This window comes from Acartia tonsa, chromosome 13 (genome assembly GCF_053477335.1).
Source record: "Acartia tonsa isolate MP-2025a chromosome 13, ASM5347733v1, whole genome shotgun sequence".
Lineage (NCBI taxonomy): Eukaryota > Metazoa > Arthropoda > Copepoda > Calanoida > Acartiidae > Acartia > Acartia tonsa.
The window spans coordinates 39,842,287-39,914,375 of NC_137272.1; positions in this window are offsets into that span (position 1 = coordinate 39,842,287).

Sequence of the window (72,089 nt, forward strand, 5' to 3'; positions counted from 1 at the left end):
ATTGTTATATTTATTCTTCCTAAAATATCAATCAATAATCAAGTAGTTTTATAGCCTAAAACCTTTGATTCTGGAATAATCGTAATAAAAAGTAAATTTTAATATTCTGTAGATGATAATGTCTTTATTGTATGAGCATATATTATAGTAGTAGAATCGTCGTAGCATAAATTTATTTTGAAGACTTTTAATGGTATTTGTACAATTTTATAGTATAACAAGGATGACAACATCCATAAAAGCGAAGCACTGAAACGGTAGGACAAACGGACATTAACACTTGTATAGTATCTGAACTGAAAAATCGGAACATAAATGTATAAATGTCGAATCAAAATTGTAGGTAAATTTGTTAAAAAACTGCTTAAAACAGGATAATGTTTATGGACATACTTACATTTTTGGACTTGATTATAGAGTTGCTTCGCTTATAATATTGTTCTTTGTTGTCCCAGGAATCAATTTACCAAAAATCAGATCAAACGGATAATTAAAACACTTGAAAATTTGTTGTTAAAAAAGTAAAAAATCAACATGTTTAAAATGGACGTATGGACATTCTGGTAATGATTATAGAGTTGCTACGCTTTCTAAATCGTACCCAACTACTACAGGAATCATCATGCAAAGTTTGAAATCGATAGGACAATTCTAACATGCCTAAATTAACGAATAAAAGCTATCTATCTCGGACGGACGGACGGACGTACGGACGGACGGACGGACCGACCCTAATTATAGAAAAGCTTCGCTTTTAAAAATGTACAAAATAGTATTAATTAAAAGTGGCCATATCTGACGGATTAACGACATGCTTTTATTCATAACAATATTCAGGTATAGTCCCTTTCGTGACGACGCCTCTTTAGGGGCGCTTCGTCGTATTTTCACAGTAGATTTCCTATTTCTAGCCCCTGTGGAGAACTCTAACCCTACGGGGCAATTACCTAACTTAACATTTCCTAACCTAAAATAAAATAACCTCTCAAAGCTATAAGAAAAATTTGACGAAACGCCCCTTGAGAGACGTTGACACGAAAGGGACTAAACCCCAATATTTTAATTCCTTCACTAAAAAATATATTTATCACGTATCATTAATCCTAAGCCCATAAAGATTCACATATATTGTAAATTTTTCTCGACAACCCTGTGGTAGCATAACCTAGCTGGCCTAAACTTTTAAGCGGGTTTCCGCCAGGAAACTAGAATGACATCATTCATACATTGGTAGCACAACCATATGGACTTTCATCAAAAAAAAATTTTGTCTGTTTAAAATCAAAAGAAGAGTTTTCAATTTTCATCCAAAGAAAAACTATTTAGATTTCAAATTTTCCGCTACTTATAATCAATAAGTGCTAACAAAAACTACAAAAAAAACGATCTTTTACAATAAAAATATTGATTCTATCTACAATTATTTTTCAAATAGTTTTTATTCAAAATAATTAAAAGTATTTAATATTTATTAATTAAATCAATAGAAAAACTAAAATAAAAGTACACACTTCTGAAAGAATCTTCCTTTTGATAAGTTTTTTTTTCTTAAAATATATAATTATCAAAAATCTGTTTTTAAAGTTTTTAAATCCTTTTTTGCTCATTTTCATCATCATTGACGTGTTTATTGAGTACATTCTGAAGCAAAGATTTTTTTATTTTTATATTTGATAAAGTTTTAATAATAATTGAAACTCATGGCTATATAAACTGCTTGCTAACTCATATTCTAATAAAAATAAGTAATGAGCTTTTTTATGTTTTCTGTTAAGATTTCACTAACCACTGAACCAATGAGGTTTTCATTTTATTGAAGCTTCACAGAGATCCCTGTATGGGTTTAGGCTATTTTAAAACTTAAATTTTATTCTTAGAAGAGTTTTAGGCTATCTTTTCTCCATTGAAATACAGAGCCCCTAGATGCGAGGTATTTACTTAATAAACCAAAAACTGCTATTTCTAAATCATTATAATATTTCTAAAACTATATCTAGCACAAAAAAAATGTAAAATCATCGCAATGCACAGTATACAAAATTAGTGCTAGGCTTGTGACAATTATGTCTTACTATTCAAATTATTCTACTTTTTTTAGGGAAGTTTTATATTGTTATAAGGCAGGTTTTAGGCTTTTTTTTTGGGAAGAGTAAATCACTCTTCTGTTTGATATGGCCTCTTTAAAAATAACTAAGAAATTTGGGATATTAAAGGAATCTAAAGGCCTCAAATAAAAAATCTTTATTTTAAAAAGTAAATTTTCAAAGTTCAGCATAATTTACTTATACTTCAATCAACGGGATGGAACCATAAGGTGAAGGATGGGGGTGTAGGGATGTGTTTTTTTCGCCCCCACAAGGCTTTACACACCCCTGGTGAATCCCTCTGATTGAATATAAAATTCTGGGATGTTGTTTACAAGGAACAATTATATAATAATTAACTATTGTTTTAATAAAATTAAGAGAAAACTGTAATTAATAAAATAGAGGAATAAAGTATAAAATATCAATTCAATAACCAAAAATTTCGTCAAATTAAAAATAATACAATTTTACATGAATGAAATAAAAATAGGCTACGCAACAACCAAAATGGCATTCAAACCGTGGTTTCTATGAAAAACAGCTAAAAAGTTGTATTTTACCAAAAATAACTATCTAAAATGTAAGCATAGGTTTCTTTTTAAGTAGGGAAAGATTTTGCTTATAAGTTTTCCTCCGTTCATAAAAGATCAGATTTTTTTTGATTTTCTGAATATTAGGGGGGGGGGGTAGGGGACATTGGACTGTAAAATAAACTAGTACCTAAAGATTAATAAACACGCATTCTCATTCGTTGGCTTATACACCATATGAACCAGCATTGTTCAAACATTCCCACAAATATTTATTGTAATAGGGTAATTTAGAATTTATATCAATTTATCGTCTATTGTCATATCCCATAAGATCTTAATTTAGATTCTTTAAGTGTTTCAGTAGTGGAGGGGGGGGGGGTCTTGGTACCGACCCTTCCTACAAATCTAAGCTGTTTTGTTTGGAAATATAGAAATTAGATAGATAGATAGTATCTAACTATTACATAGATAGATAGCACCAGCTAAATAGTCAACTAGCGTAAAAATTGAAAATAAACCCTGTCATGGCAAAAATGAATAAAATTAGAGGAAAAAAATATAACACGTTCCTTGTAAATATATTTAAATGTAGGTATTTAAAAACAACTTTTATAGTATTTATCATGTTTTTCAAAAAAGTCAAATTTTAATAAATGTTCGAAAATTATAAAAATATTACAACTCTTAAATTTCCATAATTAATTTAATAGATTATGATCAAAAGTACTTAACTAAAAGCCATAGCTTACCAATCAAAATTCCGTAAAGTTTTTGAGCCAACAAATAAGATAAAGTTATTATAAAACTTTGGGTACCAGTGTAATTTTGATTGCAATGGCCTCTCCCTCCCTACTATTTTTACATACAAAATCTATTAGTCTCTTTATCAAATGAGGTTTCCATTTTATTGACTATTAAGATTAGAAACCGCTCTACTTTTACTAGTTTGGGTATTTATGCAAAACCACTAATTTACATTTTATCCTTGATATAGTTATCCTAATTTTAGGAATATTGTTTTCTATTAAAACATGGTACAATGTAATACGCGAAGCATCTCTATAACCAAGTCCTAAAAATGTAAGTATGTCTTAAACAGTATCCTGTATTTAATCATTTTTGCAACAAATTTAATTACAATTTAGTTTGGCTTTATATTCAGTTCTGACACTCTTCAAGTATTAATGTTCGTTTGTCAAACCGTTTCAGAGATTTGCTTTTATGGATGTTGTTATTCTTGTTTGTTAAAAATTTTAGCGGTGTATTTTAAGTAGTATACTTGCTTGATAATCTTTCATAATCCCATTTCCTAAAAGCTTAACTTTATTCTTAATTATTTTGATGTCCTCTAATAGAAGTATTTATTTTAAAAGTCTTAAGTTGCTACTATAACAGCAAAGAAGCTGAAGCTATTCTAGCTGTTGAAATTAAACACTGAGCTAATTGTCTTTTTTCACTCTTTATTTCGCTGCATTTTCTATTTGTATTTATCCTAATTTGGTGTAAATACAATTATTGTCCAATTTGTTTTTAGATCTACTTACGAGCAGGTATTGTCAATTAATGTAGGAAAATAAAAGGGCCTCCACTTTCCATTTAACCTTTTTTTAAAATAGAGATATTTCCAATATAAATAGTTGTAAACCTTCCATGGACATATGAAAGTAAAACTATTTCGCTCCAGCAGTTTGCGAGATATTGAGCTAAAGACAGAATCCTGTTACTTTTCCATGAGGATAAATATTTCATTATCTCTTATTTTCAGAACATAGGCCACGCACAATGGTTCTCCATTTTTCTTTGAATTGATATTTTACTGAAGGCAAAACAGGTTTTTATTATACATACAATAAATAATTAATTTCGTAATTTGGGAAAAAAATTTATGGGTCGCCCTGTATTCATGAAACATATCAGGCTTTTTATTTATAAATTTCAAGTTTTCATTTCAAATTTTCTAAAATTTGACAACAAAAAGACCCATATCGAATTCTAGTTGAATACATTTTCATATAGAGATATGAAGAAAAAGTAATAGGTAGGAGAAAAGGATCTTTTTCGACATATGGGATAAAAACTTGGACAAAAAAGTGTTTTAAAATGTTGATAAAAAGTTTAAATCGAAAGTAGTTTTATATGTGTCATTGAGGTGTAAAAAGCTGTTGATTAGAGCTTTTTAAATTGTATTATAATAATATTTTTTATAAAACAAGAAAAATACCATTCAATATATCGCAGTACTTATTTCTGTTAGTTATTTTATCACATCGTATTATAGACAAAATTCTGTGATAGTAAGATAAAAAGTTATATGATAAATTCCAGTTTTGTTAGCCCAAAGGTGTCGAAGGTGCAGGCAAACAAATAGATAGTAATAGAATGATTCGTAGAAATTGTCTACAATACGATACGATACATGATTTTTCAGTATGGCTCAAAACCGGTTTTTAACCAGCGGATATTGATCGATTTCAAAGTTACACTGGAAATGGAATCAATACAATGCAATGGTCAACTATTATCTGAAACATTTAAATATATATATTTTTGTATGCGTTATTTAAGATCTCATTAACGGGGTAGACTAAAATTTATTCAATCTAAGAAATCTTGTTATTGGTTTTGGACAGGTTCATTGCTATTTTTTCGGAGTATTAGACTATCCCCATCCTCTTTTATGGGTCACACCAAGTTAACTGGGAAAAAATGGCATTTTTGTGCATTTTTGGTGGTTGAAAGTGTTTATAATTTGCACCATAAAAAGTATAAAAATGGTCCTAATTGGTTGTTTACTACCTATTTAAAATTGCGGTTTTCTAGGTCAATATTTTTTAGGTTAGCGTAGATAGCTATTCTATAATTTACTCTCAACACGTAAAAAAATACATATTAATCAAAATAGCATATAACTTTCTGGAGAAGATATTTTACACCAACGACTGTACCATCCGCTCAACGTTGGCGAGTTAATTAGTTCGAATCTCGGCTCAAACCGCGTCATGAATAAAGACGTTAAAGTTGTATATTCTGCTGCTATATCAGGCGTGCGATTTAGATAGTTACAGTACTAGGGGATATCCCTTAGCTTAACAGGCACTCATTACTATTTTACAGTAAGGACTTTAAGACAGAAGTCCTGCAATCAAAGGGTTGGTTATAGTAATATTTGTGCCTAAGGACCTGCTATAAAAGTCTTACCCTACGTTGTTATCAACCCTTCTCAGTATTAATCAAAAGTATATGTTGAAAAATTTATACAATCTACCTTTTAATGATCCAAACTGCTCTTGTTTTTAATTATGGTAGTAAAAATAACTATTAACTGGGCATATATCATAAAAATTTCACCTACTTCTTTCTGGTTTTTGAGTGGAAAAGAGGTAGGTAAACTGGTCGGAAAAAAGGTTTGCTAGCCTACAGGTTGGTCGGATCGTTGGTGATGAATTATAAAGATAACTAGCGGCTTCGCCCCTAGCCTCTAGGGGCTTCGCCCTATATAGTTTTGGGAAGTCAACCCTCCTTAATAGAAATATTCAAAAAATTATTCTTTGTTTAATTACTCTGTGGTAAAATTAAACCCAGGTTGTGCGCTTTAAGCACAAAAATTTTAATTTGTACAAATTAAACCCAGGTTGTTTGCCGTATACACAAAAATTTCAATTCGTAAAAATTAGACCTAGGTTGTTCGCATACACAAAAATTAAAATTAAAAAAAAATATTTTGATTTTTTTTTCGGGGGGAGGGATTCATGGGGGCTTCGCCCCATGTTGCAGTGGGGTTCCCCCACCCCAATTACTGGTTTTTGTTTAAAACAAAAAAAAAAAAAAAAAAAATTTGGAAGTGGGAATTTTTTTATTTTTGGGGGGGGTTGGGGTGTCCCACCCCCCAAGAAAATAGTTTAAAACCACCAGAGGACCAGTAGGTATATTCCCAGAAGGGTAGAGCCCAATTTGATCAGCAGTTACTGAGATTTTACAAAAAATGTAAAAAAAAAATTTGGGGGGTTGGAATTTTTTTATTTTTGGGGGAGTTGGGGGTGTCCCACCCCCCAAGAAAATAGCCTAAAACCACCACAGGACCAGTAGGTATATTCCCTGAAGAGTAGAATCCGATCGGTTCAGTGGTTACTGAGATCTTAAGGGACAGACAGACAGACGGACAGACAGACGGACAGACGGTCAGACGGACAGACGGACAGACATCAAGCTACTTTGTATTATAGATAATGTTTTTATTACCATTCAATATGCGGTGCCCATAAAGGCCTCTATAGGTACTTGAGGGAAGGGGGTGGAATCGATCGATTCTCCCTTTTAAATTCTATTATAAATAAAGAGTATTGGAGGATGTTTTATTTTTTATCTAGGGTCGGTTTCTCTTGGGAGGGTGGAGGTTATAAACATTGCATGTACCTTTGAGAAGCTTTTATGTTAAAAAGTACTATATAGGTTCCGAAATCCTTTAACTTTTTTAAGGATTTAGCTATCCAAAGTTCGTGGAGTAAAATTGAAACTGTTTATGAGGTTAAAAAGTGAAACATAACGAGTTAAAAAAATGGTCGTATTTAAAAAATGCCTATTTTTTTATACTTTTATCATGATTGAATTTTTAATCTACTTTTGTCACATATACTAGGCATATAATATTAAGGAGGAAAATGTTTCTTTTCTAAATAAATATAGAAAATCCTTATAATTTTTTTAATTTTAAAAATTATTTCTTTGATATAAAAAATTTAAGAAAACTCAATTTCTTCTAAAAACACTTTTAAAAATATCATTTGTTTTGATTTGAACCTAAGGCATAGAAAATTCATGTTTTTTTAATCTATGAAATTTTTCTCTAAAAACAGTGTAGAATATTTTCTATTATGACTCTGAATTTAATTTATTTAAGCCGAATTAAAACTTTTTATGAGCAATACAGAAACAAAATATATATCGAATCGCATGACGAAGCCCAAAATACATAACTTTTACACCATGTCGTCTTCCTGGGATTTTAGGGATTTTCTTTCCAACTTCTCCTCTCATCTCTCTTATTTTATGACGTCACAGGAAGACGACGTGGTGCAAAAGTTATGTATTTTGGGCTTCGTCGAATCGCATAATTTCAAAACTTGTCATCAAAATAAAAGTATTTGTATAGATTTGATTTTATCTGCGAAAAACTGTCAATAAAACGATATGAATAACTTCTTACATAATTCAAGTCCTTTTCCTTGGCTGCGTGACTTCTTAATGCTTATCTGATTAGTCTTCAATTTATAGAAATTGATTTCAAAATTTGATAATTTATATATTTAAACTTGTTCGACAAAATAGGCATTTTTGGTAGTGATACTTCTATATAATTTGATGTGCCCATCAGTCAGAAGTATTTTGTAAAAAATGTGATTTTTAGGCTACTATTTTTTAAAAATCTAATTAAATTTTAGTGCATATTCGAGAAAGCCTAAAATGCTGCTAAAATGTCACGTGTGACGTCATAAAAAGGTAAGGATAATAGGAGAAATGGGAAAGGAAACACCTCAAAAAGAGATGGATTTTTATGACGTCACACGTAACATTTTAGCAGCATTTTAGGCTTTCTTGCATATTCTAATGGCATTGATTTTTTTTAAATTCAATGTGACTGTTTAAATGTGGTGACTTGACGCGTATTAGACTTTTTACACATACCCAAATGATACATTTCAGACAACAAGTTCTTTAATTTCCTAACGTTTTGCAGTATGTACTAGAATGTGTTGTAGAAGGGCGTGCTGAAACCAGTCTTATGGAGAAAATAAGAGATGTTAGATAGAACTGGGGTGAAGGTTTAAAGCTCCCAATCTTGATTCTTTTTCTAAATAATTAAATGGTTCTTTTACCCCCCACCCCCCCCTCCCTCCACACACCCCCTCCTGACTAAATCTTATGCACGCCCTTTGGTTCTCAAAGTCTAAATTTTAATTATAAACATTTGAAATTAAGCTTAGACAGTAGCTTAACTGGAAGGCATTTAAATGACAATACAATGCGCCCCCGGACATTTAGATAGCAAGATAGATAGATAGCCAGCGTGGTAGATAGATAGCAAGCTGGATAGATAAATAGACTTATGACAATGCAAAATGCCTTGGGATGTTTAGTATAAGCATTGTTTACAAATAACTTTAAATCAACTCGGCAAAATCCTGTTTTAAGCTAGTAACAAGTCCCTTCCCCTCCTCCTTCAAATTTTATAAGATTTTTCTATCATTTGCAGGAATTTTTATATTGTGGTGTATCTCCTTAACACTTTTTAACCTAACCTAATAATCAAAATTAGAAACATTGGGTAAAGTCTCTTTCGTGGCAACGCCTCTTAAGGGGCGTTTTTTCCTATTTCTAGCCAATGCGAAGGCTCTAAGCATAGAGGGCAATTCTATAACCCTGCGGGGTAATCACCTAACCTAACCTTAAATAACCTACCAAAAGCTACTGTGAAAATAGGACGAAACGCCTCTTAAGAGGCGTTGCCACGAAAGGGCTATACCCGAAACATTTTGTCCACATACAAGTTTAATGGTTTATGGCGAATGTATGGTTTAAAAAGAATTTTATCAAGGCGAGCATATTATCGACATATAGGTCCATGTTGACTTTATGACATTTATTAAAAGTGGTTATTGTTGACATATTATTGTCATAAAAATACTTTAATGACTTTATGACAAAATAAAACTAAAGTTTTAAGAGGGATGAATTTATGACAAATGCTTTTTTATCCCAATGCTTGTTAGGGGTGTGACGCTTATTACTTTTTCATTGGCAAAAAAATGGAATGTGCCGTGTCTGAGCTTTTAAAACACATGAGAGACAGAAAACTAGGATTCTAAGAAAGCCAAGTCATTAAGTTAATAAACTTATCAATTTAGAGATTTTTATAAATTATCTAAGTTTGGATCAAGTAAAATTGATTTCAAAATATTCTGATACAGTTTTGGGATGTTTTACTATTCCACCAATAAAATAATATTTTCCATTTGTTTGGCCCAGGTCTTTACAAAGTTTCTTATACTTTATGAGATCTAGCTAGTCTTTTCTCATAATTTATGCTAAAAAAGTAAGGTGTCTATTTGTCTATATGTAAATAATATACCATTTTTATCTTATTTTCAAAAGTTTTATAGGTTTTAATTTTTGGTTCTGTTATATGGTGTTCAAAAACGCCCATAGACTAAGACACTAAACTTTTTCCATTATGATTTTAATTCTCTATAACTTCTAACTTTATATTATTAATAGTAGTTGAAATTGGTTGAAGACAATTTTACCCAGGGAGGGAGGGGACATTTGGATCATACACTAGTCCCCAAAGTTTTGTAATAACGTTTTCTTATAAAAACTTTGGGCACTTGAATTTTGATTGTTTGGTTCATTTAGTTAAGTGTCAAAACGTTTTAACCACTAATTGTAATACACAAAAGCGGTAATTTTGTGTACCATCATTGGGGATGTATATTGACATTATCTTATCCCTTTAACTCCCTGATTTTAGCAAGTGAATGGCTCTGCTGATTGACTAACTGTCTCTTCTTTGCTTTCTTTAATTAACTTTTGGAAAAATAAAACAAATAAGCAAGGGAAAAAAAAGTTTTGTACAAGAATGAAAACATTTGTAAGTAGCAAAGCACACAAAAATCAAATTAAATGGGCATAGAGAAACACGGACAAAGTGAGCAGTATAATATATATTTATAAGTCAAGAGAATCTTTATAATAACTTTCAGAAGCCGACAAAATTGTATTTTCTTAGTTTCATAAACGGATATATGTATATGAACAAAGTAAATTCTTATTGGGCGCATGTAAATTTAGAAGTCCATCTCATATAGATGAAGAGAAAATCAATTTTCAATATATTGAATTATCTTTTATAGTGTTATATCCTGTTATATAAAGTAGAAGAGTTTTCTTTTGTTTTAAGCTTAAGATTTTAATAACTACTAAACCGATTGGGTTCTCTGTTTTAACAAGCTTTACATAGGTCCTGTAATGGTTTTAGGCTATTTATTATTGAATGTAAGTCTTGGGATGGTTTTAAGCTATTTTCTTTCCCCTTCAGATACAAATATCTTAGATTCTAAGGTGTAGCCGCTAGTAAGTTATAGAGTAAATATTTATCTTTAAGGAAAACGAGAAATTGTCTCAAAAAATTTGTGTCTGTTATGATTTTCTAGTAAATTCTATTCTAATGTTTAAAATTTTCACTGTTTTCATATTATTTAAATGAAATAAAACATTTATGGGGCTGTAAACTTAACTTTTGTGGAAAACTAGAGTAAAATTATCATATTTAGAGCAACTTAACTGGTAGTAAATTATATTTTAAAACTATAATCATGCTTTTATTTTAGATAAAGATAACTCAATTAGTTTAACAATAGGTTTTTATTTTTTTAAAACTAATTTTTTTTACAAAAAATACGCGTTTATTTTGTATTATTGTCTTTGTTGATAACAATTACATGATGCAAAAGTTAGAATATATTTTCACTGTTGAAAACTTAGAGGCGAAATAGTTTCTTTACAGCTTAGAACCTTAATGGGACAAACTAATTTATGAACAATTAGGGTTATTTGACTGAAGGTAAAGATCACGGAAAATGCTGGTCCAAATTGCTTGTTCTTTCAGGGAAGCTTTAAAAATATATTTGGTTGGTTTTAAGCTATTTTTACCTCCCCTAGAGGCTTTAGACGAAACAACTAATCTTTTTTTAAAAATATTATTATATTATTACGTCATAGTTGTATTCGGTGACTTTAACGATAGTATAAGCCAACATCGTACATTAGTTATGACGAAATATTATCAAATAAACTGGAATAATATAATTTTATGTGGATATACTAAACATAGTTATACTTTATTTTATAAATTCATCAAAAAATCAAAAAAACTTAGGGAGGGAGGAGACATTGGGCATTTTATTCCACTAGTCCCCAATGTTTTATAATAACGTTTTCTTTTTCATTGTTTAACAACTTTGGGGACTTTTACTGAATTTTGATTCCATACATTTCAACCACTAATTGTAATCTACAAGGTATTATTTTTGTAAAACCATTGGGAATGTACAGCAATTTATCGGCAATTGTCTTATCCCTTTAAATCCATGTAAAAACTTCATATGTACAAAAAAAATATAAATAAAAAATAAAACAAAATACTTACATATTTAAATCTGAATAACTGTTTTTTCTCACTTTATTATCACTTTCAATGGTGAATTATACAGTTCAGTATATGTAAATAGGTATACCTAACTATCAAATAGGTAAGCCTAACGTAGTTTATAAGATTTCTAACTTTTATGTGAAGCAATTAAGTATCTAAAACTTACAATTTTCTTTCTAATATAAATCAATTTTATGCCTAATATGCTCTAATAGACCTTATGTATTTCATTTATGGCAAAAGTCAATTATTAAAGCTATGAAAAATTGATGCACTATTAGAGAGAAATAGATTTCTTTAATAGTTTTAAATGACATAGTTTTAGGAATAATGCTTTTAAAAAAACTATTATAAAATTTGCCCCAAATAACATAAATATTTTGATAAAACTTCCTTGTAATAAAATTAAAGCAATAATGTATGTTAATAAGTAGCGCAGCAATAACAAAAGAATAGTAACGTTTTATACAGTAAAGGTTATTTTACTAACATTTTTCAATATTAGACAGTTTGTCAAAAATCAGTTCCAATAAAATTAAAAAATCCGTCAACATACAAGTAAGAATGTTCAATGATTGTCAGACGACCGTTGAACATGCCTTAGTAAAAGAGTAGCTGCTTAAACCCAAAAATAACATTTACTACGGAATGGTCTTTTAACTTTTTCCCACCAATTACTTTGAAAAATTAAAGCATTAAAAGAAAATATCTGTTTGGGCCTGACATTTGATAAAATGCCTATTTAACCAACATTTAGACGTGCTAAAAAGCCCTAAAAAAACTACAGTAAATTAAAGAATAGGTAAAAGAGCCCAAAAAAGTGTTAATTTTATAGAACCAAAATGAAGAATTAATTTAGAAATCATTGTTACTAAGACAAAATGTTTTGTTTTTCTCATCTTCGTCTACAATAATGTATTATAATAAAGTTCAATAATGTACAGTATGGTTTTGATGCCAGTAACATTGGAGGCAAAATATTTTGTCTTCAGAAGAAATGTCGGACCAACTTCTACATAAAAAAAATCAAATAATAAGTATCCCAAAAAGCTATATTTTTTAGGCCCATTTACCAATCCTCCCAAAATGAATGTGTCTAACACCACCGAAGCAATTGCTCACAATGCACAGGAAATTTTAGTAATTTCACAATCAGTTAGGCCTTTTTTTGCAATGATAAACCATTTTTTCAGCTATTTTTCATAATAATATAGTGCATATTTTCTCAAATATATAGTTTATCATACATTTTTCTATATAACTTTCAATTGTTTTTTATTTAGGAATGTCAGCTTTTTTACTTTTTATAAATCACTAAAATTCACTGAAAAAATTGGCATGACTTGCTTGCATGTCAACACTTTGGGTACCACACCTCAACTGAGACAGTCACAGAGAGAGAGACCAAAAGTTCTCACTCTTCTCTCTGATGAGCTCAGCTCTCCACTGCTTTGGGCTAGGGTTCTCCAAACTTTTCATCATGTTGGGCCCAAAATATTATTTAAATTTTCATAAAACACTGTATAAAATGCATATAGTGTAAAATACAATTATAAATAAAGATAAAAATTTTAAGTGTTTGCAATTTTTTTATGTGCATGACCCAAGAATTTTGAAATACCCTAGGCCTTGCTTTTCCAAAGTGCGCCTCGCGCATCTTCAAAAGCCAGAAATACGTCGCGTCGCGCCGGTTCTACATCATATGAAAAGGGGATGAGTGTAGGGGGGATATGTTACAAGTGTAAAGGGTATGGGGGAAGAGTAGACAGTTGTGTCAGGAGGGAGGGGGGAAGAAGAGACTCAATGGTATAAGCTCATAACTGGAATTTTTTCGCTCGCCAAAGCTAGCAAATAAAACCAAGATAAATATAATATAATATAAATATATTCTAATTTTGAAAAACTATCCGCGTCAAATGTGATTGGTTAACCATTACGTAAAGGTATTTATTAAAAGATGTTTCATTTATTTTTTGTAAATTTCTTCCTAAATCTAATCCTTAATCATATTAATTCAGCAAAGTTGACAAAAAAACGTTATCTTTTTAATTTATTGTATGTCAAAATATTCTAACATTTTTAGCAAATATGATCTTAAATTAATTTTTTTGGATATTATTTTTTTATGTGCAAAATTTATTCACAAAATAAGTAACGTCATGAAAATTTGCTTGATTTTCTCTAGAATCAGATAATTAAGATTTTTGTATTTTTGAATATTGATATTTACATTATAAGCAAATATGATTCATTAATTTGTTAAATTTTATGTACTAAATGGTATCATAATTTTATAATTATTCAATACTAATTTTTTTAGCAACATTTTAAATATCTGTTTTAACCCAGTTATATGTATATTTCAGAAATTTTTTTTGGGGGGGGGGAGGGAACTGGGGGGACTCTACTTTAGTACTTACTATAAACTATTTTTAATTAATTTGATTATTGGTTGGTTACAGCTAATTTTTACCATTTTGATTGTATTTACATGTGTCCAGAAGAGTTTTGTAACAACAGGACTGGTGGCGGAGGCCTAGTATTGGTCTTAAGCACTTATACCAATAATGAAATAAAGAAGTTGTATCAACTTTTTTTTTTATAGCTAGCCGGTTCTTTTAGTAAGTAGTAGATGTAAAATTTTTCATAGAATTCAAATATGCAATCGGTTTTTTTGTAGACCTCTTATTTTTTAAGTAATTTAAGTTTTTAAAAATAATAATTAAGTCGGTTTTAAGGTACTAAAACGCAACAAAATAAAAGAAGAAAATGGTCAGTAAGAACAAAAATAGTAAGATCTTTAATTTGACACCTTACTTTTAAAATTCTGTTGAGTAATTATTGAAAAAATCTATTTTTTTAACCTCGGTATAATAAAAACTTTAGACCTAAATATTTTCTCAAACAGACATAAAAAACATGGGTTCATATATACCATTAGAATCAGAAAAATATTACGAATCCATTGTAAGCAAAATTGAAAAAAATTAAAAAATTAAAAAATTACAGAAATGGCCAATTATTTTTTTTGTTCAGACAACACTATTGTCTTCCCTTTTTTACCCCCTCTTTACCCCCTCTTTACCCCCTTCCCATTTTTATACTCAATTGAAGAATTAAGACGTTGCCTGTACAACATAATATGATATTTTCATATAATTCCTTTTATTGTAGTTTATATACTATATTGTAAACTTTTTTTTTCAATTTTGCTTACAATGGATTCGTAATATTTTTCTGATTCTAATGGTATATATGAACCCATATTTTTTTATTTGTGAAATAATAAAATTAAGTTCAAAGTTTTTATTCTCGTGGGTTTAAAAAAATCGATTTTTTCAATAATTACCTGACAGAATTGAAAAAGTAAGGTGTCAAATTAAAGATCTTACTATTTTTGTTCATAATGACCATTTTCTTTCTTTTTTTTGTTGCATTTTAGTACCTTAAAATCGACTTAATTTTTTTTTTTTTAAACTTAAATTACTTAAAAAATAAGAGGTCTACAAAAAAACCGATTGCATATCTGAATTCTATGAAAAATTTTACATCTACTACTTACTAAAAGAACCGGCTAGCTATAAAAAAAATAGTTGATACACCTTCTTTGGGAACAAATCACAAAACCTATACCTGATTTTCAGCTGTCATTGAGGGGCATACATTGTAAAATTGACGACCTCTCCGTTTGCCCCCCAAATATTATTTTAGATTTATTTCACTTGTTGGTTATACCTTATTCCTGGGTCTTAAATAGGTTATAAGCTATTTAATTCAACTTAAGTGACTTATTCTTAGGAACAAACAACTCCTCTGTTTAAGTTTCTTGTCTAAACTATAAAAATGTATAGTTATTATTACCAATTAGACTAACAATTTCTTTAAAATGTTGAATAAATGGTTTTCTCATATTCATTCGAATCCGGTGGATGAACCAGATTTTTAATCTTATAATTGTACATTTTATATCCATGGAAAGCCGTTTATAATATGATGCGAGAAATAACTATTAAATTGTAACTATTACTGTTCTGTCAGATGTACAACATTCATAGTAGGATTAAGGGTAAACAGCTTATCACCTTGTACAGTTGGGACTTTCTGAAAAGGTTTGTGCAATCTAATGATTGGTAGTCTGAAATAACCAATATTTGGAGCATTTGCATCAATTACATAGGTATGTTTATAACAACCACTGATGACTGCACACCTAGCATCTAGGGACTCTAGCATATAGGGGAATATGGGGACTGATATAAAGCCTAAAACCATCCCAAGACTTAAATATAAAAATTGATAGCCTTTAAACATCCAGGGACCCATGGAAAGCTTCTCTATATAAAAGGAAGATTTAGACAACAAAAAAAACCTTGCTACTTTATAAAAAAGGGTTACTTACTAAAAATATTAAGTTTCAAGTAATAATAAAGTAAAATTAAAAAGCCAGCTTTCAAATGCAGAAAAAAATTCGTGCAACATGTATAAAAATTGGAGAAACATCCATCCATAGCGTCGAGAGAGCACGAGAAAGAGGGAAGTTATAAATGGGGCGGGGTTGGGCACATACTTACGTTAGAAATGTTTCTTTGAACCAGTAAAAAAATATTAAGAATATGCAAATCAAGTTTATTATAATTACGTTTTTATGAATCATTCTGTAAAAACGATTATGTCCTAAACTAGTTTTTTTTTAAATTAATATAAAAAAAAATGATTTTCATATCTAAACTTATTAGGGTTTTTCATTTTCTATTTAATTTTGCAAGAAATTAGATCATTTGAATGGACTGTCAGACCTACGGACCTACTTTATTTATAGAGTATCTTTGCTACAATGAATGATTTAATATTTCGCTATTTTAAAATTTTGTTTGAACTGTATAAACACCCCAAGATTCTTGGCCTAAGGGCAATTGTCTTAAACTTACCAAAAATAGGCCTAGTCAGCTATTTATCTATCTATTATACTATTGGCATGTACATTATTTATAGTACAGTTTATCTATCTATCTATTAATGTAATATAATACGTTTATTTACAAATATATTGGTTTTAAGTAAAGAAGATACAATCAATATATATCCATTTATGTATCTATCTATTATACTATTGGCATGTACATTATTTATAGTACAGTTTATCTATCTATCTATTAATGTAATATAATACGTTTATTTACAAATAGGCTGGCTTTAAGTAAAGAAGTAAAGAATATATATCCATTTATGTATCTATCTACTATACTATTGGCACATACAATATTTATAGTTCAGTTTATGTATCTATCTATTAATGAAATATAATACGTTTATTTACAAATATATTGGTTTAAGTAAAGAAGATACAATCAATATATATCCATTTATGTATCTATCTACTATACTATTGGGTTTACAGCTTATGTATCTATCTATTAATGAAATTTAATATGATATCAATTTATCCATTTCATTTGGGTAATCTATTTATCAAGAAAAAGTCTTTTCAAGGCTAAACTTTGAAATTAAAATAGCCTAAAACCACCCAAGAAGCTATGTGTAGCTAATTGAAAACTCGATATTTTAACGAACAGTAAAAACCATTGCTTTTAATATAATAAAATATCTACCCATCTATATATCTATCTATTACAGCTATGTATCTCTTCGTCAACTGATTTAAAATTGCATCTTTATATAAATTCGTTTATATGTCTACCAATAGATATTTATAATATATGTAAACAATAAATATATAAAGCCTAGATGAATTATCCTTTAATTGGACCCATACTAACATATCAAAGGAATAATCCGACCAAATTATTGGTTAGAAAGTGTACATAATTTTGAGATTGTATTTTTAATTCATCCATTTATCAAGTCAGCTATAAATAGTTAAATTTTTTAGGTAAAGATTTGGATCTACTGCAGTTCACGGTAAAATATTGCTGGTAACGAATATTGCCAAAAATCTACGAATTTTAAAGGCTGCTAGCTGTCAAACGGCTGAACGCACAGATCATACCCGCACACCATTTTAAGCGGTATAAGAAGGCCTACAAATAATCTGGAATATCCAAGATCCAATGATGCACAGGGAAAGCTTCACTAAAGAAAAAACGCGTAAAATAGGCCTTTTACGGGTTCCACGACAAACGTAAGAGTCCCAAACGTCAGAGTGGAAAAACATCAGAGTGGACAAACGCAAGAGTCCCAAACGTCAGAGTGGGACAAATGTCAGAGTGGGACAAACGTCAGAGTGGACAAACGCAGGATTTTTGGGACAAACGTCAGAGTGGACATTTTATAAGTAAAACGTATGAGTCTCGATTTTATAATCATTAAAGCGCTGCGGCTAGGTAGGCCAGGGTGCTGAGTGCTGCAGCCAGAGTCATTTTCTTTATGATTAGGTTAGGTTAGGTTATAGGCTAGGGGGCCGAGCGCCCGCGGCTAGGCAGGCTAGGGGGCCTAACTGTCTATTTTTTGTCATATAATTAAAATAGCATAGACTCTGATGTTTTACTTAAGCAATGTCCACTCTGACGTTTGTCCCACTCTGACGTTTGTCCCACTCTGACGTTTGGGACTCTTGCGTTTGGGACTCTTGCGTTTGGGACTCTTGCGTTTGTCCACTCTGACGTTTGGGACTCTTACGTTTGGGGTAGGACCCTTTTACGCGCATTTCTCTGCACTGCGAGTTAATTATGCATTATTGATTTATGGCTATTCCAGATTATTTGTAGGCCTTCTTATGCCGCCTAAAACAGTGTGCGGGCATGATCTGTACGTTCAGCCGTTTGGCAGCTAGCAGCATTTTAGATTCATAAATGTTTGGCAATATTCGTTACCTGCAATATTTTACCGTGAACTGCAGTAGATCGAAAGATTTCCTTGAGAAAAAGAAATAAACTTGTCCAAAGATTTTGCCACGTGTATTATTTAATTGAATGATATGTGACGAATCAAATATAAATAATAAAAATTTTCATATGCCAGAAAAAAAACTTTTAAAATTTGAAGAAATATTGTGTCGCATAGATAATCTAAAATAATAAATCTATTACGTAAACTGTGCATTAGTAGGATATATAAGTTGGAAGGAATTTTAATGTTAAAGGGAGATTTGAAATCTGCATCAAGTTTTAGGAATTTTTTTTATAAATTCGTTTTTTGTATAATTCTTCATCTAAAAGCGGAAATACAATTTAAGTTAATAAATTTTTACCAATAGGATAGGTGGATTGGAAACTACCTGCGCTCTAATTGGTTGAATGAGGTGTGACTCTTAAGCTTCTCCAATCAGAGCGCAGATAATTTTCAATCCACCAATCACAGATGTCAAAATTAATTAACTTAAATTGTATTTCCGCTTTTAGATAAAGAATTATACAAAAAACGAATTTTATGAAAAATCCTTAAAATTTGACGCAGATTTCAAATCTCCCTCTAACATAAAAAATTCTTTCCAAAATATATAACTTACTGTGCATGTATGAAATTTATATGTTATAATGTTAATATCAAAAATATGAACTAGATTCATATCAAACAATATATAGTATGTAGCATTTATATATGAACTATGTGTTTCAATTGATTCAATATATATTAAATTAATCAATAATATAAATCTCGAATCTTTTCTAAAAATATAACAAGTCTTTTAAACCTTTATTTAATTAAGGCTTTTTTATTAATTCTAATTTATAGAGTAGTAAGATTTTTTTGTTTGTCTATAAAAGCTCGTTAACCACTGCACTGCACAGTTTGAATTCTCCATTGTAGGAATGCTTCAAGATGGTCAAAAGATGGTTTAAGGCTATAATATTTATATTCTTGGGATTAAAATCTGAGATATAACTAGTACTTGCACTGTAAAAGATTATCATCCCAGGAATAACCATTTCACATATGAATTTATTTTAAAGTTCCTCTGAATGTAATGTTTGAAATTTATATTATAATTTTCATATTTCCCATCAAAGCTATCCGTTACATGCGTATAAACAGACGGACATAAAAAGTTATTGACTGCCCTATCATATCAGTTAGAAACCAATAATCTAATTTGCATAGAAAGATGATACTTTCCATCTCAAACCATTATTCTCATGATAACACTGAATATCAAAAGTTGCTTTATAATACAGCAAATTAAATTCTTATTATTTTAGCAAGATTTATATGGATACCAGACCATGACAACATTCATAAAATCGAGGATTTAAAATCAGACAAACGAACAAAATTTTCAAAACTTGTAGAGACTAATAACTTAATAAGCAGAATATTAAAATATAAGTATAGTTTAAACAAAATTGTATTTTAATTTGTTGCAATTGCCTAAGTACATGATACTGTTTAATTACAGAGTTACATTTGAATTATAGAATGCATTAAATGGACGTATGGACTTTTTGGCAACTATTATAGATTTGCTACCCTTCTATATCGTACCTAACTGTTACAGGAATAATCATATTCATAGGAAACTAAACATTTACCACATAATTACTTGTAAACTAAAAACAAACAAAAAAAATTGTGTTATTTTTTCGCGCGTTCGTAAGCCAACCCACCTCATATTATAAAGATCAAAGTTGATTTCCTCTTGGTAAAAATTCTCATAACATTAGTATAAACAAAACATATTAATTCAATTATTCATCAGTCTCATATCATTTGCATTCAATAGATAGATGATAGATAGATAGATGGAAAGATACATAGATAGATAGATAGATAGATAGATAGATAGATAGATAGATAGATAGATGGAAAGATACATAGATAGATAGATAGATAGATAGATAGATAGATAGATAGATAGATAGATAGATAGATAGATAGATAGATAGATAGATAGATAGATAGATAGATAGATAGATAGATAGATAGATAGATAGATAGATAGATAGATAGATAGATAGATAGATAGATAGATAGATAGATAGATAGATAGATAGATAGATAGATAGATAGATAGATAGATAGATAGATAGATAGATAGATAGATAGATAGATAGATAAATAGATAGATAGATAGATAGATGGATAGATAGATAGATAGATAGATAGATAGATAGATAGATAGATAGATAGATGGATAGATAGATAGATAGATAGATAGATAGATAGATAGATAGATAGATAGATAGATAGATAGATAGATAGATAGATAGATAGATAGATAGATAGATAGATAGATAGATAGATAGATAGATAGATAGATAGATAAATAGATAGATAGATAGATAGATAGATAGATAGATAGATAGATAGATAGATAGATAGATAAATAGATAGATTATATGTATGTAATTATGATATTATAATGATTCCTTATTTGGTTAAAGAAAGACTTTCTAATCATAAGATCTTTTTTCTTCTTTTGCTAATATGCTCGGACAAAACATCTTAAGATTTTTAAAAAATCATACAGACAAGGTGATTTAAAAATCAAGAATAACTATCTTACAAGCAAGGTTCTGAGCGGCCTTTTTTAAGATTTTAAAGTCGCATTTTTTTAATTATGTTTTTTTGTCACGGTAATCTAAATTCAAGGATTGAAATTGATAGAACAGCTCTACCATGTCAAAACTTATAATTACCCAGTTAGATGTAAAAAAAAATCACTTCTAAACTCAAATAATGGGTGGCTGTTTTAAGATTTTGTTGGATGGAAATAACACTGCATAATTTTCTTCTTTCTCTTTTCCTAAACTATTTTGAGCCTTATTGATAGATAAATTTACAACAACAAAAAACAAGAATGACAACATTCATATAGCGAAGTTTAATAAACAATCAAGTTGATGGCAACTTATTAATAACAATTAAAAATTGACAAAAGGAATTATTTTGGGGGGTGGAGTTTTTTCTTGGGGGGATAAGAATTTTTGGCGCCCCATTTTACTCACCTATATTGAGATTTAGATAGAAAATTAGATTTACATATATGTGAATATATCAATAGATAGATATTAAGAATGTAGATACATTAATATATTTATACATACATATAGCTACAATCATAAATAGATAGATAGTTGAATATTTTATAATTTGCAGGTTCCTTATATGTGATATTTGATAAATTGTAAATTATCTGCCAATCAGGGTACAGTGGGGCAAACTTTATACAATAATCAAATTTCAGTTTATTTTATTTTTGCTTTAAAACATTGACAAAAAATATCTTGCTTACATGGACGTACTTACCTTTTTAAGAGTATAAAAATAATTAATAGATAATGAATTTATAATACGTCTGTTTTTATGTCTTATTGTTCTAGTCACCAAATAGAAATACATTCAATAGAGAGATGTTAGAAAGTGGGTGTCTTAAAACACAAAAGGTCAACATGAAATTTACTGAACTGAAAACGATGTTACCTCATTATTCCAGGAATCTCCACAAAAGTTAAAACGATTTAAACATGACTATATGTGAATCAGGAAATTCCAGTTTCGGACGTACGCAAAAAAGGACAGCCGAAGGGCGGAGAGACAGACGGACACACCTTAAATGTAAAAAAATCCTTTTTGAAGCAAGTTTGGCATATGGTGAAAAATGCATACTTACCCCCGCCTACCCCAGACTGCAATCAAGTGCCAGAAAAATTTCAATTTCCCTGTCCATCCATTTTGCATTGATGATGCGCTCTCTGGGTGAACATTTTGGGTCAACAGGCCATTCTTTCCCAGGGCTCCAAACGGATAAGACAATGGACAATGGACAAATCGTTGGTTTAAAAGTTTAGACACTAGTTTAGGAACAACAATTTAAATTTTATTAAGAGTAACCAAAGTTCTTGTGCCAACAAATAAGATACCGTGGTTTGGTACCGGTGTGATTTACAGTCCAATGTCCCCTCCCTGCCTGATTGTATCCTCAAAGGTGTGTATAAACATTAAACTCTACCACTTACATCAAACAAAATTAAATGGTGGAAAAGTTGGGACACTATAAGTTTGTAAAACCCAACAAAGATTTAATAAAAGTTTCCTCCCCCCAATTTGTAAGCCAGAAAATGAGAAATGTCTGTCTGTTTGTACCGAAGGATCTCTAACCACTAAACCGATATGGTTCTCCTTTACATGGTAGCTTCTTATAGGTCCTGGGAAGATTTATAACTATTTTGGGGGAGGGTACCACCACCATTTCAAGAGAAATCGCCCCTAAAAGAATTACTCCCGCCACCCAGAAAAAAAAATATTTTTTTTAAAACTAAAATTGAAAATGGAGTAGGGGCCCAAAAATATCCATTCCCCCCTTTTAATTTACAAATCTAGGTTAAAAATTAGGTTATCAAATTCAACTCCCCCTTCCTCAAGTGCTCCTAGAGGCCTCTAGGGGCGTAGACAATAGTCTTATATAAAGGAGTTGTTATCTTTTTTCCAAATACAGGGGAAAATTATTTTGAACAAATGATGTTCTTGTTAAAATCTCCAATGATTTAAAAACAGTGAAAGTTAAAGCAAAATAAAAGACTAATATTCTAAAAATAATTGTTAAGAGAACAGAAAAAATATCAATTAATATGGAGCTTGACTGTAACTGCTATTGCTCTTCCTTTTTTGTTTAATTATTCAGATTATTAAATTTTTTTAACTGTATTATTCCACCTCCTATATCCAGCACCTGCGAGTGCGGGGGGCTATAACCCTGTGGGGCCAATTTCCTAAACCTGCGAGGCAATTATTAACATTATCTAACCTAGCCTAAAATAGCCTAGCAAAAGGTACTGTAAAAATACAACGAAACCCGCTACTTCGTTTACTTTCCATGATCCAATATTTCAAATTTCAAATTCAAATTCAAATATTTATTGGGACAAAACAACATATACATTTAATATTCACCATTCATAAATGGTAATTACATTGCATTAAGAATTTATTAATAAACCAATTTTATAAACAATGAATACTATATGTTTAACACAATATAATACAAGTATCCAAGGACTGAAAAACGCCTGAGGGCGGTGTTGACAGCCTTTTAATTTTAGACTTCGATTTAAATGTTTTTTTTTAAGCGGTCTTTTTATATAAGTAATATATGTACACTATATACAGCAATATGCAAGGAAGGATGTTTAGGAAAAGTAGGGGGGGGGGGGGGGGGGGATAGGAAAGTGGAGAAAAAATAGGGTCTCTGTGCGATTATAAAAAATGTATATATTTTAGGAATCAAAAGGTAAGCTACAGGTTGACTTGAACAATCATAGATTAATGTTAAGGTCACAGGAGGGACACAATAGCCTGTCACAGGCAACTACAATATAAATAATATTGAAAAACTTAAAATTATCTTTCTGGAATGGAGGGATCAAACATAGATTATTCAATACAAAAAAAACATGCAAGCACCGAGCTTCTAAAAACGATGATACCTTATTATACCAGGAATCTTCATAAAAAGTTATATATCGTCACAACAATTTCAACATTCCTTAATTTGCATCATGGCTTTCCGGATTCGGATGTATGCACAGAAGGATAGCCAAAGAAAGGGGGGGAGATAGATGGACATGCATCAAATATAAAATAACATCCTTTTTAAAGGAAGTTTGCCAAATTGATGAAATATTCATACTTACCCTCGCCTACCCCGGACTGCAATCAAGTGCCAGAAAAATTTCAATTTCCCTGTCCATCCATTTTGCATTGATGATGCGCTCTGGGTGAACATTTTGGGTCAACAGGCCATTCTTTCCCAGGGATCCAAAGGGATAAGACAATGGACGATAAATTGGTTTACATCTCCAAATAAGATTGACCCTTCTGTAGTTAAAATCGTTGGTTTAAAAGTTTAGACACTAGTTTAGGAACAACAAATCAAAAATGATAAGAGTACCCAAAGTTCTTGTGCCAAAGAATAAGATACCGTGGTTTGGTACCGGTGTGATTTACAGTCCAATGTCCCCTCCCTGCCTGATTTTATCCTCAAAGGTGTGGAGTTACATCAGGATTTCGTTGGATCTTAAGGGATAAGACAATAGACGATAAATTTATAAACATTAAACACTACCACTTACATCAAACTAAATATAATGGTGGAAAAGTTGGGACACTATAAGTTTGTAAAACCCAGCAAAGATTTAATAAAAGTCCCCCCCCCCCTAATTTGTAAGCCAGCAAATGAGAAATGTCTATCTGTCTGTCTGTTTGTACCGAAGGATATCTAACCACTAAACCGATATGGTTCTCCTTTACATGGTAGCTTATAATAGGTCCTGGGAAGGTTTATAACTATTTTGGGGGAGGGTACCACCACCATCTCAAGAGAAATCGCCCCTAGAAGAATTACTCCCGCCACCCAGAAAAATTTTTTTTTTTTTAAACTAAAATTGAAAATGGAGTAGTGGCCCAAAAATATTCCTACCCCCCCCCCCCCCCCTATTTTTTTACTTTTACTTTTCAAATCTAGATTAAAAAGTTAGGTTATCGAATTCAACTCCCCCTTCCTCAAGTGCTCCTAGAGGCCTCTAGGGGCGTAGCCAATAGTCTTATAAAAAGGAGTTGTTATCTTTTTTTCAAATACAGGGGAAAATTATTTTGAATCTATGATGTTCTTGTTAAAATCTCAAATATTTTTAAAACAGTGAAAGTTAAAGGAAAAGAAAAGACAAATATTCTAAAAATATTTTTTTTAACAGATCAGGCAAAATATCAATTAATATGAAGCTTAACTGCATTACTGTAACTTTGTTTCATAATTTAGATTATTAATTAGCGGTTTTGACAGGTTTTTTTAGGTTAGGTTAGGTAAATGTTAATGATTGCCCTACAGGGCTAACGCCCCCCGCAGAGGCTAGAAATAGGAGAAAAGCTACTGTAATACAACGAAACCCGCTACTTCATTTACTTTCCATGATCCAATATTTATATTTAAAGGGGAATGTAGTAAATAGGCTAAAAAGACAAAAGAACCAATATAAAGCTTCCTTTTCAACTTTATATAATTTTTAGAACAACTGTTCCCATCCCTAGGGCACGCGAAAGAGAAAAAAAGGAATTTAAGAATGGCTTTTGCGTGGGCTAAACTTTCAGACCGCCGCTGTGATGTGATAAAAAGACAAAAAAAAGTTAAGAATGGACGGTTGACACAACTTTTGCCATTTTCCTGTATTATTTCATTTGGTCCTATTCAGTACCCCCCTTGAAATAAAAAATAAAGCTTCAATTTCGGTAGCATAAGAAGAAAATTATTTTTCCTTTCAAAAAATATCATTAACCATAATTATTATGAGTATTTCTGATTTTAATTTTTAGGTAGATATTGTAACTTTTAAAGTGTTACTTAGTATTTTTCAGACTTTGTGAAACTGCCTATAAAAAGTTATGGAGTAGTAATTCAATAACTTCTGGACAGATTGAGTTCTCCTTTTTAAGGGAAGTTTCACTTTGGTCCCTGGATGATTTTTGGCTATTTTCTTCCTTCCTATTCAAATACCAAGTCACTAGATGCTAGGGTGCAGCCACTAGTAATTTATAAACAAACAAGGAACAATGACACTACACAAGTGTTGATGAAATGTGCACATAAACAAATCTCTATTGTGCACATTTATTATTTTACTTTGCATATTATACAACTTACAGATTTGCATGTAACAATGACAACTCATGAGTGTGGCTATAATGAAAGTAATGAAGAGTACTTAACCTCATTCTACTGTGCATATAATATGAATTATGGACAAACATGGAACAATGACACCCCACATGTGTGTTGCTGTGTAAGCATATATAAAGAATACCAAACATCCTTTTTCTGTGCATATTATTAGAATTAAAGACTACCATGTAACACTGACACCCTTTTTGCACATTTACATTTACTGTGCATTTTGTTAGAAATTCAGACAAACATGGAACAATGACACCCCATGTGTGTAGCTTTGCATGCATATATAAAGAATACCAAACATCATTTTTCTGTGCATATTATTAGAATTACAGACTATCATGTAACACCGACATATTATTTGTTATATTTACTGTGCATTTTGTTAGATATACAGACAAACATGGAACAATGACACCCCATGTGTGTGGTTGTGTGAGCGTTTATGAATGGGTGTCGTGATCGTATTCTAGCTGTTCAAGCTTTATCCTCTTCTATTCTTCTTCAAATCAGAGACAAAGATATTTGCTTTAAAAAACAAAATTATAATTAAACACTTACATACATTTTTAGGACTTAATCATAGAGATGTTTTGATTATAGTTCTGTTCCTTGTTGTACTAGAAATAATTGTTTCAAAAGTCAGATGAAAGAATAATTATATCATACAGAAAAATGTTGTCAAAAAAGTTAAAAAAAAAACAGTTTTGGTAACGTTTACTTAGTTGCTACATTTTCTAAATTGTTCAGAAATGTTACAGGAATCATCATCAAAGCTTGATATAGAAAAGGCAACTTTTTTTGTATTTTCCTGTTAATAATTCTATTTGAACTTTTTTAATAAAAACCAGTGTTGCAGAGCCGGAGCCGGGATCCGTGGAGCCGCCATATTTTGCTGGAGCCGTAGCCGGAGCCGTAATTTTCGTTAAAAAGTTTTCGTTAAGTTTTTCAAGTCCATTTTTATCAAAAAATTAACTTTTAAAACCTTCAAAAGTCAAAAATAGACATGGGAAAAAAATATGTCGAGTTTCTTGATTTTAGGTCGGAGCCGGAGCCGCACCAAAATCAAACGGCTCCGCAACGCTGAATTATATATATCACAATATATTGCTTTTCACCTTGCCTAATATTTTTTTATCAGGATATTTGTATCCATCCATGCTTCAGATAATGGATAGAGGACAAGTGGATAGATTTGCTCTGTCCTTATGTACTATTGTTTATGGGACAGTACAATTTCATCATAATAGTTTTGCCTGCAAAAGGTCGGTCAGTCTTCAAGTAATGAACATCGCTGATATATACATAACAAACACAGCATAAAAAATGCACTTTTTTAGAAAAATCAAGTAAAAATTTCTATAGTAAAATGTTAAATAAACATTGAGTAATAGTTTTTGGGAACAGTTATTTTCCTTTTTATCATCCTTTATTTCATCGTACAATTTTTAAAAGTGAAGCTTTTCTATAATTATGTTAAAATTGTCCTATCGATTTCAATCTTTGCATGGTGATTCCTTTAGTAGTTAGGTACAATTTAGAAAGTGTAGCAACTCTATATAATCATTACCAGATTGTTCGTACGTCCATTTTAAACACGTTGATTTCTTTACTTTTTTAACAACAAATTTTTTATGTGATCTAATTATCCGATCTGATTTTTGGTATATTGATTCCTGGGACAACAAAGTATAATATTATAAGCGAAGCAACTCTATAATCAAGTCCTAAAAATGTAAGTATGTCCATAAACATTATAAGCAGTTTTTCAACAAATTTACTTACAATTTTGCTTCGACTCTTATACATTTATAATCGGATTATTCAGTTCTGACACTATACAAGTGTTAATGTCCGTCTGTCCTTCCGTTTCAGTGCTTCGTTTTTATGGATGTTGTCATCCTTGTTCAAATTAGTATATTCCTCCCTTGTCTATAGGTGCTGCGTGGTTTAAAGATCTATTCCTCCCGCCCCAAAAACGTGAAACTACCTAGCTTAAACATATTTAATATCAATTTATGAATCATGTAATTTCTATTTCTAAGTATTAGAGTTTCCTTTTAATATTTCTCTGGGACATTATTTTCTTTAAAGAAAACTTTTTTAATACTCAACATCTATTGTAATATTCACTTTTTATTAAAAGCAAAGCTTATCTATAACTAGAGAATGTATATGTATGTATGTAATAGTCAGCTTTTATCATTAATTTAAGCATGTCCTAATTGTCCTATCAATTTCAAACTTTCAAATTCTTGTAATAATTGGGTACGATTTAGAAAGCATAGCGTTTTAGTTACCCGAACGTCTGTACGTCATATTAAAACATCTTAATTTTTTTACTGTTAATTTAGGCATATTTAGAATTGTCCTATGGATTTTAAACTTGGCATGAGGATTCTTGTAATTGTTAGGTACGATTTAGAAAAGCATAGCAACTCTATAATAGTTACCAGAAACTAAAAGATGTTATTTTTAAACATTTCTTACCATTAATTTGAAAATATTATAATTGTCCTATGGATTTTAAACTTTGCATGATGATTTCTGTAACAATTAGGTATGATTTAGAAAACATAGCAACTCTACTCTACAATAAAGACCTAAAGTTTGGGGACCAGGATTATTTACGTCCAATGCCTTCTCCCTTTCCTTATGGTTTGTCTGCAGTCAAATTACTTTGAAAGAAATCAGGGAAGTAGTGTGGGATTGGGGGTAAATATAATATTTCTTAAAATTCAATATCCCTCTTATCCCTAGCATTTCTTATTAAAATTTCTAATTAGTACCTGTCAACTTTATTCAAAATATGTTAACATCAAAATTTGTTAAATAAAAGAAAGAAGAGAAAAAATTACATAAGAAAAGAAAAGTGATTTGACAATGGAAGAAAAAATCAACCTTAATACCAATTTTCTAAATTTTGTCTTTGGTTGCTTGTAATTATATTTCATCTATTCATTAGATATTTAAGTCCTTTTGTTTTTTATTAATTTGTTATTGTTAATTTCTTTATTTAATTGATAATAATTTAATTTGTTGTTTATGATTATTAAATCTGTAAAAAAAAAATGGCTGGGTAGGTACGGTTTTAGGCTATTTTCCTGTCTTCCACGAACACAGTAATAGTGTCTGACTGATTAAGACGTAACAAAAAAAAATAGCCAATGCGAGGCTGTTATTGACCAATGGTAAAATTTATAGTGGCCTCTCATTGGCTAATTTTATTTTGTTACGTCATAACCAGTTAGACACTATTACTGTGTTCGTCTTCCACCTTTCTTCGAATATAGAGTCCCTAGATGCTAGGGGAGCATTCGCTAGTTATGTAAAATGGATTAAACAAATCAATAATACAAAATAGAACGATGTCTGTCTGTCTGTTAGTTTGTTTGTACCGAAGGATCTCGCTAACTGCTGAACTGATTGAGTTCTTCTTAACAAGGTAGCTTCTCCTGGGAAGGTTTATGACTATTTTCTTGGGGTGTGGGACACCCCCAACCCCCCCTCCCCTAAAAAAATGAAAAATACCCCCCCCCAAAAAAAAAAAAAAATTTAAAATATTGGGGTCAACTGACCCCCCCCTCTCAAAAAAAATACCCCCCTCCCCCCAAATAAATCTAAAATATGAAAAATAAGGTTGAGCAAACCTCTTGGGGCAAAGCCCCTAGAGACTAGGGGCGAAACCGCTAGTATTTGTACAAAGTAAAGGAAGGGTTTTATCTAGACTAAATTTATTTGATATTGAAGCCATTTATGTAATTTAATAAATTGATTGCATATGCATATATTACATACAAATTTTTATTGATAAGTTCAAACCCTTTGCTTTATTTATGTACTAGCGTCTGCGCCCCTAGCATCTAGGGGCTCTATGTTCGAAGGGATATGGAATGGCAGAAAAATAGCTTAAAACCATACCCTGGCTTATTTATAAAAATGAAATAACCTGAAACCATTTCAGGGCCTACAAGAAGCTTCCATCTAAAGGAGAAACATATCGGTTCAGTGGTGAGCAAGATCCTTTGCTACAAACAACAAAAGCTTAGTAATTTATATTATAGGATTTTATGATGCGCAAACATGTTTATCATGCTCTATTAATAGATTCTGTGTACTGCTGCGCTTCTTGTGGATATAATAATCCTTGTTTTTCTAACTAATTGTTTATATGTGATGAACTGAAATTTAGTTGCCGAATGTGTACGCAGTTTCCTGGGTGTTTCCTCATCCTATCTCAATATTTACTACTAGCAAAAAATCTTCAAGCTTCCCTCAAAAAAATAAAAATTTGAATGTATATTGAGATAGGATGAGGAAACACCCAGGAAACTGCGTAATATAATCGGAGTGGATACAAAACGAGGAAAAACATAACGGCGAATGTTACAAAACGGCGAAATTACAAAAGGGCGAATGTTACAAAACGGCAAAATTACAAAAAGGCGAATGTTACAAAACGGCGAAATTACAAAAAGGCAAATGTTACAAAACGGCGAAATTACAAAACAGCGAATGTTACAAAACGGCGAAAAAACGGTGAAAAATAATATACTATAAATATGATTTATTAAAAAAATCTACTATCAAAAATAAAAAAATTGTTTCAAATTTTAAAAGAAAATGTACCACTCTATCCTCTCAGTGATCTGTGGGTTTATCAATGAGGATGGCTCGCTCCAAGTTCCAAGAAATCATTACCAGGCATGCCACCAATCCTAACCTGTTGTATAATTTGTTTTCTATTTGTTTGAATAATAAATTAAAGAAATGCCTACATAGTTATACTTTTGTAACATTCGCCTTATTGTAATTTCGCCGTTTTGTAACATTTGCCTTTTTTGTAATTTCGCTGTTTTGTAACGTTTAACTTTTGGTAATTTCGCCGTTTTGAATCCACTCCATATAGTCTTTTGTATACTCATCAATATCCTTTTACTAATGTTCTGAGTTTTGCACTTTAAATTTAGAATTTTTATTATTTTAGTTAAATTATATTTTGTTAGGTGTCTCAAGTGTACTAAATAAAATTATAATTTGAAATTAAAATTAAAGTTTTTTTTTAAATAACAACATTCAAAGTAGTAAAAAATGTTTATTTTTTTATAAAACATGTAAGTTTTATCAGAATAAAATATTTTTTTCCAGTAGTATCTTTTATCAAAAATAAAAAATTATTTTAATTATTTGACCATTAGGAACTAGTAACTTCTATTACTATAGATCCAATATGTACACTCATTTCAGTAGCGTCAATAATCATATTATGATTCATTACGCAATTAATTATCAGGTTTATTTTATAGCAGAATTCAAGAAGTGCGGTGTTTTAAGTTTTTATATATTCTTTCTAAAATATACATAAAAAAATTCTTATCTTTACATAGTTCTAGGGATTTTATTTCGAGATTTAAGCATTGGTTTGGTTTTAAGCCATTAATCTTACCCATTCTAATATATTAAAATACATAGCCACATTGTCTGTAGCTTACAATAGCTATAACTACTGAGCTAATTGAGCTCTCAATTTTAAGTAAGTTTAATATAGGTCAAATGATGGTTTTAGACTATTTTTCTTCTCTTCACTGCCTCTTTGAATATAGATCCCTTAGATGCTAGAGGAGCAATAGCTATCTATAATAACAAGTAGACTGGTGTCTGACCGTCTGTCTGAAGCTTAAGATCTTGGTTACCACTGCACTGATTTGGCTCTACTCTTCTTTTGACACAATTATCTCCCATTCAAAGAAAAAATGTCCCCTCACCCAATTTTTTTTGTAAACAAATAAGGGAGCTGTAAGAAACCCCTCCATACCCTGGGCAAAGTCCCTTGAAAAAAATCACCTTTTCCCCTAATTAAAAAAAATACTTGTTAGTAAATATTACAAAAGTTTACATGTCCTATCATTTCTGTAAGAGAAGCAACGGGAGGCAATAGGCAAAGCCACTAATTTTAATACAAAGTAGTAAGGTTTGTTCGCCTTAATCTTAAAATTTTTGAAATAGCTTGTCCGAATAAATATCATCGAGGTGGACTTACAAATTTTTTTGTCATAATTTGGAAGGGAATAGCAAAGCCCTACATCTTAAAATAATAATTTCTACTTATCCCCCCCTAAGATTTTGAAGAATATTATCTGATATATTTTCAAAATTTGTGCAAAAGCATGATAAGATTGGTGTTCAATACATAAAAGCTATATGTATAGAGCAATTTTGAAGATCTAAAGTACCTAACAGGAGACAAACAAAACTGATAAAGATTTAAGAATGGAATAGACCCCTCTAAACCTCACCCCCCCCCCTCTCGACATCATCTTCCCATTTTCCAAAGTGAAATTTTATTATACATTTTATTCTCCATTGCCTATCCCTGTTTCTCCACAGAGACTAAATTTGAGAATCTAATTTTTTACAAATGCTGACTAAGACTTTACTGAGGCTATAAGTAATGCATTTATTGAATAGGCATTTTTTTAGAAATTAGTTACTTTTTATGTCGTAGATCTCTCTTTTAAAATTTATTTGTTTTTGAATGTGTTTAATTATAAATAAAAATAATTGATAATAAAAATACCATCTAAGGCGTTGACTATAAAATATAAAAATTTAACGAATTTGTATTAAATTCAAATATTACTTAAAGCACAATAAAATAATGTGTGGTATTAAACAAATCCTTTAAAAACCTCTTCTCTGTCATTAAATCACCAGGTTTTATTACTTGCAGGAATGACATTGTCTGGAGAGTGTTCTCATCTCAGTGATGCTATACACACAATAACTCCTTAAACCCTCTTAGGAACCTGATTCCTGCAACAATTAGGTGCGATCTCGAAAGCGTAGTAACTCTATTATCCTTACCAGAAAGTTTTCTAGGTCCGTTTAAAACATGCTGATTTGGACAACAATTTTTATGTAAAGTAACTATCCTATACATCTGATTTTTGGAACAATGGTTTCTATGAAAATCAGGGTACAATGTTTTAAGCAAGACATTTCTATAATGAAGTTCAAAAAATGTTATCAATTTTACAACGAGTTTATATACAATTTATATATCCTTGTTTATCTAAATATATTTCAAATAATTTAGAACCAATTATATAAAGTTTTATAGAGGTCCTTGGATGTTTTAAACTTTTTTTTAAACTTAATTTAAAAGTAAATGATAGACACTCCCCCCCCCCCTCCCCCAACCCCACCTTTTCATCAAGTACCCCTAGAATCCTATCTAGAGCCGTAGCCGCTAGTATACTATAAAGTCGTTGCGCTACAAAAAAAATGCCTTTGGTAAATGACTAAATTTATCTTTAAAAGGGAAGAATTGACTTTAATGTAAAGTGATCCATATATGGCAGTTTCTACCATGTTTATACAATACTGACAAAAATATACAATAGCAATATTTTGATATTTACAAAGAATATTATTATGTGTACCTAGATTACCTCGTACGGGCGGGGTTACAGTCCAGGACCTTTTCGACTTGGTGTACTGTCTAGGTCCTGGTCCAGCAATCCAGGAGAACTAAGGATGACTGTTACGCACCCTTCTCTGTCCAAACACCCATGAATATTAGGTTAAGTAACATCCAACAGACAACCAATTATGTGTATGTCTGTTTGACAAAAATTCCGGGGACAATATGGTAAAATATTTCAAGTAAATCATCTCTATAAGAAGGCAAGTCCTAAAAATATAACAATATACCGAATTTACAAAATTTACAAAATTTACTAACTTCAACAAAATTTTGTTTACACTTAGATTAACATTTTTCTTATTAAGTTTTAACGCTCTATAAGTGTTAATGTTTCTTTGTCCTGCCGTCTGATATTAGAGATTTTCTTTTACGGATGTTGTCATCCTTGTTAAATTAAATCTGAATAAAAAATGCTGCTAAATTAAAATAAAACTAGTTTCTTTGCTAAAACACCAAATATTCAAATTCCGCTGTTTAAATGTATTTCTAAAAACCGTTTGCGGTCAATTTTGTTTGTGATATATAAGGAGGACACATACATGTATTCCAGAATTAAAATCATTGTTAGAATGTAATAAATAAGCCTTTTAAAATTTCTTTAATCGACCATTAGAACACATAGACCATTGATACTTAACCAGCTTCTTGACTAATTATGATTTGAAATAAAGTTAAGTAAAACAAGGCAAAATGAAATAAAACCACACAAAATTAATAATTCAAATAGATTAAAACTGCTGAATATTTGTCACAACTCCTATGAATATTTAGATCATAATAATCTGAAAGTTTGATAGATATAAAATTACGGTATTTTATTTCATGTCTTTTTTTTATATTGAAGCTTCTCTATGTTTCTTGTGTCTTTTTTTAGGATGAAAATGTAAAATAGATATATTGGTAATGAGGTGTGTAATTCTATAGGGGTGATTTCTTTAAGGAAAGTCAAAGTTGATGTACCCTCCCAAAACTTAAATAATTTTAAACCTTCCCAAGACCTATGAAAAGCTTCATGAAATTAAATTTAATCAAAATTAAACGTTGATTTGTCAATATCCTTTATGCAACCTATTTTACGACATCATACAGAGTGGGGGCAAAACAGACAATCTTTAAACGGCCATAGCTCCAAAACTACTTGACAAATCAGGACATTTGATCCCACTATAAAAAAACTTAGGTAATGACCTTTTTGCCCAACTTTGGACGAAAGAGGACGTGTACTCCGAGCTGTGAATGTTTGTTTGGTCCTCTGATTTGATGTAGATGTTATCATCCTTGTAATTTCTCAGCTTTGGGTAAAAGTTTTTGTATTAATAGTTCCTTTTTAGTAGCAAAGCTACTCTGTAATTCGAAATGTCCGTCCGTCTGTTAGAGACAGAGTGAGTGAAACGTGATTTTTTAGATAGAAACCTAAAATTTTCAGGGATTAAATATATTGACATTCTTCATATCAATTAATTGGGGTACTAGACTGATTCCTACATTTTTAAGTTTTCATGAATTTCTCAACTCCTATTCAAGATAGACGGCTGAAATTTTCAGGGATTTAATACCTTAATATTCTGCATACTTTTATTAAGATTTATCGAGATTTGCTTATTGGTTGGGGTGCTAGTTTGATTCCTAGATTTTCAGGTTTTTATGATTTTCTTTACTCCTATCTGAGATAGAAGGCCGATATTTTTGGAGATTAAATAAGTTCACAATTTACTTATCCCAACAAAGTTTCATTAAGATTTGCTAATTTGCTGAGGTGCTAGATCGATTCCTAGATTTTCACGTTATAAATATTTCAAGGTTTCGTGATTTTTTTAATGATTTTTTTATGAAACTGCAATAAAGTAAATTTTTTTCTGGATATCCATCAATAATTTTTGGGCTTTGCTACTTATGGATGTTGTCATCCTTGTTTATTTCATGAAGATCTTTTAATTGTACGGTACGTCATTAATTTGCTCATGTTCAATTTTTTTTAATAAAACAAAATTCTAGGGGCGATTTCTGATCCTGTTACTTTCTTATAAAGACAATTTCTTTGAAGGACTGATGTTAAATGACACTTCTAATATGTTTAATTTAGAGAAGAAACAAATAAATAGACATACAGACTAGGGTGGGTCGATTTTGGACATTTTTTTTCTGAGGCCAAAGCGGGGATCTGCACTCAATTTATATAGATATAATACACCTCTGGATGATTCAAAATTTATCCTAAGTCTTAAAACCGCTGACGACCAGACATTCAATTGTATAGCTATTTGTAAATGGGAGTCAAAAATTTAGTGAATCAGAACTATGGCTTCATGGTGCTCCCTGGAAAGGCCTTGAGGAGCTGAGTCAGGAACTTTTGTCCGTTTCAAAAAATCTCGTTCCTAGCCTGAGAAAATCTAAAAAACCTCTACAAATTGGACAATTCTCAATAAACCTTAATTTTTTTTGTTTTTTTAGTGATTTCTAAGGCTAGGAACGAGATATTTTGAAACGGACAAAAGTTCCTGATTCAGCTCCTCAAGGCCTTTCCAGGGAGCACCATGAAGCCATAGTTCTGATTCAAAAAAAAATTTTGAATGTCGTCTTTGCATACTAATAAGTAATGAATTATATTTTTAAGTGGTCGTGTTCTAAAACTCAATTTTTTAAAATTCTTTTTCGGTCAGAAATGTTTTTAAGGTTAATTTTATCTGTTGCATATTCCCGCTTTGTCTAATTCCGATATGAACCCACCCTAATACAGACAGACACAACTATCTAAAATCCTTCATTTCAAAATTTTTTAACAACTTCATTTATAAATTGAAAAGACATGATTAAAAGTTTGAAAAGAGATTCACTTTTCATAACTTTTCTATTGTCCCTTTTATAAAACTTTTAAATAATAGATGGGTTAAACTTTTAGAAGCTAATTAATTTTAGATTAATATTATGATGATTTACTTTTTTATACAATTTTTCGCGGACAGTGGATTTAATATATAACAATATCCCTCGTTCATTTAATATTTCTTTATTTACAGTCCCCTCTCAAAAATTAATAAAAAGCAACGCTTTGCTATAATTAGGGTTGTTCTGTCCATAATGGACAGCTCTCTGAATTAATTTAGGCAGGTTGGAATTGTCCTATCAATCTCAAATTTTAGATAATGATTCCTGTAACAGTTAGGTACAGTTTTGAAATCGTCATCATCAGGCGCATCTCTCTTTTTGATTGTGAAGGCCAGAGAATACGGACACCTTGTTCCTCCATGAATTCCTGTCTTTGGCAAGTTTCTCAGCTTCTCCCAATGTTAAATTTAGATTAATTAGGTCTTTTTCAGTGCTCCGCCTCCAGGTCATTTTTGGTCGTCCCTGTTTACGTTTACCAGTGGTGGGGTTCCATTTTAAGCACTTTTTTGGAAACCTATTTTGTTCCATTCTGAACACATGTCCTAGCCACCTTAGTCTTTTATATTTCACTTCTGCTTCAATACTATTGCACTTGGTCTTATCATACAGCTCAAGGTTTGATATTTTGTTTGGCCAGAATATTTTGCAAATTCTTCTTAAGCAACTATTGTGAAATGCATTAAGTTGATTTGTTTCAGTTTTCACAGTTCTCCAGCATTCAGCATTCGTAGCAACAATATAATGTCACCAGAAAATTTGATTTTAGAGAAGGTCCCTTTATAGATGTTGTCATCCTTGTTTTACAATGTTTATTTTCAGTAAATTGTTGTCTCAACCATGACACTTTGGTTGAGTGTGACTTCCGAAATAGCGGGAAGTTCTAGAGATCTTGTTGACGTACACACAAACCCCCAATACCAGGAACCATCAAGTTTCAACAGCAGGTTTGATTATAGATTTATTGAGGCAACTATTTCAAAGTCCTGAAATTACAAAATCAATTAATACAAAATTCCAGTTTTTATAACCACGTAATCTTAATTGCTTTTTTTTTAAAATCATTTTTCTCTACGGTTAAGAATCTTTGGAAACTTTGGCTTTAAAGGAAAATTATTTGGTTTAATAAATCATTGTTAAATGCAAAAATAAAAGCACATAAAAAATTACTAAAACATAATAATTAATCATAATAAAGTTTCATGCTTAGCTGGCTAAAGCCTTTTAAACTAAATATAATCGTCCTATACACCATTCCATTTAAATAAAATTAACAAATTCTACCTGAAGTTCTTATGGTTTCAAGCCCCTGGTATACTAGGGTCGTTCACGCACTATGAGACCAATGATAGGCCCAATTTTGTTCTCCGAAATCTTCACACACTCACATATCATTCAAAAGTAACGAACGTGGACGCATCAAAATATAAACAATCCATGCCGCGTCTCTTTAGAAAAGGAAAGTCAAACAAGACGACATTTGCGCTTAATTTGGGATAATGATAAGGAATTAATTTCGATCTTGATAAACACAAAGCTTCCTCGAAAAGAGGTTAAGACACACCCCCCGTTTGAAAGTCAAATTAACTTCCTTAACGAGATTCAAGGTTTTTTGCGCTGAGCACTAGCAACATTTCTCACTAAACTCAACTCACCATAATCACATGAGAATGGCCACATCCCGAAAAACATGACAATTTTTGCTCCTAACTAAATGAAACCCCGTGAAATGTATACACAATATTATACTCCTCACTAGGACTCATAATACCTCACATTTTAGGATAGAAGGATGGGGATTGGTTTGTACCATACAATATTCCAGGCACATGACACTCACAAGATCACATACACAAATCCTAAAATGGATAATCCTATTAATCATGATGTTGTAAATATAACAACTTATACTAAATAATAATCATTTCATAATCAATAGGTAATAATCATTATTAATAAATCAATAAGTACCTACGAAATCAGGTTGAAATGTAAACAAATAATGGTAAAATATAAAACGAAATAAATCTTAGACAAGAAAATTAAGATTTATAGGTACTTAAAACTAAATTTGTTAAGCATCAAAAAGAGTAGTAAGAAAAAATATTTCAAAATCCTTGGGCAGAAAGTTTTTCAAACTTAATGAATAAGAACTGTAACTATCTTAATCAACAATAAAACTTTTCAATACTTAGATAATAGCAAAATAATAATAATATCTTTGTTAGAATTTTCATCAAAATTATGAAAAAAATACCAATTTTTCTCTGTAAAAAAAAAATGATAATTTAAATATGAATTTTCAATCATTCCTTGATCTGAATAAAAATGTTTTACTTGATTGAAATTCATATGTAATTTTTAAAAAAATCTGCTAAAAAAATACTTGAATATAAATAAATATCGAATCACGCAACCTCGACACATTTATTCCTTTTTGGTAAACTTTTCAGGTAAGTTTTATAATGAATTGTACTTTTGAAAAGAAATTATAAATTTGAGCATATGAAATAGAATAAAAATTAATCGCATTTCGCTTGATTCTTATTTTAGGCATAAAAATAGGCATATGAAAATGTAGCTTTTTACTAAAAAAAATGTTCTTAGTTTTCATAAAATAAGAATCAATTATTAATCATATTTTTTTTTAACCGCTTTTATTTTAATATCTGCGATAAAAATGAAGGAAAGGTTAATTTAAAATATGCATAGTTTATCTTAAATTAATTCTGTGATATTCATATAAATAATAATCAATATTTTAATAATATCATACATCGTGTTCATTATTATAAATGCTTATCTCATAGAAAATAGAGTTTACATTTTAAACATGAACGAAAATATATGTACCTAGGAAATAATTGCTATAAAATACTTTCTCAAGGTTTAAAATTGCCCGAAATCGCTAGGTACGTATATTACTACGAATCTCTGCTCTCGGAATGAAGAAGAAAAAAATCTTTTCGCGTGGATTATTTGGAATCCTTGCCTCCGGAGTGAAAGAAAAACTTTTATTTGCTTACAAATTTAAACAATATCTTGATTTTGCGATAATCTTTTAAAATAATAATAAGAAATATTTTAAACATTATCATAATAATTTTACATGTTGTGTTCTTTACTTTAATGCATTATCTCATATGAGAATCTGAGAATAACATTTTTAAGCAACCGTGAACCATGAAAAAAATACCTCGAAAAATAATTTTAAAAAAATCTATTTTTCTCAATCTATAAAATCTGCAAAATCATTTGGTAGTTAATACACACAGACTTTTGCTTTTCAAAATCATACTTAAAGAAACGAAATCTTTTAAAATCTGCTTTAAAAGTCTAAACAATTTTGTAGAATTTTTGTGCTTAAATATGAACAATAAAATTAGTTGAATAATGAATACTTATTCTTTACAGAACCTTTTTAGGTTCCCTTCACAAGCTTAATATATAACTTGTATTATTTTTTCTTTAAAAGATCATTTTCACACATAAATAGTTTATGTTGTAAATTAGATTTGTGGGGTTGGTAGACTTTCAATAACTTTCTGGCGGCAACACCCGCCATATTGCAGGCCCTTTACCCTGTGTCGGGCGGCCAGCTTGGCAGCAGCCAGGTCGATTCTTGATTCACAACAGCACCAACCTCATTATCAGCACCGGCTGCAACACAACCAATTTCAGCATCATCATTGTGAACGGCTACAGCCTCACCCGCCGTAGCAATGTTATCAACAGCTGCGGCAGTATCTTTAACATCAGAATTGACTGCAATACAAACAACAGCATCAACTGCAGAAATAACAGGTTTCTCAACAACAGCATCACAAGCAGAACCAACAGGTTCATCATTAACAGCTACGGCAGAACCAATCGGTTCATTATCAACAGCTACGGCAGTACCAACCGGTTCATTATCAACAGCTACGGCAGTACCAACCGGTTCATTATCAACAGCTACGGCAGTACCAACCGGTTCATTATCAACAGCTACGGCAGTACCAACCGGTTCATTATCAACAGCTACGGCAGTACCAACCGGTTCATTATCAACAGCTACGGCAGTACCAACCGGTTCATTATCAACAGCTACGGCAGAACCAACCGGCCACGCACTCTCATCCTGGCGCAACCATTCTGGACCCAATCTGTGCCTGGATGACTCTGAGGACAAAAATTCAGGCAAGGCGCCTCCACTAACACTGACAGCTTTATACGCAGATTTCTGCTGACCAGCTCCACAGTCAGCACTTGTACAGATAAAACCACTTCCAAAAATGGTTCTCCACAACATAGACTGGCCCACTTTCTGGTAGGTTGACGGAAACACGTCAGGATGGGTATTTCCAATGATAATATCCAAGCCTCCACTAATATATGTGAATCTTTCTGGCGGCATCTTAAATATTTCGGCGGCGGTTTCCGGATGGACCGAGCGCATCTCATTGCCACCTCCGAGGTTAGGCATAACAGCTGCCTCAAATTCTCTCAAATTACCATCCCTGTCCTTCAGATAGAACACCACATTGCGGCAGGATGATTCACTGCCGTCAGCTACAGAAATGTTTGTATATCTGCCGGTAGATTTCAGCTTCAACTTGCTGGACAACTTCTCAGACACAAGTGGTAGATTTGCACCAGAATCAAACATGACGGCGGCATGGCAGGCGCCGCCGCCAGGTGCTACAACTGGAACTATTTGCAGCAGGAAGGTACATGTGCTAGGCGCAGAACTTGATTTGTAGACTGTATTCACACTAGCACTAGCCTCATGCAACATACGACTATGATAACTGTCGCAATTATTGGTGCCACAGACACCAAGCTTATCCGATTTATTACAATTGTCAGCAGCATGACCATCACACAGGCAGAGTTCACACAACTTATTCTGCTGGACAACTTTTTTTTGGTCAACAACATCCATCTTCTTAAATGTGAGACAACGGAAAATAGGATGTTTATCATTGCAACTTTCAATAGGACATGCACTATTCCACTTGGAAGTTTTGTCCTTTCCAGCCCGTCCATTCTCATTGTCACTGCGGCCAGATACTTGCGCGGCGGCAGCTCTGTCACGGTTCCTCTTGCCGGCACCAGTGTCGTAGGACATATCACCAGCCAACATTGCTCCCCTTGTCCTCTCAAGAAGTTCTACAATCTTCTTGATGTTTGGCAGGTTCATGCTACCTAGCTCCATCATAATTTTCTCTCTCAGGGCATCTGGACATTTGTCTTTGAAAATATGAATAAGAGTTAGGTGGTGGTAATCCTTAGCTTCAGAACCAACGATGGCTTCTACTTCCTGCATGGTGCTCTTGAAGGTAGCAATTGCACTAACCACGTCCACAGGTTTATCCACAGGTTTCATCTTGTTCAGCTTAGTTAAAATCTTCATGAACCGGCGGGTGTTTGATAAAAACATCTGATCCAAAAACAACCATTGTTCATTGTGATCTCTAATCGCTGACACTTGCTTGCGTAGTTCCGGGTTGGTTATCACCTTCTCCATACACAACATCAGACTTAACCTCTGGTCAGAAAATCCGTAACCAGCGCATAGATCTTTAAAGACCTGTTTAAAGTTGGAGTAATCCGTGTCAGTACCGTCAAAGGACGGCAACAAACTGTTGTCCCAGCGCCCATACTGCGGGTTGGAACTCCGAATATCCACGGCAGACATACTTCTGGAGAGTATGGCAGGTGTCCCACTCTCATCCAAGTTAGATGAACGACGTTCCATCTCTCTAAGCCTTCGGTACATATCACGTACTTCTTGGCGCAACTCCATGGAAATCTTGAGCACTCCCATATCCATCCTCACCTTCTCAATGACGTCGAGGTTCCTGGCGACAGTGCTCGACCTCGCGTCGTCTGAATCATTGTCAAGCCAGTGCAGAATTTTCGTACACTGCTCCAACGACGCATAAACTTTATCTGCAACAGTTTTCTGTTCACTAGCTTCATCCAAATCACGCTTGAACTCGCGCATCTCACTAGTCTCCACGGCAGATTTTAGACTTTTTATTAGGTCAGATTGGTCCTTGACCTCACTAAAAATGTCACGAATTGATTTTAAATTCACATTTTCATATGAACTAAAACTTTGGCAGGCTTTTAGATTTTCATAAAACACTTTTATCTGTTCATCAAACACTTCTAGCCTTTCACTGCCAATAGCGATAGCTCGCTCAATTTTCTGCTTTTTAGTGAGCACCATATTGATTCACTAGGTACTATTTCACAGAAAAATTGTCAATGTTTTTTGCATCAATAATCACTATATGCTATTGATCTCTTGAAGAATGCTAACGCCTATTCTTCAGATTCTTTGAAGAATGCTAATGCCTATTCTTCAGAACCATTTGAAATTGCTTGTGCAGCTCCTTCAAACATCAGGTTATTTGAAATTTGCTAATGCCTAAACTTCAAACTTCACTTCTTTGAAATTGTCTCAACCATGACACTTTGGTTGAGTGTGACTTCCGAAATAGCGGGAAGTTCTAGAGATCTTGTTGACGTACACACAAACCCCCAATACCAGGAACCATCAAGTTTCAACAGCAGGTTTGATTATAGATTTATTGAGGCAACTATTTCAAAGTCCTGAAATTACAAAATCAATTAATACAAAATTCCAGTTTTTATAACCACGTAATCTTAATTGCTTTTTTTTTTAAATCATTTTTCTCTACGGTTAAGAATCTTTGGAAACTTTGGCTTTAAAGGAAAATTATTTGGTTTAATAAATCATTGTTAAATGCAAAAATAAAAGCACATAAAAAATTACTAAAACATAATAATTAATCATAATAAAGTTTCATGCTTAGCTGGCTAAAGCCTTTTAAACTAAATATAATCGTCCTATACACCATTCCATTTAAATAAAATTAACAAATTCTACCTGAAGTTCTTATGGTTTCAAGCCCCTGGTATACTAGGGTCGTTCACGCACTATGAGACCAATGATAGGCCCAATTTTGTTCTCCGAAATCTTCACACACTCACATATCATTCAAAAGTAACGAACGTGGACGCATCAAAATATAAACAATCCATGCCGCGTCTCTTTAGAAAAGGAAAGTCAAACAAGACGACATTTGCGCTTAATTTGGGATAATGATAAGGAATTAATTTCGATCTTGATAAACACAAAGCTTCCTCGAAAAGAGGTTAAGACAATTGTAATTGTGTTTATCTATTCTATATATAATTTGAAATATAGAGAAATGGAATAGAAATACTATTTATAGATTGTTAGATTTTTTAAAGTTTTATCAATCTTGCATTTGTTACTTTATTGGGTTCTTGCGGATTTACGTTTTTCTGATAAAACCTGGACATATCTCCAGATACATTTTTTCTGTAAAACATCGGATAGCTGACAAAAACAAGAACAAGTTTAATTGTCAAAATGGTTCGCTTTTGAAAAATTAAAATGAAACAGAACATTTATTACATAAACTGTGGCAAATCACAGCACTAACATTTACACCTTAAAAAATTTAAAATCGCTTCAAATAGTTCTTTAATCTTTTAGCTCTATTTAAAATGGTACTTTCGATAACAAGGATGACAACATATGTAAGTAAGATAATAAGAACAGCCAAACAGATGAATGGAAAATGTAGCATAATTGGTATTCAGGCGTTGTAATGAGGTGTAGAGTAGATTTTAAATTCTAAGTCATTAATCTTAAACAATAGCAAAGAAAATAAACGTAGTGGTTAAAGACATTTATAATTATAAATTATATTTCTTTTATAATACAGCTCATTTAATATCTTTAAATTTGATAATAGTGGTTTATCGCATCGTATTATAGACAACTGTCTGCGGATATCAAAATGAAAAATTGAAACAAGTTTTTTTAGCCCCGTGGCCCGAATGCCCGGGCTGCCAAAACTTATATTAATTTCATTGTTTTTGTTTTAATATTCGTGGAAATTGCCTGTCATACGATACTACACATGATTTTTCCGCATGGCTATGTCTACTGGATATAAATCGGTTTCGATGCCATCCTGAAAATTTCTTTAAAAGTTTGTGATGACGAAATAATAAACAAAGACGAATACATTCAATAAATGACAAATTCGAACTTTAAATATTTTGTAGGTTACTAAAATTTATATTTAATATGATTACGTATCATATGTGTTTTGACAAAAAAAATTATAAATAATTCAGTGGTGTGCACAGGGTTTGCCAAAGTGGTGAATACACTGTCCTTCTACACGACTTAATATTCTACAGTGTGTTTTTTTTTATGAGAACTTTTTTGAAAGCAATTTTACCCCACTTATAGTTATCAGAATTTAATAATTTAATAACAACAAAAAAATATTTCAGTTCTTTTAAAAAAAGTACAGTAAAATCTAAATTTCAAAACTTAGGTGTCAACATATAAAAATGGTTTTAGCATATTTTTCTTTAAAAAATGGATTTTCTGTAGTCAACTTTGGGGGGCCAGTACTCCCTCCCTGGTTGAGATATGACCTTCAAACTTTGATATGTTCTAGTACATGTCCCTAATAGTATCTGTATACATTTTTAGCTCTATATCTCAACTTTGAAGTGTTTAGCAACCATTCTTGCAAAAAGTTGATTATTTGAGCATAAGAAAAATGCGCTAAAACCATTTTTAGATGTTGACACCTAAGTTTTGAATTTTAGATTTTACTGTACTTTTTAAATAAAAACTGAAATATTTTTTTGTTGTTCTATTAATTGCCTTAAAAAACGAAGAAAATAACCCATTAATCATTAAATTCTGATAACTATAAGTGGGGTGATAACTAAATTGCTTTCAAAAAAGTTCTCATAAAAAAAACCACACTGTATTAATGTATCCTTGTATCCCAGGAAATTTGGTCCCTGTTATATATTTATACATAGACAATTCTAGACCGATATATTTAAGTAGAAAATGTGTGCTGTTATATATTTGATATATTTCTTTTCATAAGGTTGTGTGCAAAGACAATTTTAGACGAAGGATTAGGTAGTTTATTAATTAGAACATAGTCTGGACTATTTACCAATTTAAAATTTATGTAGGCAAGGTTTGCAAAATAGATTTATATTTGTAGATGGACTTTTTTTGTTTTTATTTACCTAGTTACATATAATTTATTTCTATAATTCAACTTTTAACATATTTTAAATGGATTAAATGAATGCAAAAAATAAATAATAGAGGTGGGGTGGAGGGGGGGGGGTGATTTCTGTGCAATCAATGTTAAAAATCTAACCTGAAACTATTGGTGTCTGTTCAAATTCAATTTTGACAGAATCCCTACTTTTAAAGCAACTATTAGGTTATTTTATTATTCTATGTGTGTGGGTGTGTGTGTGTGTGTGTGCATGTGTGTGTCACTTTCACAATTGTAAATGTCCGTCTATCTGTCTGTTACTGGATAAAATTACACTAGAAAAATCAGCCAAACAAGATTAGAGAAATTTCACCAAAACATAAATGGATAGGGGAATTGAACACAAATTAATCTTTCTCCAATAAGTATTTTATATATATATGAGAAGGTACAAGTACAAGAATTCCTGATTTTTCTACTGGCACAAATAAACAACTTTTACCGAGATAAACACTTGGATCAACCTTCCTGGTGGCCATAGGAGCCATCTAAAATCCAGGTAAATCCGTGAAACTTTTAAAAGGTGCCTAAAAAAAACTAAATCTGCCACCGGTGTATTCTTAAAATTTGGTTAAATAGACCTATATCTTTATTCCTGATTTCCAAAAGTACATATTAGTTTACTTTTCTTTGATATAAGTACTAGCAGCTACGCCACTAGAGGCCTCTAGTGGCACTTTTTTCTATATTAAAAATATGTCTATTTTGCGTTGACGGTTATGTTACGTTGAACTCTCTTCGTAAAATCGAGAAACGTAAAAAAAAATTCGATTTTTTGTGATTTCTCTTAGGAGAGTGGTGTGGTACCCTCCCCCAAAATAGTTACAAACCTTCCCGGGACCTATCAGATGCTACCTTGTTAAGGAGAACCCGCGTGGTTCAGCGGTTAGCGAGATCCTTCGGTACAAACAAACAAACTGACAGACAGACATCGTTCTACTTTGTATTATAGATAAGGCTGTCAACATCCATAAAAGCGAACCTATGAAACAAACGGTAGAAAAAAACGAATATGAAAAATTGTATTCTTTTTATGGGCATACTTACATCTTTAGGAGTTGATTATAAAGATGCTTCGATTATAATATTGTACCTTGTGGTCCTAGGAAACATTATTCCAAAAATCTTATGAAGAGTATAATTTTATCATACCAAAATTTGTTAAAAAGTTCAAAATCAGCCTGTTTTAAAAGAACAACACTCTACTAATAACGATAAATGTGCTTTAAATCGTACCCAAGTGTTACAAGAAATATCATGTTTGAAATCGATACGGCAATTTTAACATGCATAAGTTAACAATTAAAGTATATCCGATACGATTTGACATTATTTGTAGAAAAGCTTCGAAATGTAAATTTAAAAAACAAAATTATCGAAAATTGAGACATTAGCATAAAATTCATATCTCACGTAAATACAAATAATTTGGATCTAGTGGAGTTTACGGCAAAATGTTCCTGATATCGAACTTTTAAGGCTACTAGAGGCCAAACGCCTTAGTAAATATATATTTTTTTCGACCACCCCTCCCCCATTTTTAATTTTAGTTATAAAAAAACAAACCTTTTTTTGGGGGGGGGAGGGGGGTGTTGAAAGGGGTAATTTTTTGTAGGGGCGATTTCTCTTGGTAGGGTGGTGGTACCCTCCCCAAAAATCTTCCCAGTACCTATAAGAAGCTATCTAATAAGAAAAGGAAGGGAGGAAGGGGTCATTGGACAGTAAAATGTTAATATTTAAATGGATGTTATGGATGTTAAATGGGGGAGAGGGATTGAGGTGATTACACTTCCCCCCTCCCCTCCTAAACTTTAGGAAATAGATTATCTTCGATTGTTTTGTTGAAAGATATTTATGACTGACAGCTTTATAATCGTTATATAATATTTTAATTAAGAAAAAGATAAAATAGTAATAAAAACATTTTAAAAATTGCAGAGTTGAACCGATAGGAGCCGGAAAATACAATATAATAATAATATAATATTATGTCTCAGCTACGTGACTAAACCACACAGCAAAGGCTGACATTTCATTTTATATGAGAATAGTTTAGTACTAATTTTTGTCGCTAGGCGGCTCAATTAAATTTTAAATTTACAAATAAATTGATAGAATATTCATTATCAATTTTAAATAACTTGTTTTTACATATTAAATATATTTTTATATATAAATGTTAAAGTTATTTAACTTAATTTGAAACGTTTTATAAAGAGAAGTACGAAAAAAACAAATATAATAAGTTATTATGTTTTTTTCACTTCTGCAGGCAATTACGAATAATGAAAAAAATGTTTATGTTTTAGAGGACTTGAATTGACAAGTTCAATTAGAAATATTCAATCTCAGATATGTAAAGCTACATGGTTATTTTACAAACTAGAATTTCAAAGTGCCTCTCCAATCATTTTATAACATTAAAAGAATAATCGGGAATAATTCCTTTCGTAACATCGCCCCATAAGGGGCGATTCGTCGTATTTCTAAAATGGCTTTTTATAGGTTATATTGGGTTAGGTGATTGCCCCACAGGGTTAGGTAATTGGCCCCGCAGGGTTAGAGCCCCCGTGCAGGGGCTAGAAATAGAAGAAAAGCTACTGTGAAAAATACGAATAATCGCCCCATAAGGTGCGATGTTACGAAAGGGACTATACCCGAATAATCTATAGGAAGGTCCATGTCTAATCCTAAAGGTGCTAAAACTGACAAGGGGTGTGAAATATTTCCCCCCGCACTGGAACTAATAATCCTTATAATAAAGTAATGAAATATCTAATATTTTTTTTATATTTCTCATGGGAGAGTGCATGGTGGTACCCTCCCCCAAAATAGTTATAAACCTTCCCGTAACCTATTAGAAGTGTTAAGAAGTACCTTTTTAGTTCAGCGGTTAGCGAGATCCTTAAGCACAAACGAACAAACAAACAGAGAAACATCGTTCTACTTTGTATTATAGATGCCATGCATAGTTACGTTAGGAAATCAGACAGTCAAGGCGGGTTCAAAATACATAAAAATAGTTGTAATTTTTGTCGCTAGGCGACTCATTTTAATTGTAAATCTACAAATAAATTGAAAACATATATAAATTAATTGTTTAAACAATTCTTTAATGTATATAAATATGTTTTATATTTCAATGTTATATATATTTTAGACGATTTGAAAGTTTTATTAGCGAGTAGTATGATAAACAATTTAAATATAAATTTTTTCACCTGTTGCTTTAGGTTCAATCAAAAAGAGTAATTTATATCCTTAAGTTGTTAATCCATAAAGTAATAGGATGTGTGTTTGTCTCTACAGAAGGATATCGCTGAATCGATCATTCGCTGAATTCCACATAAACGTCAACGCAGCACAGACATATTTTAAATATAAAAACATTTAAAGTGCCACTAGAAGTCTCTAGGGGCGTAGCGGCTAGTTAAATATAAAATCATAGTGCCTTTTCAATAATTTCTATCCTAGTATATAAAGTAGTACTGTATTTTTCCTGTAGCTCTTTTCTACCCTTTCAAATATTAAGCACATAAATGCTAGGTGCGCAACCGTTAGTTATATTTAAAAGAATAATGTAAAATAGGGCCTCTGTCCAAACTGAGAGGAGGGGGTGTTAGATAATTACCCCCAGAGAAGACTTATAACTATTTTGGGGGAGGGTACGACTAAAACCCTCCGAAGAAAAAAAGCCCCTTGAAAAAATTACTTAATATGGATATTAATTACATTTTAAGACTTTGTTATATATATGCTTCGATTACTAACGGCTACGCCCCTAGAAGCCATTAGGGGCACGAGGGTGAAAAGTTGACCTCCCATATAATATACTAGCGGCTTCGCCCCTAGCCTCTAGAGGCTTTGCCCTAAGAGGTTTGATCAACTTATTTTTGTGTTATTTAAATTTAAAAAGAAAAATAAAAAAAATTGTGGGGAGGATTTTTTTTTCGGGGGGGGGGGGGGCCGGGGGTTAGGCAACCCTCCTTTTTAAATTTTAGTTTTAAAAAAATTTGAGGGGGGTATTTTTTCTTTTTTTTGGAGGGGGGGTGTCCCACCTCCCAAGAAAATAGCTTAAAACCATTACAGGACCAGTAGGTATATTCCCTCAAGAGTAGAGCCCAATCGGTTCAGTGGTTACTGAGATCTTAAGCTTCAGACAGACAGACATCGTACTACTTTGTATTATAGATTAAGTATGCCTACATCAAAAGTAATTTTGTTTTAGGAAATCTTGAATCAAGGATGACAACATCCATAAGTAGCGAAGATCAAAAATTATGGATTGACATCTGAAAGAAAATGAACACTATAGAGCAGTGTCATAAAAAAAACATTAAACTAAAATTAATCACGAAACCTGTAAAAAAATATATGTATCTTAAAATTTCAATAACTCCTGAACAGATTAAGTTCTGCATTTAATGAAAGCTTTATATAGGTCCCGGGATGCTCATAGGCTATTTAATTTTTAGACTTATGTCTTGGGATGGTTTTGGGCTATTTTTCTGATTTCCTCTTTGAATACAGAGCAACCAGATCCTAGGGGCGCATTTGCTAGTATTTATCAGTTTAAATTAAAAAGTTATTCCTTTGAATTGAAATTTTTAATTAAACACAAAAAAATATTACTTGGGGTTGGTCCATTATTTAAATCTTAGTCACTTTTTTTAAACAAAGAATTTCATAATAATATATCTGAGAAATCTAAAACTTTTTTTCAAGTAATGTTTTTATCTTCTAAATCTGCAAATATCCTTAAAAATGTCCCAATAGTTAAAATGTTAGTTAACCCCTTTTTTGTGCAAAAAAGCTCTTAAATTTCTAAACAAAATTGGACTGTCAGCATAATTTTGTTAACTATCTAATCGTTTGCCTATCTTTCCTTAAAAGTAAAAATCAGCACATATATGTATACTTTACGCTTTGCAGAAAATACTTAATATAGTCAATTATCTTTCCCTAAATAAAAGTAAATAAAGTAAGTAATATGATGTCTGTCTGTACCAATGTCGTTTTTATTCTTCTTTTTTTAGTCTATTCCCTGCCAGAAACGTCGTAAGCATATCACAGGATTTGCTTACGACGTTTCTGGCAGGGTTGTAACTTCCAATAGGCTTATAACTATTTTTGGGAAGGGAAACACCAATTCCAAAGATATCGCGCTTAGAAAAAGATAAACCTCCAAAAATAAATTTCTTTTTAGGCTAGAATCGGAAGTCGACACCCACCAAAAGTGCCCCTAGAAGCCTCTAAGGGCGAATCCGCAAGTTTATAAATAAACCTACATGTTTATCATACTATCTACATATATGTATATGTATACCTTATAGCTATAACAATATTCTAGCAGAAAATTAAGATGTCAATGTTCTTATGCTGATGTAAATATCCCTTTTTTCCGAACCTAGTAATAGTGTCTGACTGATTATGACGTAAGAAAAAAAATTAGCCAATGAGAGGCCACTATAAATTTTACCATTGGTCAATAATGACCTCTCATTGGCTAATTTTTTTTGTTACGTCATAATCACTGAATCAGTCAGACACTATTGCTAGGTTCCTTTTTTCCTAGCGGGTGTTGTATCATTGTCGCACAGATTTTGATAAAAGTCAAGTATTAATAATACTAGAAAAAGGGACCCTATCCTATTGATTAAAATACACTAAGAAACTTTTGTTTGTAAATTAAGCTCTACATCTTACTTTCAACTTAGAACTGTGGATGGTTTTAGGTTACTTTATTTTAAATTCAAGTCTAGGATTAAATTAAGGCTATGTTTCGCCCCTTCCTCCAAAGCTCTCTTTGCTAACTAAATACAAAAGATACATTTTGTAAATTAATTACAACTGCCAATTTAGTTGCTTATTATACCTTGCTATCAAAATATTGCTGTTATTTCAAAACACTTTATTTAAGCTAACAAAATTTGTTAAGACTTAGTCTTCTTATTTCCAGTGCTAATAAGAACTTTTTCTATACTTGTAGTATTTTGCTAGTATTAATAAGGTTTTTAAAAATATGATATAAAATATTATATAATATCATCAAAATTAACGAGAAAAGAAAAAAGTTTCTAACAAAAAAGGATATAAGTGAAAGCAAAATCAAAAGTTTGTTAAAACTATTTTTAAACTAATGATTTGACGTTATATGTTTACAAGTAGCTCAGTATTAAAGGTAACAATAGTTAGGAAGAAAAATGAAAAATGTTTAAATTAAGAAAATATAGTAGAATTGAATTAAGTACTGAAAATGAAAATTTTTTTAAAGCACGAAATCTTATAGACTTAAGTACTTTGAATAAAGTTTGGTACCAGCAGCGTTTCGGTCGAGCCGTTTAATTTTGATGCGGCTACGGCTCCGGCTCCTACCTTAAAATTAATATATAGATTTTTATTCATTATTGAATTTGATAAAATAAAATAAATAATATAAAATATTTTGCTTTTATTTGATTAGATCTATATAAAAGTAGAAGGATGTGTGTCTATTTGTTAAGTAATAATAGTTTTTCAGTTTATTATATGGAAATAGACCGTTGCCAAATTATAATATTACTTTAAAAAAATCATTTTTAGCTAATCTTGTGCCGGAGCCGTTTTTAACGAAAAATACGGCTCCGGCTCCGAAACGCTGGGTACCCGCATGATTTACGATCCCTACCCTCCCAGACCAATAATGTTGTTCTTCAGTCTATATACTTTTTAAAACTTTTTTCTGCTGATCGTTAAGGTTAAGGTTAAAAATGAATCAATTTCTTACACAATTCGTTGGATTTTTTAAGGATGATATTTCTCTTGGGATGGTGGTGGTACCCTCTCACGAAATATTTATAAAACTTTCTAGGACCTACTAGAAGCTACACTGTAAAGGAGAACCCTTTCGGTTCAGCGGTTAGCGAGATCCTTCGATACAAACAAACTTACAGACATCCTGTTACTTTATTTTATGGATTTTGGGATATAGTCTCTTTCGTGGCAACGGCCCTTAAGGGACGATTCGTCGTATTTTTTAAAATGGCCTTTGATAGGTTATTCCAGGTTAGATTAGGTGATTGTCCTTCAGGGTTATAGCCCCCCCGCAGGGACTAGAAATAGGAGGAAAGCTACCGTGAAAATACGAAGAAACGCCCCTTAAGGGACATTGCCACGAAAAGTATAACCCGGAATTTGATTTCGCTCAAAAAAATATTATGTAAACCTTTATATTGCTGATTTTTTTTATTATTAATAGTTATCTTCATATACAAAAACTTGATAAAAACTTATTTGCTGATTAATACTTCCTAATATTTTTATATAATTGTTTGAAAAGAATTAGTTTTTGTATAATGAACATTTTATTACTTCGAGGTTTCGTGATTTAATTTTGAAAAAAACTCCAAACTACCCAACTTTGTTCGATAAGAATGGATGGGTCTCATTTTTTGTCCAGTTCAAGGTAAGAGGGGAGAGGATGTGGTAAAGGGGGTAAATTTGTGGGTATTTTAGCCAGCTGGGAGTATCACTTTACTAGAGTAAATGAAAATCTGTAGCAACATCCAACATCAATTTCAAAAGTGGAGAGATAGAGACGTGCAAGCTTTTCATCTGGGGTTTAAAGGTTTTTGAGTAGAGCATGTAATATGTCAGAAAATTAAACAAATGATTTATTTTTCGACACTATAAAAGCACCCCCCCCCCCCCTCCTCCTATCCACGACTACGTACTTGGCTTCGACTCAAATGGATTTTAAAAAGTTTCCGGGCCATACTGGAAAATCATGTATTGAGTAGTATTGTAAAGAACAATTGGAAATAATACTTTATTTTTTACTAGCGGCTACGCCCCTAGAGGCCTCTAGTGGCACTTTAAATGTTTTTGTTTGTTAAAGTTAATTTTTTATGTACGATACCACCTTATTTGACGTTGAAGTCTCCCCTAAATTTAAAAAAATTTCGATTTTTTGTCATTTCTCTTGGGAGGGTGGTGGTACCCTCCCCCAAAATAGTTATTAACCTTTCCGGGACTTATGAGAAGCTACCCTGTTAAGGAGAACCCGATCGGATCAGCGGTTAGCGAGATCCTTCGGTACACACAGACAGACACACAGACAGACAAACATCCTGTTACTTTAGTATAAGGATATTTCTATCTGCGGAAAATATCCATTCCATAGTGCGATCGCGATAAATAACTTTTAAATTATACTTTAACAAGGATGATAACATCCATAAAAACATAAAATTATAAAAGATTATAGAGTTTTTAAATCGAACTTAGCTACCAAAGGAATCACCATGCAAAGTTTGACATCGATAGCACAATTCTAACATGCCTAAATTAACAACAACAAAAAAAGCTATCCGTCGGTGACGAACGTACCGACAGACCGACCCTAATTATAGAAAAGCATTGCTTTTAAAAAACAACCCTTTAGAACAGTATAATAACTTTAAGGGCCCTACTACTTTCTGTCTACGAAATGAGCCATTTTGAAAACTTGGGTTTCATATTTAAAATTAATGTGTGAAAATAAAAACTGATGGGAAAGATACAAACAAATTATTTTCAAGTGTACTGTTCATACAAAATAGCATAAAAAACATATTTTTCAAACACTTTAGACAGAACAATTTAAAGTGTAATGTTAAAAAACAAGGATAAAAACATCTAATTTTATTTCACAAGACAAGGATGACAACATCCATAAGTAGCGAAGCTCTTGAATGTCAAATGAAAATGAAAATCCAATGATCATTAGAGCATTATCGTTAGACTGTCGGACCAAGTAAAATATATACTGGATGCTCATTGGTATAGGAAATATTCAGAAATATTTGCAGCCGTCTCTCTTGAATAACGTTTCCCCCCATACTGACAGTCGGATGGACATTTCAAATTAAAAAGTAACTTCGCTACTAAAATGTATTATAATGGCAAGCAAAGTCTTTAAAACGAGCGGTCAGAAATAATTTTTTTCGTCAGCAGCAGGCAAGCAAATCAAATATAGATACGGAGAAAGTTAGTTTCGGAGTAGATGCTCATTAACAACGATATAATAAGCATAAGAAATTATTTTTTTATGAATAAGAATCAAAGCTATAAGTTTTAGTAAATATTCTATTTTATAAGATTTTATTTTTTAAATTTTTATTTTCCCTAATTTTTTATTTTGTTTGCATAAACTTCCTAGACTTTTTTTTGATAAATTTTGAGGAAGAGGAGTGCCATTTTAAAACTCTCACCCATTTGTACATAGTCTCAGGTTCAATTAGTTGGGTATCTCAGTTGATTTTGTCTGACGGTCGGTCTGCTGTTACGGGCTTTTTATTCTACATTTTACTGAAGCTTATTTCTTTATTTAAAATCGGATGTCTGAACACCATTCTTAACTGGAGCTTTCTTATTGTGGTTTCCCACAAAGTGCAAGTGTAGCACTGTTCCATAACCTCCTTCTTTTTTTACACTGGAAATAAGGGGAGCAGATTTTTACAAAAAAAATTCTGTATCTAACCCTTTTGGGGGCAAAACCCGCGGAACTACTCATTACTTAAAATAACATAACCTGGCTTAAAATAATAAAGAAACAAACGAAAAACTACCTCTTTCCTATTTTTCAATATAAAGTATGGGGGGGAGGGATTTTAGCTCAAGAGGGTACTTTGTGTGATAGCACCAATAACCCAAGCTTAAGTATGACGGGGTCCCACCTTAATACAGATTAATAAAAAAGCTTAGTACAATTCAACAGTTTTAGGAAAAAAGGTTGTAAAGAAACTTTTATAACTTTGATAACTTGATCTTTCTAAAAATAGCCTAAAACCAGTCTATCTATCATCCCATCAAAATCAACTCAGATTCCCCAACTGAAAAAAAAGTGAACAAGACAACATGTAAGATGGAAATGCCCACCTCAAAATATTAAATTTTCAATATTTTTTTTCTATCTCTCTGTTGTTAACCCTTATTGTCTTGCTGGCCGTTGGGTTAAAGGGATACTACATACTTTTATTTTTTAGTAACAAAATTTCAACAAGGAAGTTTATCAGGGTGGCTGTCTTAGTGTTGCTTGGCTGCCGCAAAGAATGGCTGCGGCAGAAAGTGGAGCATACTTTTTTCAATCTATGTGTGCCAGCGACTGCTGATACTTTGTCACAGCTAAGCGGCTGCAATTGCAGCTTATTAAAGCTAAGAATGGGGGAGAACTGGTGTGTTTTAGGGTATTAGATTGAATTGTGCTTAGTAGGATATATAAGTTGGAAAGAATTTTAATGTTAGAGGGAGATTTGAAATCTGCATCAAATTTTAAGGATTTTTTATAAAATTCGTTTTTTGTATAATTCTTTATCTAAAAGTGGAAATACAATTTAAGTTCATAAATTTTGATCAATAGGATAGGTGGATTGGAAACTACCTGCGCTCTAATTGGTTGAATGATGTGCGACAATTAAGCTTCTCCAATCAGAGCGCAGATAATTTCAATCCACCAATCACAGATGTCAAAATTAACTAACTTAAATTGTATTTCCGCTTTTAGATAAAGAATTATACAAAAAACGAATTTTATAAAAAATTCTTAAAATTTGATGCAGATTTCAAATCTCCCTCTAACATTAAAATTCTTTCCAACTATATATCTTAATGCTTAGGGTTGCTACGGATGGTGGATGCTTAGTCTGAGTGTGGATTAAGGTACGCGGCTGAGAGTGGCTGAATTTAGACCTGATTGCTGTTGCTTAAGGTTGCAGCATCTGAGGCTTATTGTGTGAATTATGAAAACTTCAAATATGAGGGTAACGAGTCACAACGTCTCTATTTATCTTTTATATTAATAAATAATAAAAAAAAAATAGGGATTAGAAGGGTTGTAAATATATTCAACTGGCATTGTTCCATACCTTAAATTATCCTCGGTATTACAAAATATAGGAAAGTTTATAAATATCTATTTTATTCACTAGAAAATCTTTTATACTATTGCACGCTATCGTCCTTGTTTAAATCATAGAATTGGAGTTTCCTTTTATTTGTCTTGTTTTGTTTTAATATTTCCGACCTTAGACAAACTATCCAGGGATATGGCAATCCAAATAAAAACATTTTTGCTTTCAACTTTTCTGGGAGTCAAAAACTTTTGTAAAACACTAGAGGGAGAAAGGGTTAAATAACTGTATCTCCTCATCGCAATGATCTTGTGACGTCCCTTAATTGGGTCAATGAAAATCAACCTATTGTATCGCTTATATTAACACAGCCAAGTAGCAGAAAACATTTTAGTAGCAGATGAAAGAGGTCATGGAAATAGGTAAGGAGGTAGTAATCTGTATATACATCTATACTATAGATCTGTTGTTAGATGCTGTTTCATAAAAATACCCTGGGCCTTTTAATGAGCATCGCCTTGATATTTTTCATGCGGTTAGGGAGATCTTTCGGTACAAACAGACAGACTTCTTACATTTTCTATGACAATAATTTATTGTTACTGACATAAAGATTATGTCGTACATTAATGTCTCTTCAATGTCTTCAAAATATAACTTAGGCTATAATACAAAGTAGAATGATGTTTGTTTGTCTGTCTGTTTGTTTGTACCGAAGGATCTCGCCAACCGCTGAACCGAAGGGGTCCTTCTTAACAGCTTAGCTTCTCATAGGTCCAAGGAAGGTTTATAACTATTTTCTTGTGGGGTAGGACACACCCAACCCCCCTAAAATATTTCTTCTTTTTAAAAATAAAATTAAAATAGTGGGGTCGACTAACCCCACCTCCAAAAAAAAAAAGTTGATCTAACTTCTTGGGACAAAGCCCCTAGAGGCTTTGTGCGAACCAACAAACAACCAAAAGTTTTATAGTACAAACATTGTTTGTTAGTCCAAACTTCTAGGCCAAGGCTTACAATCTAATTTTATTGTTAACGTCACGCATCTGTCATAGCTGCAATAGATTCTCCGATAAATTTTTATTTTATGATGCTAACTGCCCTTTATTCCTGCAATTTGACTTTTACAAGTTCAATGACATAAAAGCAAATAATTTCATGTTTAAACAAGGATGACAACATCCATGAAAAGGTAGGACAAACGGACATTAACACTCGTATAGTGTCAGAACTGAATAATCAGAATATAAATGTATAGGAGTCAAAGCATAATTGTAAGTAAATTTGTAAGTTGAAAAACTGCTTAATACAGAATAATGTTTATGGACATACTTACATTTTTAGGACTTGAATATAGAGTTGCGTTGCTTTTAATATTGTACTTTGATGTCCCAGAAATCAATATGTCAAAAATCAAAACAATCGGATAATTAGATCACAAAAAATTTATTGTTAAAAAAGTAAAAAATCAACATGTTTAAAATAGACGTACGGAATTCTGGTAATGATTATAGAGTTGCTACGCTTTCTAAATCGTACCTAAATACTACAGGAATCACCATGCAAAATTTGAAATCGATAGGACAACTCTAACATGCCCAAATTAATGAAAAAAAGCTATTTGTTACAGACGCACGTACTGACGGACCGACCCTAATTATAGAAAAGCTTCGCTTTTAAAAAGAAAATTTTGAAAAACTACTTAAAGCTAATTTTTCAGTGGTTTGCATAGAAGAGATTTTTAGTTTTTATAGAAGTTTCCCCTTCTATCCCCCCCCTCTCTCCCAACCCATTTTGAAATAATTTTTAAATAAGGGGGTGGGTAGTTTTTCGTGTGTAATCTTTTTACTTTAAGTTAGATTAGGTAAGGTTATATAGAGTACAAGGTTTTGTTCGAAACGATGCTGAGGTGGGTTCTTAAAAAAATTTTACCCCACTAAAATCAGTTTGGAACATTATAACCAGTGGGGAAAAGTACAAAATTTGGTAATATTGATTCTTAAAAAACTTTTACCCCACTTATTATAATGTTCCAAAGTGATTTTTTGAGTGGGGATAAAACATCCTCATTGGAACATTATTTTGAAATTTGGAAGATTTTTTAGGTTTTTGTCTTTGTTGATTTTTTTGACATGTTTTTTATGCTTGATTTAAATATTTGAAAATTTGAAAAATCTCTGAATTAAAAAAAAAAATATTCCAAATTTAATTGTGACTACCCCACTCGGTCTTTTGGAACATTATTTTGGTACACTATTTATTTCAATTCAATTTTTTTTTAAGAATGACATTCGCATTTACCCCATTTAATGTTCCAAAAAAATGGGAAAACAAGGGAGAAATTGAGTGTTCCAAACGAGTGTTCCAAAGTTCAGTGGGGTAAGGTTTTTTAAGAACCCACCTCTGCTCTTTAATTCAAAATGACTGTCTGTATTTCCGTTTGACACGTTTAGGTGAAATATGAGTTTCTCGGCCCGTAAGCCTAAACATGATTTTTTATATACTTTGGAAAAATCCACCACTAAAAAGTTTTATTTTTTTTATTTTTCCTCCAAAAAATAAAATATTAGCAATTAAGAAAAAATCCAAGTCATTTGAAAACAATGAAATGAGAAATATCCAAAATTATAACATTTGAAAAATCATTATTATTAAGTCGATTTCATAATTTTTAATAGGTTATTAAAACCAAAGCGTTTCTATAACTAGGGTCTGATCGTCTAGTCATCGGTTCTTTGTCTACTTTATTAATACTAGCGGCTACGCTCATAAAGGCCAATTTTGAACCTATAAAAGGCTTAACTGTAAAGGATAGCCATAACGGTTCAGTGGTTAGCGAGATCCTTTGTTACAAACAGACAGACAAACAAACATCCTGTCACCTTTAAAAAGGTCTGAACGTTTGATGTATTTGTCTTTTTCGCATAAACTTAACATTCTGTCTATAAATTAATCATCTATCTTTCTATCTATCTATTTTTTTCACTCCCAACCTAAATGATATTCAACCAAATTTTGAAAAAGTAAACCATCTAAAACTATGTTAAATATTCTACATTTTTTAATAAGAAAGAAAATTGTAAATAGCATTAATTTTTAAGTTTTGTGTCGGTTATGGATGCAACTCTTTTCTAAAGTGTGTTTTACCTTTTTTGTATGTTTTATTATTATTTGGCAACAACTTGGTAAAAAATGCTCACAAATCAGACTTTTTTTGACCAAAGATACTCAAATGGTTCCTTTACAAGCCCAATCAATCAGTTTTAAGATATCTTTATATTTCAAGGAAGATTGATGAAAATATTAAGAAAAGGCAAATTTAGGTGTTACCTTTTATATGCAGATACCATAAAATCAACAGAAAAAATACTTATTTTTACTTTTCTGTCATTTTTAAAGTTTGATTCTGTTAAATTGGCTATTCTTGGCTTGTAAAGGAACCACTTGAGTATCTTCGGTTAAAAAAAGTCTGATTTGTAAGCTTTTTTGACCAAGTTGTGGCCAAATAATTATAAAACATAAAAAAAGGTAACACACTTTAGAGAGATAAGACAATGAAGGATATGTTGATGTACACTCTCAATTTAGATCAACAAAATTATCCTTTCCGTAGAATGAAACTGTTTGTGGAGAAGTGTTGGCACTGCTAAATTTTACAACCCAAGTTTGTGAGCCAATTAACAAGTATAATTTTCAATCCTTCCCTGTCTGGCTCCACATTATTATTGTAAGTACGCCTCTTCTTATTTATTATAAGCGAAGCTTTTCTATAATTAGGGTCGGTCCGTCCATACGTCCGTACGTCCGTCCGTCCATCCGTCCGTAACGGATAGCTCTTTTCGTTAATTTAGGCATGTAAGAATTGTTCTATCGATTTCAAATTTTGCATGGCGATTCCTTTAATAGTTAGGTACGATTTAGAAAGCGTAGCAACTCTATAATCATCACCAAAATGTCCGTACGTCCATTTTAAACATGTTGATTTATTTACTTTTTTAACAACAAATTTTTATGTGATCTAATCATCCGATTGATCTGATTTTTGGTATATTGATTCCTGGAACAACAAAGTATAATGGAATAAGCGAAGCAACTCTATAATCAAGTCCTAAAAATGTAAGTATGTCCATAAACATTATCCTGAATCAATCAGTTTTTCAACTTACAAATTTACTTACAATTTTGCTTTGACTCCTATACATTTATATTCTGATTATTCAGTTCTGACACCATACAAGTGTTAATGTCGCTTTTATGGATGTTGTCATCCTTGTTTCGCATATTAGACTTGCAGAGTAGCTTCGCTTGTAAAAAGGCTTTCTCTTTCAATTGCTCACACACCCACCAGGGATTTAAAGAGATAAGACAATGGCCGAAAAATTGATGTACATCCCAAATGATAATACACAAAATAACCTCTTATGTAGAATACAATTAGCGGTTTAAAAGTTTGGACTTTCAATCTATTGGACCAATCAATCAAAATTCAATAAGGTCCCCAAAGTTGTTAAGCCATCGAATAAGAAAACGTTATTATAAAACATTGGGGGCTAGTGTGATAAACAGCCCAGTGTCCTCTCCCTCCCTGCACACACACCCACACACCAACTAGCTCTTTCAATCTCTCATTAACAAAGAAAAAGTCGGTTAGGTCACCCCAGAGGTCAGGTACATAGCCAAATTTTTAGGCTGTCTCTGCAGGGATAAGGAGGTATGTAAATCAAGTTTAAAGTTTACTACTTAAAGTAATATTTTAGAAGCCAATATTACAATTCTTAAAAACGGAATTTTTTCATTTATGGTGCGTCCATATTTACATAGTTTATTTATAATACAAAGTAGAACGATGTCTGTCTGTCTGTCTGTTTGTTTGTAGCGAGGGATCTCGCTAACCGCTAAATTGATCGGGTTCTCATTTATAGGGTAGCTTCTCATAGGTCCCGGGAAGGTTTATAACTATTTTCTTGGGGGTTGGGACACCCTTAACCCCCCCCCCCCCAAATGAAAAATATCCCCCCCCAAAAAAATTTTTTACTAAAATTAAAATAGTGGGGTCTACTACCCCCCCCCCCCCCTCCAAAAAAAAATTTGTTTCATCAAACCTTTTGGGGCAAAGCCCCTAGAGGCTAGGGGCGAAGCCACTTGTTATTAATATAATTAGAATAGTTATATAATTTAAAAGTTAAAGCAACTCTTTAATTTTAAAAAGTAAGTTGATTTTGTACTTTTTCCTACCAACTTTTTCTTAATTTTCTGTTTATTTTTTAATTACAAATCAAGAAGTAAAATTCAATTTTTTTACCCATTCCTAAAACTGAGAGTACTAAATTTTTAGGCTAACTACTTTGAACAAATTACATCTCTCAGATATTTGCAAATTAAATCTAATTTATTTTATTGGCTTGTTAACGTATTTGTAAAAAGAATTTCTAATTATAATTTTTACTTTTAATCAAAAAAGATGTAGTTTTTTTTAGATCATTAATTACTTTATTCATTACATTCAACGTCAGCACGTCCACAATCTCAAGGGAAAAAAGGTAGATTTTAAGATAAAATTTCATTACTTTTTATGTCTCTCCTGGAAGCAAATGACCCACCCAAAAAAAAATATTTCTTTTTAAACCCAAAAAATAATAAATACTAGAAAAGAAAATTAGGTTACTGGAAACTTATAGTTATAAATAAATCTATTGCCATAAAATTTTAGAATAAATCTTCGTTTTTATTCATAATTTGCCTAATTAGTTACACTTAAGTATTTTACCCAAAAAACACTTCAGACAAAAACATATTTTTTTTAATAATCACATTGGCCTAACATTTTCATTGACGTGCAAATTATTTGTGGCATAGCTATTCTGTAAGTGATAGTTTCAGTCCGTTTGTCCTTTTATTTCAACTTCTAAAGAAGACGAAGAAAGTTCTTCAATGACGTCATAAAAATTAGGGATGAGGAGAGGAGGAGGAGTAGGAAAGAAAACCTCTAAAAGCGAGATGGATAATCCGTCGTTTTTATGACGTAACATGCTGATTTTTGAGGGACTTTCTTCGTCTTCCTTCTAAACCTATATTTTACAAAATTTTGGTTTATTTGGTAAAAGCGATTTCCTTGACAGGGTGATAATTCCTTACCCCAAAAATAGTTATAATCCTTCCCAATCCATGAGAAGCTACAAGGAGAACATGTGGGTTCAGCGGTTAGTGAGATCATTCGGTACAAACAGACATACAATATACAACATACTCAAAGTCATCCTGTTACTTTTATATAAGTATGTGTGTGACATTTGTAGCATGACCACGACAGACCGACGGGCCAAGTAAATTTTCTTCTAGTTGCTTCAGTCCATCAGCCTATCGTCAATAGCAATTATATTTCGACATAGCGTTCTATACCAGCAAGAGCAAAGGCCATAATACAGAAAAATGGAGATCAAATCTTTAAAAATGATTATTAGTTATTCATTACTTCTTTATTTGTGGTTAGTTTGTTAACTTCTTTGTTTGTTGATAGTTTGTTAATAAATTAGTTAATTTTATAATTTTTCTTGAATTCATTGTTTAAAAATAAAAAATAAACTTGTTTTGCAATTTTTTTATTCAATCTTTTTATACTTTGATATTTGATAATTTACTCGCAAGTTAAGTTTTAAGGCAATAGGAACATTTCACCACGTAGCTCCCTAACTATACGTAGCACAGGATTCGTTCTTATATTTTCAAAAACTAGAGTTCATAACGATTCTAACGATATGCATAAGAATTTTCTACTATTAACAAAAGCCGCGCAATTTCAATTTTAAAAATGTCCGCATTTTTTTTGCACACCCTTCATTTTTTTAGATTTTTAGAGAATTTAAAAAAGGGTTCTTTTGCATTATTGATATTTCAACTTAGGAAACATATAATAGACCACACCCACCCCAAAAATATTGTTGTGAGAAATTTAATAATATTTTTCTTTCCGTATTTGGCGGGGAGACACGGGGCAATCAATTTTAAATTTTACTGAAAAAATTGTGAGATTTGGAGATAATAGCTGGAATCACATAGAAATATTGATATACCGATCTTACAAATAGAAAGGTCTAACTGTCACATAGAATAAGCCTTATTAGTTAGGGAGGGTGGGGACATTGGTATGTTTGATACACTAGTCCCCAAAGTCTTATAATAACGTTTTCTTATTTATTGGTTTAACAACCTTGGGGACTTTTTAGTGTCCAAAGTTTTACCCACTAATATAAAATACAGAAGGGGTAATTTTGTGTTTCAAAATAGGGGATGTACATCAATTTATCGGCCATTTTCTTTTCCCTTTAGATCCCTGCTTGCTTATTAGTATATGTATGTACTAGCGGCTACGCCCCTAGAGGCCTCTAGTGGCACTTTAAATGTTCATTTTTGTAATAATAATACGTTACATTTATATATGTTGCGTTCAAGTCTCTTTACGTAAAAAAAATTTTTTTGTGATTTCTCTTGGGAGGGTGGTGGTACCCTCCCCCAAAATAGTTATAAACCTTTCCGGGACCTATGAGAAGCTACCCTGTTAAGGAGAACCCGAACGGTTCAGCGGTTAGCGAGATCCTTCGGTACAAACACACATACAAATATCCTGTTACTTTATTATAAGGATATCGGCTGGACCGTAATTTGTTCATTATTTTAAATTAAAAAGATGACAACATCCGTAAAAAGCGAAGCACCAAACAAAAATCATAGTAAAAATCTACAAAGTGAGTTATACAACAGATTTTCTGTGGCCACAAATAAAATATTGAAAATAGTAAATCACAAAACCACATTGTAACATGACTGACAGGCCGACGGAACAAGTAAATTATGTACTGGATCATAGACGTCAAAGGGGGGGGGGTAAAGTGGGGATTACCCCCCCCCCCCCCCCACAAACGAATTTGGGGGTGTCCAAAAAAATTTTCATTTACTCCCCCCCCCCCCTTTCATTTAAAATTTACCCCTACTTGCTTGCCTTTTTAATACTAAATATATAATAAGATTCAAATTACCCCCCCAAAAAAATTTACCCCGGGGTTAAATTTGGGGGGGGGGGGGGTAAACGAAAAAAAAAAGCTTGGACGCCCCTGTACTGGATGCTCATTGGTATGGGGAATCTTTAATTCGACCTTATCAACACCCTGACGAATTAGTGTACACGCCTATTGTTAATTTGTCAGCTGTCCTGATATGTTGAGCTTTGCTTCTATGGATATTTGCATCCTTTTGTAAAGTAACTTTACAAGTGTCTCAAAAATCAGCCATGTGACGTCATAAAAAAATGAGGGAGATGAGAGGAGAAGTGGGAAAGAAAACCACTAAAAAAGAGATGGATAATCCCTCATTTTTATGACGTCACATGGCGGTTTTTTAAGACACTTTGCAAAGTTACTTTTGTATGAAGTAATCTTTAAATGAATAAGACAATAAATTGGGATTGGGACAAAATAAGACTGTGAACGGCCATAGGAGAGGGAAAGATTTCATGAAAAGCAAATACAAATTAGAATAATTGAATATTGCGTAAATGTCGTTTTCTGGAATTTGATAGATTCGAATCTCAGCCCCATGCCGCGTAAAAACTAAAGACAATATAAATTGTTTCTTCTGCTGCTATGTCAGGTGTCCAACATAAATAATCAGAACAGGGGATATGCCTTGGCCCTGGCACTGGCACTGCACAGTTACGACTTCCAGACAAAGGTCTTGTAATCAAAGTGTTGGTTGACTGAAGGGCGTTTGACCACATAAGATAAGACTCTAGGGGGCTAGGTGTCGCACCTTGAAACATACTCCGCTTATGATTGCAGTGTAAAGCGTCTATTCACCCATCAGACAACCAACTCTCTGAGATGCACGACCTTTGTCTGAGAAGTCCCAACTGTGCATGGTAACGAGTTGCGCCTGTTTTGGGCCAAGGCATTCCCCCTACTCTAACTATTTATGTCGCGCTTATGACATAGCAGCAGTAGGAACCATTTTTAACGTCTTTAGTTATGACGCGGTGTCGGCCCGAGATTCGAACCTATCACCTTCCCGACGACGAGCGGATGCGCTACGTGTTGAGCCACGGTCGCGGATCGTTTGACCACATAGTCATACATTTCTTAGCAAGAATTAGTTCAGAGAAACACCTAAATATGACCCCTAGATGTATTCTTTTTCGCTTTGGTATTTCAAGATTATTTTTCAGAAAATTCTTTCCTATCTCTTTTATTTCAATGGTATGTCATTGCAAACTTGAGCAAAACCAAATATCAAATTGTTTTGATTTAATTTTCTTTATTTCTTTATTCATCTGTCAATTTTTCTTTAATTGCTGCTTTATTTACCTAAAATCTGCTTTCCTACATAGTTTTGATAAGAAATTTAAATCAAAATTTATTTATAGCAAAGCTACTCTATAATTAACTTTGTCTGTCTGTCCCTCCGACAGTCAGTCCGTAAAGATTTGGGGAAAACTTGATTTCTCGGCTCCAATTCAAGATAAAGAGCTGAATTTTTCAGGGATTGAATAAGTTAAAATTTTAAACATTTTTCTTGTATTCATTCGAATCCGGTGGATAGGAACCGGTTCTCATCCATACGAAAAAACTATGTCTAGCATCGTATTATATCCAGCTTTCTACGAATATAGAAATGTACAATCATAAGATTAAAACTTCGTCACCTCGGGGCTAAAAAACTAGTTTTAATCTCATAATTGTACATTCTATACGTTTATAATACGATTCGAGAAATAACTATTATAAAATTGCAATTAGATTTTCTTTTTGGTTGGGGTGCTAGATCGATTCCTAGATCCAAGGACTTCCAATGATTACACCCCCCCCCCCCCCAATGAATTTTAAATTGACCCCCCCCCCCCTTTATAAGTTTTTATTACATATTTCCGAAAATTGACAGGTATTGTATCTAAAACCCAACTATAGATTTCTTTTGTAAAATTTAGATAAATTTATTATTGTGTGACATGAAACAAAAGTAGCAACAATTTAAAGTAGTTGCCGCCAACAGATCTAAATCTATTGGAGGATTTTTAGAGTCTTCTTTTAGTGCTGGTTTTTCATCAACGAGAGTAAGACTAATATTCGATCATATTATAAACAAGAACTTTATTCATTGACTTTTGGACTTTTATAAAATCTAGATTGTTTGGTACATACAATCAGTGTTTAAAGATTTCCACCAATAAATTTAAACTACAGTAGGGTAGGGATAATTTTGTTTATGTTATGCCTTTCTGAGATCTTGGCGGACATCCTGCTTCTTTAGTATATAGGATTGGGGGTTTCCTAAATCGTAGTTATTTAATAGACAGTTCTCCGCGGATATTACAATGAAAAATTATAAGATTAAAACCAGTTTTGCTAACCCCGATTGGCCAAAGGCCTGGGCTAACAAAACTAATTTTATGATTTTCATTTTAGTATTCGTAAAAATTGTCTGTAATACAATGCTATACATGATTTTTGAGTAAGGCTGAGAACCAGTTTTAATCCAGCGGATATTAATCTGTTTCGATGCCATACTGGAAATAACTTTATAATTAAATAAAACACTTAAAAAACTCTAAACTAATTTGTCAATTTTGAAGTGCCACCTAAATTCCAAGATTTCTTATTAAATTGCAGTATTAGATATAATTCTAGAAGACAACTACCATACTTAATGTTACAGTGCATTCTAACCCCTAGGATCACTCAAATTCTAAAGTGATATTGAGTTATCACTGTCCCGTGAAGTGAACCTTTAGGTGTGCCATTCATTTTCTGCGTCGCGTTTAATAATTTCATAAAATTGTCTCCCGGTGTTTTCTTCAAACAGCAATTGTAGCTAACAAATTTAAATAATATAATTGGTTATTTTTTCTCACTGAATTAAAGATATTGAAATCACACTTACAATGTTACACAGCCCCTATGCCAGGTGCATGAATTTGATAGTGATAGTTGTAATAAATGGAATGAGTTGACACAGTAGAGGTTCGTTCCAGGGGCGTCCAAGCTTTTTTTTTTGGGGGGGGTAAAAAATTTTAGGGGGGGGGGTAATTCGTGTTTGGGGGGGGTAAAATGGCGCGCGAAGCGCGCCGAAATTTTTTTTTACCCCCCCCCCAAAATTTTTACCCCGGGGGTAAAATTTGATTTGGGGGGGTAATTACCCCCCCTAAAGTCTGTTGGGGGGGGGTAAATACTCCCCCCAAATCTATTGGGGGGGGGGGGTAATTACCCCCCCCAAACTAATTTACCCCGGGGGTAAAATTTTTGGGGGGGGTAATTTAATTATGTAAAAAAAGCACCTACCTAATCTATTAAGTTAATAAGTACTATCCTATAACATAAAGTAGTAAGTAAGGTTTATTTGACTATAGCTTCAGATTTCATTACTTTTAATACTGAGTTCTCCTTTTTAGGAAAGCTTCACATAGATCCCATGATGGTTCCACACTATTATAGGTCAATCCTTTGAGTGGTTTTAGGCTATTTTTCTCGTCCCTTTTTACCCTTTAGAAAACACGAGTTCTTAGATGCTAAGGGCGCCACTACTATTCAAATATATAGTAGTATCTCATTCTTTAGAACATAAAAATACAATAATTAACTCACTAACCAATGAACCAATATGATTATACTTTAAAGTGAAGCGTCTTATAGGTCCTGGTAAGTTTTATAACTAGTTTTGAGACACCCTGACATCCTCCCAAAAGAAATCGCCTATAGAAATTCTTTTTCATTATTTAATGAAATATTTAATTTAGTTAGGTATCTATTTTATGGAATCTTCAGTAAGAGATATAAGTTTTCCGGAATTGTAATGTAGGGAGTAGATTTGAAATCTGCATCAAATTTTAAGGATTTTTTATAAAATTCGTTTTTTGTATAATTCTTTATCTAAAAGCGGAAATACAAATTAAGTTAATTAATTTTGGCATCTGTGATTGGTGGATTTAAAAAATCTGCGCTCTGATTGGATGTCGTACATCATTCAACCAATTAGAGCGCAGGTAGTTTAAAATCCACCTATCCTATTGGTCAAAATTTATTAACTTAAAATGTATTTTCGCTTTTAGATAAAGAATTTTACAAAAAACGAATTTTATAAAAAATCCTTAAAATTTGATGCAGATTTCAAATCTACTCCCTACATTAAAATTCCGGAAAACTTATATCTCTTAATCTTCAGTGCTTTACAATTACATCATAGATCCCCCCCCAAAAAAAAATTTTCAGTAAAATTTTTTTTTAAGAACATTCAATTTGGGGGGGGTAAATACCCCCCCCAAAAAAAATTTTTTAAAGAACATTTATTTTGGGTGGGGTAATTACCCCCCCCAAAATGGTTTGGGGGGGTAAATACCCCCTCCCAAAATCGTTGGGGGTGCCTACGGCACCCCCAAGGTAGGGGTAATTTTTTTTGGGGGGGGGTATTGTTAAAAAAATTTTGGGGGTGCCAAATGGCCCATTACCCCCCCCCTTGGACGCCTATGGTTCGTTCATTATAGGTATTGGTTGAAAAAAGTTTCAAGTCGCCTTAATAGCCAAATCCTACCAAAAAAAATTAGTCTAGTTTATAGAAGTTTGGGCTTTCCAATGACCTTACATGAATATAAAGAATTGCTAGCCTAAGATATTTGATAAGGTTTGTCCCAAAATCATGTTACTATCGGCTACCCTTTTGAAGCCTCATGGGGCACTAAGGTGGGGAGTTAGAAAATAGTTAAAAACCTTCCCTGTACCTTTAAGAAACTTCATGGTAAAGGAGAACCATACCAGTTCAGCGATTAGCGAGATCTTTCACCACAGACAAAAAAAACTTTTAAGTTGTATCATTAAAACACCATCCATGCTATTTCTTCTCAAATATGTCTCACGATTACTTTGACGGCCAAATTTTTGGGCACTGTGGAAAATTTCTGTAATTTTCATTGGAAACAGCGTATAGTGTCTTATAAAAATGACGTCATACATTACAAATGACCAAAGATAGGCCAGTATATACATATAACCATTAGTCAATTAGAAAGCATACTGACCTATCATTGGTCATTTGGATTGTATGACGTTTTTTTTATTGGACACTATACGCTGTTTCTTTTTATTGAGGATGGGAACATTTGACTGTACATTGCACTAGTGCACAAAGTTTTATAACCATATTATTTTATAATCCTTGGGTACTTTTATTTAATTTTGATTTGTGAGTAAAGTATTTGTACTTCTTTATATATAGACTAGCAGCTATGCCCCCTAGAGGCCTCTAGTGGCACTTTATTTTCTTTATTTCAAATATCTATATGTCGATCTATGTTGCTTAAATGTATATGTTGCGCTCGATCAAGCAAAAGTAAGAATATTTTAAAAATTTTTTGTGATTTTTCTTGGGAAGGTGGTGATACCCTCCTCCAAAATAGTTATAAACCTTCCCGGGACGAATGAGAATCTACCATGTTAAGGAGAACCAGATCGGTTCAGCGGGCTAGCGAGATCCTTCGGTACAAGCAGACAATCAAACAAACAAACAAACATCCTGTTACTTTACTAGTGGATAGTAAAGTAAAAAGATTAATTTGTGGTACGAAGCTCCTGCTGATTTTCAGTATTAATAAGAATCGTTTTGATCCAGCGAATATTAATCGGTTTCGAAGCCTTACTGGAAAAGATTTATTTTAGTTACAATTGTAAAACTTCCAATTTTAGTCGTTTTTCTCATTGTATGATATTTATATGCTTGAAAGTCTTTACACTCTCCTCTTTAAAAGATAGATTACAGTTAAATTTCTGCTAGTCTTATGTAGAAATTGTGCTGTGAATATCCCAAAAATAATGTCCGTACAATCCAAATAAAAGTCGGTAATCGATATATTATTACTTGGATTTTGCGCCAGATTTTTATATCCATATACTAAAGTAACAGGATGTTTGTTTGTGTGTCTGTCTGTACCGAAGGATCTCGCTAACCGCTGAACCGATCGGGTTCTTCTTAACAGGGTAGATTCTCATGGGTCCCGGGAAGGTTTATAACTATTTTGGGGGAGGATACCACCACCCTCCTAAGAGAAATGACAAAAAAATCGATAAATTATCGTAGAGACTTTAACAAACAAAACATTTAAAGTGCCACTAGAGGCCTCTAGGGGCGTAGCCACTAATACTCTGATAAATTGATTCTTGAGAGCTAGCTCAAATAACGATACTCCTTTACCCAACCTCCTCCCCTCCTACTGGATGTACGATCCGACCAATAAATTATGTCCATATTAGCAACCTAAATTGGCGACAAATTTTCCCTTATCAATATATTCACGTATATCCTATATCCATTATTTCAGTGTATATGGTTGTGTCATAAAGGGCAAAAGGTTAAGACAGCTAAAATTAACAGTGATATGTTCATACAAAACAGACAATAGTACATAACAGCAAAATTCAGGTGTAGGGATTGGTCTATTGCACATAAATTAATCATCCGTGATAAATGAGTTTATATTTTGTAAGGCTTGAAAATTTTCATTTACTAAGTGCTATTTCTATCTACGTTTTTTTTAATTAAAAAACTAACCAAACCTTTTTATTTGTTACATTGTATGAAGGTAAAAAAATAACAACATCATTTTATTTATGGTAAGGTCTTCTGCTGCAAAATTAACAACAGTTTCCAATAAACTTCAAATGCCAAAAAGGCCTTCCAACTTATAGCATTATAGACAGACAAACTGTCAAAATAAGCCATAGAGCAAGTGCTTTTTTGTCTTAGGAATCTGCATAGCAATTTTAAAAGTAGATGTATAAATCACATTTTCTTGCAAAAATGAAAATTATAAAAATAGAATTTCATAATTATAAACGAAATGGCGTGATTTGGCGTTGCTACAAAAGATCAACTCTACAAAAGACCAACACCTACAAAGACCAACTCTACAAAAGACCAACTCTACAACCCTAGCCGTGGGCGCTCTGCCCTCTTGCCTATAACCTAACCTAACCCCACCTAAATATTGTAAAAAAAAATATTAAAAATTTGAAGAAAAAAACTACCAACCACTTTTTGTAAAATCCACAAAATTCTAAACTATAAATAAGTTAATGTACATTAAACATTCATACATATAGGTTAGGTTAAAGGCAAGGGGGCCGAGCGCCCGCGGCTAGGCAGGCCAGGGGGCTGAGCTCTGCGGCGATGATCTTCTAGCATTAAGATTTTTTTAATGTTGGTCTTTTGTAAGTGTTGGTCTTTTGT